Consider the following 72,089-nt stretch of genomic DNA (forward strand, 5'->3'; position numbering starts at 1 on the left):
AAATGCTTTAAATGTAGATGTACAGTTTTTTTTGTGTGTTTAAAACATTAAAACATGCGGGATGCACAAAACGACAAACAAGCGACGATCAGTGAAGCCACTCAGGTCTGTGTTCTGTCTGAATATTTGTATAAATGTTTATCTCAGGAAAATAATACTGCAAGTTGATGTTTCTTGATGCCTGTGACTTTTAAATAAAAACAGTATATGAAGTGATTATGTGATTGTCTTAATAAACACACAAACATGGTGTGCATTATAATGACGCGTACTGGACGCAGTCTGCATGAAATGTCTGGTCCAAACACCATCATGAACCCTTAGTGAATTAACCGAATTGGGTCTAGTAGCAGCTTTAAGTACCGCCATCGCAGGATATTATTTATTGACACTCTGATTGTGGAGTTTTCTTTGAAGAAAGTTTGTTACTTGCTTGGCTCTTAATCATGTGGCAAAGGTACAATGCAAAAACACAGTTTCAGTCAATATAAATGTAAGGTTGGTGTAATGTGCTCTCCCTGCCTTTAGAGGGAGCTGTGTGTTCTTTATAATTATTATTGTTTTCCACCAGTTATATTTCATTTGATATATTGAAAAGATAGAAGGATTATCAGTGTGCTTCATAATATCTGTTCAATTTAATAATATTATATCCAATTATATTTCACATACATGTTATTAAATTCTTTTTAAAACAATATATTTCTTTTAACTAACATGGATAACTAATATAATTGGGTAATTTCAACAGATATATGGAGAACACTAATAATCCTCCTATCTTTTCACAAAGGAAATAGAACTGGTGGGAAACAGCGCCACCCTTGCGAATAAAGGCCAATCCAATAATGACAAAGAACACACAGCTCCCTCTAAAGGCAGGGAGAGGACATTACACTAACCCTACATCTACATCAGACCAGAGATGGTAAGTAATGAAGTAGAAATACTGAATTGTTCTGGTATCAATACTTTACTTCACTACTTGTTTTTACTTTTACTCATTACATTTTTACACAAAAATCTGTGCTTTCTACTTCTTACGTTTTCAAAACAGGCTCATAACTAGGCAAGTTTTATTTAATGTATCTATTTGGTGAAATGTCAATGTTTTCTTTTCACTGCGTACCAGTTTCAGCCCATCAACCTCTTTCTTTTTTTTACTCATATATATTTATATAAAATATATTTATATTTAATCAGTAAACATTTGTTTTACTGATGCCCCAAGTCACAAATCAGCACCAAAATCCGCCATGATGAACACAATTAACCCTCTGGGGTTCATTTTGTAGCATTTTTTTCCTCATAACCCCGAAACAAACTGAAATTACATGGACTTTTTTAATCGTTCAGATAAGAGCAATACATCATTTGAGTCTGTAAAGGTTCTACTTTTATTTGTATACACTCACAGACACATAAAACCGTAATCAAAATAACCAAATCCGTATGAAAGTTGGAAGACGTACAGTTTCTCCGGTATCACCTCATTAACCGTCCGTGTGGAAACATAGCAAATGGTTCCGTTTGGTGTCCTGATGATTTTAGTAATTTAAAACGCCACACTTTAAAACGTTTACAAGAATATTTAGGCTTCGTGCTCTATATTGGGCATGGTTTCACTAATAATAAACGTAGATTTTCATTAAACATTCATATTTGTCCATGCCCATATTGATTAGTGTGTTTATACTTGAAAGGTATTAATCTAAAGTACATTTAAAACAGATAAAAAATATATTTAACTTAGTTTAATGTGGAGTTAACTCATGACAAGCATGACATTAATCGCGATTATACATTTTTAATCGATAGACAGCCCTAATATAAATATGAAGTAATGTCCAGTTACCAGCGTGACACTAAAACAGGTAGTAGCAATGGCTACTTTTTACTTAAGTACATGTCAGAGCCCAAACTTCTTTACATTAACTTGAGTAAAAAAGTATGGATGTAGGCAGAACCCTACAGCTTAGTGTTTTACAATTAAAAGTGCTATCTATTAAATAATCTATTAAAACGGAACACTTGACTTAGATTTTTGACGAAGATTTTCAGCAAAAAGTGTTGATGCTTGTCGTGCCATCTAGTGGTCAGAAATAGGATATTTAAAAGTGTGTTAGGTTTCCTGCTACGTGGTTCTTTTCCAAACTGTTACCACAAAGCTGGAGGCACTTTAGATCTAGTCTAGTCTTTAGATGCACTAAAATAAAATTTTGCATTCACTTGAACTAAGAAGCCCAAACCTGTTCCAGCATGGTAATGCCCCTGTGCACAATGTGAGCTCCTTGAAGATATGGTATACATGCTTTGGAGAGGAAGATCTTAAGGTGGCCTGCTATACAGCTCTGATCTCATCCCTCCTGAACACCTTTGGGATGAATTGGAACACTGACTGCACCCCAGGTCTCCTCACCTACATCAGTTCCTGCCTTTCATAATAACCTTGTGGCTACACAAATATCCATAAACACACTCCAAAATCTAGAGGAACATTTTCCCAGAAGAGTGGAAAGAATTATAAAAGCAAATTGTGACTAAATGTGGAATGCGATACTCAAAAACACATATACTTATGACCAGGTGACCCAATAATTTTGCAATATAGTGTATCGTCGATAATTGTGAGCGGGACTCCCAAGTCCTCCATCTTATCTGTGAATTGTTTATTAGCAGAGTTTAGCATTTGCATGGCTACAATGCAGTCACTGTAAGCATTCAGGTGCAGATCTAGCTCATTATTATGCCCTCCGAGTGATTTAATGCTCGACTTAATACCTTCAAATGACTGAACAACTGGGGCCAAAGCAGAGTCAATAGCTGCTCTTACCTGAATTGCTATTGTGGAGATCAGAGCGAGACAGTTTTTTTTCCCCGATCCAACAGTAGCTTGTCATGATAAATAGTCTCATGCTTAACCGGAAGTCTCCCACTTTAGTTTCTTTAGAGAAGATGAAGATAAAATTAGAATAAGATTAAGATAAGAGAATCCTTTATTCGCCCCACAGTGGGGATAATTCCATGTTACAGCAGCCGATAAAATAAATAAAAAACCGTTCTGATGATCTCCATATCACATATATCTTCTAAACATCAATTCATATTGATTGCTCCTAGTTCCGACTTCAGGATATTGACCTTAAAATATGACAACACAACACCTACACTACGACCTTTCGTTACACAGAAAGAGACACAAAAAGAAGATCGACAGCATGTGTTCATTTCCAAGCTATCCTACTCTTTATTTAATGCAAATTACAGTACCAGGTAACTATTCTCTGAATTTCGAGTCACACCGACGACCAAAACGGACATTATTTACAAAGATAAGGAGACATTAAGCATACCTTCACAGAAAAAAAATGGTGTGTGTGTATATATATATATATATATATATATATATATATATATATATAATTATTTTTTTTTTATCAGTCACAAACAAGCATTCAAGTAGTAATGTTATACAGGTTGTACTTTTTTCTTTATTTTCACTTTAAACCATGACACCTTTTTTTGATGATGTATATAATATAATGTCTGAATATAGTTAACAATAGTTTATTCATGTTAGGGTTTTTTTTCTGCCATTTTTAAACCTGTCTTTACTCTTATTTTGACTTTCTTTTTAGTCACAAGAAGTGGTCACATGATTTTGTGGAAAGTAACGGGTCTATGAATGCATCATTTACAAAGCGAGCTTCACACAGGACGAGAGAAAGAGGAAGGCGGAGGAATGGAGGATAGTGGGTGCTACGTGACGCCCCGTAAAAGTGCTGCTGTCGGCCGGCAGACACAACAAGTGTGTGCATGCCGAAGAGTTATTGACCCTTAGGGAGGACACAATGACCCAGGGTTGAGGTCAGACTCAGTCATCTTCAACACGCACACAACCCTACACTTACATTAAGACACAATGTCTTCATCCACTATCTAACAAATATCCATAACCCTCCCCAAAAAAAAAAAAACAAGAAAATCCACGCTGCAATTAAACAAAATAAGCAAGAGTGTCTATAGTAAGCGTAGTAACTTTTCAATGTTGCTAAATTTGTCGATAACAATCTGAACACCGAGACTAACTGTTGTATAAAACTTGTCTGGTTGTGTGTTTTTTTTGTTTTGTTTTTTTAAAGAAAACTGATCACTTTGGTCTGAATTAAAAACCGGTATAATAAAAACAAATCTAAAAACACCTTTTATTTCATGTATGAGCTTAAAGCTCAGATAATTGTATAATTTAAATAGTTAATAGAGTTAGTACCGTTTAAAACCTTGCCTTTCTTATGCTACACAACAAAAAATAAAACAAAAACAATCAAAGATTTTACTTGAACGACCACTAATCAACACCGAAAGATTTTTTTTTCTTTCTAAGGATAAAGACAAACAAAAACACATGGACTTTACAGCACAGTGAAATTCTTCCTCTGCATATCCCAGCGATTTTAGGAAGCTGGGATCAGCGTGCAAGGTTTAACCCCTCTGGAGAACAGAGGATTAAGGGCCTTGCTCAAGGGCCCCCAAGAGTGGCAGCTTTGCAATAACGGGGCTTGAATCCTCAGGTCCTCTTGACAACCAAATCACAAGTCGTTTGAATAATCAGAGTTACCACTGACCAGGTTTATAAGGTAAATAAAGAGGTAGGCCAGAAGAGCTTCAACACTGACAGACCAACAGCAAACACTCGGGGCATCACAGAGAGTTACAGTACTGTCCAAGTAAAAGGAGGAAGTTTGAGGGGAAAAAGAGGGGTGTGTGTGTGTGTGTGTGTGTGTGTGTGTGTGTGTGTGTGTGTGTGTGTGTGGAACAGATGAGTGAATGGAAGCAAAGGCACTCCAAACTCTAGATACACTATAGAGTTACTACATATCATTACAATAATATAGCTGGCACCTACTGTACAGAGAAAATTGAACTATATGGCTGAAGAAAGCTCCTCATCTACAGTTTCCAACAAAGTTCAGATTCGCCCTGATTTTTTTGAAAATTTTGAAATCTGGTTTTTTTTCTACCATTTTATAAGATTTTATCCTTTTTTTTTTTGTTTTTTTTTTTTGGCTTGGTAACAGTTCTCAGGTCAACATATGTACATACACGGCAAAAACGAAACGCACAAGCCAGAATTTGGCGAGGGGCAACTGTGCTGTACTGTATTTACACCCTATTTTTTACTTTTACATGTGTGTATTAAGACATCGATTAAAATGTACAGTCTTTTCCATTTAAAACGATGTTAAAAGTGAGAGAGAGAGTGAGAAAAAAAAATTACGAATGTTCAAGTAGTGGTTACGACATCTACACGGTATCGACGATTGAACAAGGAAAACATTAAATGCTCGGCTCCTCGGGTCACGACGCTGGACGATCGGCATTGAGGCTGACGTGGGGTCACGGGACCGCTCGAGTTCAGCTCGAACTGAACACAATCACGTCGAAGTCTAGCCTTCCATGGATTGCTTTATTCAAATAAACCCAAAAAAAACCCTGTTGTTTTTTCACAGAACTCGCTACACAAAGAAACCTGAGGACTGCTGATCCTAACAAAGAGAAAAGAGTAAGCGTTTATATCAGGATTAGGAAATAATCTACAGTTTTACAGCGAAGTGAAATTTAGAGCATGTGAAGCTAGAAATTACAGCGCTCCTGCCTCCGGTATGGATTCTATTCATTCTCATACATACATCATTTATCAGTGTGGCTGATTGGCTGTGGGGCAAAAGCTCCACCCCCAAAGCGTTTGAAGTCTTCGTGAATCAAATGTATATAAAACCTTCTTGGTTCGGAATACGTTTAACCTGGAGGCGAAGCTTATGCACGCACACACACTATACCTATACACACGTATATATAGAGCTTTTTATACATAACGCAAAGAAATATATAAACTGTGTATGCATTTATATATGTATATATAAAATACAAAAACACAGAAAGAGAAGTCTGTCAATCAAAAACGTCTGCCCCGCCCCCTTGCCCACCCCTTAAAATCCCCCCCTTCTCAATATAAAATAACAGAACATAAAAAAAATCATATGTAAATATTCCAAACTCGACTAAAACTTTTTCCGAGCGCATCGCGATTTCTTTTTGTTTTCGTTTGGCTTTGTTGCTGAGACATGCACGCTTGCTGTGTTACTTCGTTTGTTTTGCAGTGCATTTTATATATAATCGCTCCTAGCGATTTCCTGTACCTGTTACTGAGTGCTCCTAACCAAATTCAAGCCATGCACTAACAGGTGAAACAATGTGAAAGGGAGGATGTGGATGTAGAAAGACAGACGGTGTGTATAAGACTGTGATTGAGAGGGGGAGAGAGGGAGCGAGAGCGAGGGCAGGCCATTTGAACAGCAGGCTCGCTAAACTGAGATGGAAGCAGATGGATTTGGCTACTGGATTGCTTTGATTTAGAGATTGTCCACAGGATTGATGGTGCGAGTTCTCCCCTATGTGCCTCTGCTCAACTCTCACTCTCTCCACTTTCACGTTTCTCTATGTGTCCAGGAACTGGGTTGGACAGCGCTAAAAGCACTGGAATTATCATTTAGCTCTTGCAGTTTCATGAAGTGTTGTGGTTGGATGGTTCAAACCCCACCCACTGATCTGGGCAAGGGGCAGGGTGTCGGCCGGATGGGTAGGGATGGATGGGCGATTAGCCGGGACACTCAGGTGGAGGTGTTCGAGGCGGCGGCAGAGGCTGTGTTGTTGGTTTGACTACGTTCTCCACTGTTGGCATCTGGAACATAAAAGAACCAAGATCAGGGTTCTGCTGTTCAAGAAATGAATGTGCATATAATAATAATAATAATAATATTATTAATAATAATAATGTTATACAACCTGATATGCACATACACAAGTTAAATATCAAGGAAAAAAAAAAAAACTACATTTTTGCTAAACTTTTGGAATTTCCACCTCTGTACAGCCCTGATTTTTACCCATGGCCAGCATTATTATTTACTTTTGTCAAAGCTAAGGCAACTGACTGTGATAAGTGGTGTATATATCCTTAAATTATTATTGATTGAGATATATATATAATTATATTCATATAATATTATTTTTCATGTCCCGGGAGAAATTCTCGTCCACGCATTCATGGAAGAAAAGCTGAATCAGAAAGATGATTGAGCCTGACCTGTAGTGCTGGAGGCATTGGTGGGAGTGGAGGCACCTGCTTGGTTACGTGCATGAGCAGGAATCAAAATGGTAGCCAGAGATGGGTTACTGGACAATTCTGTAAGCGAAAAACAGAGAGAAAGAGGAAAATCAATTAGCTGTTGATATAGACCAGGAGGTCGGAGATGAAGATGATTTTTTATGATACTGTTATTATAGGATTCAAACCTTGAGTGGTGAAGTTGAACAGCGATGGCTTCTCCCGCCCATTGGGAAGTTTGATATTCGGGTCTCTCAGCTCGTCAAAGAAAGAATGTGCGCAGGCCTCGAGCGGCGTGAGCCGAGCCGTGGGTGTGTACTCCAACAGACGAGAGCACAGGGCGATGGCTTCAGGAGGTGTGCGTGGCCGGAACACCTGAAAGTGCATCAGCATACACGAAATACGTCAAAGAATTTGCAATTAATTGAATAATAAAAGACAAATAGTATGCCTCAAATATTCAGAACAACAAATACACACAAAAAAAAAAAACCCCAAACCTACATGACAATAAAAATACTACAATAATTACACACAGCAAAAATATTTAGATACAATAAACAATCAGTATTAGCAGTGCAACGGATCACAAAACTCACAGTCCGGATCACTTTACTTTTTTTGAGTAACAAATTGGATCATTGGATCATCAAGGAAATTGCTCCCATACATGCAATTTAAATGATGCGGGAGGCTTTTCAAGTTCTTCTCCTCCTCCGCTAGTCATTGTTGTTGACTTATCAACACGTCCCGTTCACGTGAACACGAGACTGCTCTGTGAAGTTACGAAATTCCTTAAAAAGCATTAGTGTCAGGAAAAAAAACTCTTTCATGCTGTGATCGTTAAAAAATTAAGATTAATACAAAAGTAAAAATAATAAAAAAAAAAAAAAAAAAAAGGAATGATCCGTATGGGTCACGGATCAACTGTGATCCGCTGCACCTCTAATCAGTACAGGTTGCAACACTAGACCGAGCAGCCTGATGGTGTGATGCTGCAGACATCCATGTCGGTCACATCACATGACAATCATAATGGTTTGAGGTAGAGATCGACAGATTAATCAGTTTTGCCGATTAATACACATCAATAGTATCCACACAGATTGTTTTTTCGAGCTTGCGTCCATTGCTGGAACGCTTGAGAAGGTCCGCCGTCATTACAAGAGCGGCCTCTAGAGGCGAATCACTGATGACATGCCTTTTTTTCCCCCCAACAAGTGAGACGGCGCGCTGCACACAGTGTAATTATTAATAATTATATAATCATTATATAATCTTTTTCATTATTCAGTACTAGTTTACATGGAGGGTTTTTTTTATCCTGTGTGTATTTAATTTTTTTTTTCACGGTTGATCGGTTATCGGCAAGTACGATCCAACCGAGTCAGTTAATTATTAGTACTGGTAAAATCGGTCGACCTCTAGGTTTGAGGACTATGACATGTACATGCAGTGCAGAACTGTATGAAGTGATCCTGCAAAACTTCACCTTATTTCATTTATCGCTCATTTTCATTTACGGTATTTGGCTGATTCCCTTATCAGGAGCGAGTTACATTTATTTCATTCATACAACTGAGCAGCGATGGGCTAAAGGGCCTTGCTCAGGGGCCCAGGAGTGGCAGCTTGGCATGGCTGGGATTTGAACTCATGGCCATCCGTTTTAAAAACTACTGAGCTACCACAACTCAAAGTCTCAAAGCCCTAAATAAAAAAGGATTTGGACTGAATCCAGCAATGAGTTGAGTGACTCACGAGTGATAATAGGGCAATTTTTATTTTTTACTGAAAATTGAAAGAGCGCAAGAGACAACAATAGAAATCCTCTTTTGCTCCTTATACACTGTGTTAACCACCAGGAGGCACCAACTCTACCTGAGCTCTACAACCGTATGCTAAAAAATACATTTACATAAACAAAGCGCTTAGATTTTAAGTTCCATACATATTATTTTGACTCTGCACAGCAAATACTTCATATTTACAGATATAAAAGTACTCTCGGTAAAGATTTAAGTGCACAACTGCCACAATCACTGAGCCAAACAAGAGCAAGGATACAAACAGGACAGTCTATGGGTAAATCTATATTTAAACACCATGTGGCTTCTGCACATGAACAGCATGGAAACTGAACTCTGCAGTGTTTAGAGAGTGAAGTTAATAACCCACACCTGTGCTGTGACTCAATCTGCATGAAAATGAAGGAGGTTAGCAGGACTAAGAGCTGACAGCTCATGGAATGATGAGGTGATGGTGGTGATGGGGATGATTGTGTGAATGGAGTTGATGGGTGCTGAAGAAAGAGAAACTAAAGTTTTTCTGTACCTGCTGACTCACCTTAGTCCAAGGGTGGGCCTTAATCTGAGGAAACTTGAACTCTGTGTAATTGGGGTTCATCTCTCGAATCTGCTCACGGGTGGGCGTGCCCAAAACCTGAAAGGGGGAGAGAGAGAAAGCGAATGAATAAAAGCACGGAGCAAGACAGAGGAAAAGAGAAACCGGGAGCAAGCGAGAGATCTTGCCAGAAAAACAGGTGCCATGGATTAGATTTTGTGAATTAACACACACACACACACACATACACACACACACACAGGCAACAAGTCAGTACCTTGATGATCTCCACCAGCTGATCCACTCCGCTGTCACCAGGAAAAATCGGTTGCCCTAGCAACAGCTCTGCCAATACACAGCCTGCTGACCACACGTCTAAAAGAAAAATAGGAGGGAGGGGGTCAAAGGTCAGTGACAGGACCATAAAACACTGGTAACGAAATCGACCACGTGCCACATTACACACATTCTGTTCAGGCGAAAATCAAAGCTTTAGCGTACGCACACACACACGGTCATTATTGTGCTGAATACCACGAGTATGTGCTGGAGCTTACCTATGCTGGAGGTGTAGTCGGTGGCACCGAAGATCAGTTCGGGAGCTCTGTAGTACCGCGAGCAGATGTAGGACACGTTTGGTTCTCCACGGACCAGCTGCTTCGCGCTATATATATATATATATATATGGGAGAACATGGCGTTCAGTGACTCCAGCCGACACCACAAACATCTCACAGCTAAAACACTCACAGCAACAACAACTCTATTTTATTTCCTCGATAAAAGAGAGATACAGAGAGAGCGAGACAAAAGGAGAGACGAGAAGAGAAAGACACCGACATCGACAGAGAAACCAATAGCTACACAAAGACAGACAGAGACACCAAGAGAGAAACACAAGCACACACCCAAAGATGGACAGACAGAGAGAGAGACAAATGAGACACCCAGGGGTGGGGTTGGCATATAGAAAGACATCACACACAAACACGAAGGTGAGGAGAGAGGGGCCAAGAGAAAGACACGGACATGGACAGAGATACCAAAAGACGCACAACTAAAGACAGGGACACCAAGATATTGTCCAATTTTGGGTATGTGCTTGTGTCTAGACAGATTGAGAGAAAATGAGACAAACTAAATAAAAAGAGAATTAGAGAAGACACACAGAGACAACAGAACAAGACAAACACACACAGAGAGAGAGAGAGAGAGAGAGAGAGAGAGAGAGAGAGAGAGAGAGAGAGAGAGAGAGAGAGAGAGAGAGAGAGACGCTGCATACAGTAGAGCTCAGCACTAAAGCGGCTCATAAATCTTTCATGTTTTCTCATCAGGATTCTGAGCAGCACTCGTCTCAATCTGATGACTGCATCATGTGGGAAAAAGTGCAGACAGAAAGGTTATATTTATTAATAATTAACTAACGTTCCACACGCTTTCACGGCTGAACGCAGGCTTTTGGATGTCGCGTATGCTCACGATCAGCTAATTCACCACTTCATCATTAATCTCCAGCTTGAAGGTTTTTTTTTTTTTTTTTTTTACACTCTAAGTGCGCACATTAGGGTGAGATATTAACCGAAACTGACGAAACTGCTCCGGCACTAACGGGAAAAAAATGTCACAGTCATAACGTGTAGATGCTCAGCTGCACTTACACACAGCTTTCCACTGTACTGGGGTTTACACGACAAGTACTCCAGGGTTCTTTAAACTCCTGGGTGACACCGCTGAAATGCCACATCACCACACATTAATTATCATACAGGACATGCAGGAGGGGTGAAGCGAGACATTTGTGTGTGTGTGTGTGTGTGTGTGTGTGTGTGTGCGTGTGAGTGAGAGAGAGAAGACCCATCCCAGCACGGACCTGCCGAAGTCACAGAGTTTGAGGACGGCCGTCTCGGGATCCAGCAGCAGGTTCTGGGGTTTGATGTCTCGATGGCAGATTCCAAATGAATGAATGTAGGCCAGACTTCTAAAGAGCTGATACATGTATAACTGCAACACACACACACACACTCACTCAAATGATACAGAAATATAGTAGTTTTACATAAAAATACCTAAAATAATTAATTCATGTTTAAATAATTTATTTGCATTTATAAAAAAAAACATTAAAAAGAAGGGAAAAACAACAATACAAATGTTGAAAATTAAGTACAAATATTTGTAATTAAAAATTATTCTTTTACCATTCGTTGTCTTTATTCTCTCTCTTTTCTCTCTTATTTATAAAAAAATAAAAAATAAAAAATTTAACCCCCAAAAAAAAATTAACACCATAAAAGAGAAAAAAAAATTTAATAAAAAAAAGATAACAAATGCGTTTAAACAAAATGCTTAAAAAATCATTTCATAAAAAAAAAAAAAAAAAAAAAAAAAAGGGGGGGGGGGGGGGGGCTAGTGTTACAATTTATTGAAATATTTCTATCACCATGTCACTTAACATTAAACATTCAGACATTAGTTAAAAACACACACTGACAATCAATGAATCCTCACCATACAATATTACACTGACCCCGATTTATTTTGTAAATACACACTCGTACACACCTTGACGTAAACCATGGGGAGGGTCTGTTTGGCTCGGCTGTAATGTCTGGCGACTCTGTACACGGTCTCGGGGACATAGTCCAGCACTAGGTTCAGATACACCTCATCCTTCTGTGAGGATGTAACACAAAGAGACACACAGTTAAATGAAGCAGCAGTTAAATGTGCAGGCAGAATTATATTATTACACCACTCTTACTTTTATTTCTTTTTGTGAAGTCTAGTGAAACAGACACAGGCTGTTTAATCCTCAATTCTGATTGGTCACGTGAAGTTAAAATTTAATTTCCTCCAACAGAGCCTCTGATTAAATTTGATATGTAGAGCACTTTTAACAGTGGACATTGTCCCAAAGAGACTTTACAGAAATAAAAAGGTTATAGGATGTACACATTTAGTGCCATTTTTAGAGCCAGCAAGCAAAAGTCCAATGAGATGGTATGAGAAAGAAACCTTTAAAGAAACCAGACTCAAAACTATATAACTACCATAATTTCCGGACTATTAAGCGCACCCAAATATAAGCCGCACCCACTAATTTAACAAAGATTTTTATTTTGAACATAAATACGCCGCAGGTGTCTACACTGAAACTAATGAACTTTACACAGGCTTTAACGAAAGACAGTGTCTGTTACACGGCTTGTATCTAAACAGTAGCCTACCATGAAAGTCATTGTTCACTGTCTTCCTCATTCCTTTCACAACAATTATTCTCGGGAGTTTTTCTTTTGGCATCATCGTGCGTTCAAAAATCATCAGTGAAGCTTTTCTCCCGATGCCGTGCAGCTCAGAACACAGGTGAAGTGTGTTTTCATGCCCGGTTGTTTTCAGCTTGACGAATGATTCACATTTCCTGTAGACAGTCCGAGTGAGCGGCAGGTCAAACGTCAGAGGAACCTCATCCATATTTATGATGTGGTGCGGCCCGATTCAGTGGGAGCGCATCTGATTTAATATAAAGAATTTCATTGGTTCACCTGAACCCGTTCAGTAATTTTATTGGTCTAATGTTATGGGGCTCAGTTTTTTGGCTTGAGGTTTGTGAAACCGGGAAAAATCCATAAATTAGCCGCGTCGTCATTTAAGCCGCGAGGTTCAAAGCGTGGGGAAAAAGTAGCGGCTTATAGTCCGGAAAAAAGGGTACATATTTTATTATATATTCCTGCTGCAAACTGAATCACAGGTTTATATAAATGCACATATTCTAATAAGTCATGAAGTAACGACACTGGAACTGCTCTAAACCTTATTTATTTATTGGGATCTTTAAATCTTCTACATCAAACAACAAACCGGTATTAAGCTCGCACCATCATAGAAGGCTTGTGCTTAAATTGGGTTCTGTGCGAGTCTCGGACATCGTCCCATATGCAGGTGATTCTATTCATTTCATCAGTGCTGATTAAACCCATCCGGCATCGCGGAGCAGCGAAATCATTCTGCTCTTCCAAATCAACAACATCTGCCTGCCAGTGAAATCTGTGTCCTTCAAGTCTACAAATAATAAGTAGGAAGGAAGGAAAGAGAAGGAATGCTGAAGAAAGGAAGTGACTTCAGAAGCAAAAGTGTGTCAGCTTGTGGGCGGCAACCACCATCCTGCCCCTGAGTCTGGTGTCTATAATCGGCCAGGCAGGATGTGACATCAGTGTCTGAGTACGTGTGTGTCGAGTAAAGTGCGTTAAACAATGAGATTCAGTCAGATGCAGTGATGTCAGGTCAGAAATACTCGGTCACGGGAAGACAATCAGACTCAGATAGATGTACGTCATGCTGCCACACAAAGAAACTCCTCAGTGTTCGGGTTTGACTGTCTAAAAACCAGTCACTGATATGTGAGTGTCTCTACGCTCTAGGACTTGAGACATCCTTGATAACAAGAATGGCCAGTTTTCAACCGGCAGGTTCAAATAGCCACGATTTACATCTGTGAAAAGCATCTCAGATAGGTAGATCACCAGACTTTCATACACTCCTTTCAGTCAAGAATAGAAACCTAAGGTTTGTGAGCATTCAGCCTCTCATCCCTTCTTTCATCCATCCATCAATCCATTCGTTCATCCATCCACCCTTACATCCATCCATCTGTTCAACCTTTTGTTCATCGTTTCACCAATCCATCCATCCATCTGAAGACAGAAGTGCTTTCACACAGTAATAGTGACTGCTCCGTTTGACCTCACACGCTCCTGCTGACCCGGGCAATTTTCAACCTGCTGATTGCTACAGAAACAATATTGCTTACTATACAAAAAGGAAAGTGTGTGAGAAAGACAGAGTGGAGTAGTGGGAGCTCTATATAAATTGACTTGAGAAGGCTGCATCGTCTCCACGCTTTACTATAATATTCTCAGGACACCAGTGAACTCGCATGTCCCTTGCGTTGCAAAACCCCAATGACTCGTCTGGAAATCCTTAACGAGACAGCAGTGGTTAGCAGTGCGTATCTGTACTAGCCTGTGAGACATTAAACAGAGAGTAAACGACAGATCTGAATAGATTCTTATAAGAATGTCTCCATGAAGTTTGTTTGCCCGAAAGATTTCCATCCCTCTGTCTCACCGTGTGCGCTCTGTGCTGCTCAGTCTAACCTCTGCTCACAGCTGCACTGCCTCCCTGCCTGTTTACATGCAAATAGGTTCATTTCTATCCAAACACATTCAAACTGCAGGTATGGTCACCCGAAACACACCCTGTTTCGTACAAGAATGCAAGCATACCATACCAGCATGCCAATGCAAGAATAAATGCGATGGTTAAAATTCAACCCACATAAAACACTTGGAAAAGTCTCACGCTCTCTGGGGTAGTGTGTTTTTTTGGCAGACATAAAAGTGCAGGCTGAACTAACAGAAAGAATGGTGTGTGTGTGTGTGTGTGTGTGTGTGTGTGTGAGAGAGAGAGAGAGAGACCAGTGCTCAGCAGATTTCACAACACCAGCTACATGAATAATGTGTAATGTCAGCAAACTGACAATCTGATCATTACTGATACTCCTACTAACTAAAGCAACTGGCAACTTAAGCTAAAAAGATGATGGGATAAAATTCAGACAACGAGTGATGGAAAAAAAAAGTAAAGAGAGAGGGGAAGAAAGAATTTAAGGACTGTAGAAATCGCCAATACCACTCTCTTTCCCAAATAGAGAGAGAGAGATAGATAGAGAGATAGATAGAGAGATAGATAGAGACAGAGAGAGAGACAGAGAGAGAGATGGATAGATAGATAGATGAGTATATACAGCTCTCAGTATTCAAGGAAGACCTGCATCAAGACTCTTCCCTGTTCTGGCACCTGGTGGAAAAAACATCCCCATGAAGTCCAAACAGGTGGAGTCACATTAGTCTTTTAACATCAAAAAAAGGCAGACCTGTTCCAGAAGTATTTCTAGAAAAGTTCCTAGTTATATTTTCTCCCAAACATTTTGAGAACAAGTATCAGTATTTATTTAAATAGACTTCAAGGCACTTTTGCAAGTCACTCTGGATGAGGGTGTCTGCCAAATGCTGTAAATGTAACTGTAGAAGCAAATAACCGAATAAAATATATTTAAAAAGCACACCAAGACGAACAGCTGATGCAGCTGTTTATTGTGAGAGCTTGATAGTATGGGAGGTAGCTGAAGTCTGGGTCATCACGAGTCATACACAGACACGCCACCTCCTAATCAACCTCATCAATTAGCTCACATGACAAACTTTTACACCACTGACAAAACATTTCACTAACTAATGGCAAACTTTATCTGAGAAAAACTTGGTATGGTTTTTAGACTGTTTTAGTATTTAAAATGTGTGTATTCTGATTGATTCTCGTTCAGGAAAAAATAAAAATAAAATCAGAGCACAACACAAACAGAACATGTTATTCAACTGAAGTAACTGAGTAACAGATGGTTGCAATGCAGGCTGGATCAGCCAATTCACTTCGGTATCCACAAGGCAGAAGGGTCTGTGTGATAAAAATAAGCTTTGTCTATTCGTAAAAAGTATTTTCTCATTCCTTCTGTCCAGCCCATGTATCCTTCTCCTCTTTCAATACCTGCATTCTCATTCTTTTACCCCCAGTCATGCACTTATTAGCAAGCATTCGGAGTATGTGTGTGTGTATGTGTGTAAAAGCTAATTTAAAAAAAAAAAAAATCTCAAACCCATTCATCTGTCTGTGAACGAGTGTGTGTAAGTGAGTGTTATAGCCGTCTTCCATATGTCTGCTGTCTCTCACTCTTTCACACACGTAAACATCCATCTGTTCTCTTAATTACATTATTAATGTGGAATCTGTGCAAGTCTGTCTCATTTAAAAAGGCGTGGCCTCCCTTCTGTGCCTGTCCATGTCCTATTATCTAAACCAGCCAATCTCTCTGAAGATTGTGTGGCCTTTTTTTTAAAACAGCTAATCTAACTGAAGAAGGCATGGCCTTTTTAAAACTGTCAATCTCACCAAAGGAGGTATGGCCTTCTTTCTAAAACTGTTAGTCTCAAAAGGGGGCATGGCCTTCGCTATGAAACTCAGTACCACTGAAGGATACAGGACCTTTATGAAACTGCCAATTCCACTGAAAAAGGTGTGGCCTTCTCTCAAAAATTTCATTGAAAGAGGCATTGCCTTTTCTCTAAAACTGCTAATCTCACTGATAGTAGCATGTCCTTTAAAAGTAGCATGGCAGGGTCTCACAAAAAGAGGCGTGGTCTTCCCTTTAAAACAGTCGCCCTCACCACAGGAGGCGTGGCCTTTCCTCTAAAACGGTCGACCTCACCAGAGGAGGCGTGGCCTTCCCCCTTAAAACGGTCGACCTCACCTGAGGAGGCGTGGCCTTCCCTGTAAAACTGTCCATTTAACTAATGGAGGCATGGCCTTTCTATACAACTCAGTCTGGTGGTGGTTTTGAAATTTTTTTGCAGAATCACACTGAAACTAAGTAATCTTTTATGTTTTAATCAGGCCCAAAAAAAATGAAAAATTGTGTGAGAGTGTTTGTGCCGTGTGGAGAGGCTTTTCGGTGTATGACCGTGTGAAAAGCAACAGAGACGATCACCTTGTCCCCACTGGAGTAGAAGAAGTACCGAAGGCGGACGATGTTACAGTGGTCCAGCTTCCTCATGATCTGCAGCTCACGGTTCTGTAGCATTAAAGGGGGGGGGGGGGGGGGGGTGGGGGGACATTTATACATTGAATCAACTTCACAGAAAATATAAACTTCATCACATTTACAGTGTAGAGATAGAATAAGAAATAGAGACAGCATAAAATATTGCTAGTACAATGATTATACATCAACAAAAGTATTGGGACACCAGCTATATGTGGGGCTTCCTCAAACTGTTACCACAAAGTTGGAGGCACACAATTGTACAGGATTGTTTTTGAAAGCTTTAGGATGAAAGTTTTCTGACACTTGAACTAGGAGACTGAAAACTGTTCTAGCATGACATCACTGTGCTTTACTGGAGTGGAAGATCTTGATTGGCATACTATAGTGCGCTGACCTCAACATCTACTGAACACCTTTGGGATGAATGTGAACACTGACTGAACCCAAGGCCTCCTCACCTCACCTCCATCAGTACCTGATTTACTAAAGCCCTAGTAGCTGAATGAGCACAAATCTCCACATGCACACAGGACATTACAATAGCAAATGTGGAATGAGATGTTCTGAAGGCACATACAAACCTTATGGTCACAAACTTTTGTCCATTTAGTGTACATTTGATATTCAGGAACATTGATTATTTAATTTTATTTTTTTTTTTACATGGATGGCTTAATTATAATGATAGTTCTTTATGTCTCAAGAACATGCAAGGTAAAATATGAGATAAAGAGCAGTGGTGTGAAAAAGCCCTCGATGTAGCTCTATGAACAGACGTTTCACAGGGTAGCTGTCAAGCTTCACGTCCGTCTCTCGGCCCGAATGCAATGAAAATAGAAACAACGCACAAGGTTGAGCATCAGGCGAACGCTCAGTTCTTACACACACACTCTCTTTCTCTCTCTCTCTCTGAGCCATGCTGCCTAAAACAGAGGCGGTAATTGGCACGCCACCCACACAGTGACGGAGAGACAGGCGCAAGCGTGTCTCGCTCGCGGTGCAAAGAGAAGTGAGGGAAATGTAGAGGCGGGTGTATTAAAATAAATCCTGTCGGAATCATCAAAACCAGAAATATCACACGTTCCCTGGCGGTCTTGCAGCAGCTACACAGCGTGGGATGATCAGAACACTTACAGATGCATTTTCTCCTTCCTAAAAAAAGGCTAAAAGGTGGGCTTAAGGATCAATACACTGAGGGAATATAGAAAAAAGCTGGTTCCAGTCACTTACATGCATGGACACACAGCTGTAATGATCTTTCTGGTCACAGAATAATTTGGGGCATCTGCAAGAACACTCTTACAGCCCACCAACACCACTCTGCTGGTTCCCATGGCAACTGCTTGTGTACGGGAGAGGTTAGATCTTTCAGAATGTGTCTCCGGTGCCAATACTTTCAAGCAGGTTTGATATTCTTGGCAGTGAACCATGTCGGCAAAATGGGGTTCCAACATAGTATTAGGCAGGTAGTCATAATGTAATATCCAAACAGTAACAGCAAAAAAAAAGTACAGTATTCCTCCAGTTCTCTTTGCAAAACAGACAACCAGCACAACCTGCATTTCCCCAAGCAATAACTCCTCTACTTTTCCTCTTATTTTCTCTTTTCCTCCCATTTCCTCTTTTTTTTCCCTCTCTTTGCTTGGAGTGAAAGATCACCTGCTATAGAGCTCTGATCTCAACCCTATTGAACACCTTTAAAGTGACCTGGAATGCTGACTGCAGCCCAGGCCTCCTCAACTCATTCACATCAGTACCTGACTTAACCAACAGCCTTGTGGAATAAAGAGCACACATCTCTACAGAATCTAGTGGAACATCTTCCCAGAAGAGTGGAGGTTCTTATAACAGCAAATACGGACGAAATGTGGAATGGGATGTATAAAAAGGGCATACTGTACAAACCTTGTGAGGTGTCTACAAACCATTGTCCATATAGTGTAGCTGACTAGTACCAGTAGTCTTTTACAGTGTACAATAATCAGTTATAGGGTCGTGAAAGAGTACTTAATGTGCTCATCAGAATATTAGACCACGCCCAGTTGACACACAGGCAGCTTTCTTTCTTTCGTTTAAATTTTCCATGAAGTTACTGATGATATAAAAAAAAACAAAAAAAAAAACGTTGCCCTGAACTTTAACAGCTTTATGGTCCAATTATGAAATCCATTCTGTTCTGCTTATCAGCTATCTCTCTCTCTCTCTCTCTCTCTCTCTCTCTCTATCTCTCATGTGACCTCAGAGACTTTATCTACCTTTCTGTGCGTTTGACAATGCAGAGTAGCTTGGCATGTTGCCTTAGAGACAGAAAACCACACTTTCAACCACCCACACCCACCCCCCCACAGCGCCATTATAAGCCGAGAATAGGTGAGTAGCTAATCTATAACAGAGCTGTTTAGGAGTAATAAAGGAAAACGCCTAACCGTGCAGTAACGGCACTGCAGCGAAGTAAAGCGAAAGGTTATTCTATCTTTCGCTGAAGTCTTCGTTCAACGTGGTCACGTACACCACTGGGCCACGTGCCAAGGGCGAATAATGAAACGTCGATCGCGGTCTGGAGGATAACTCAGCACGATCCTCTATCATCCCAGCAGGGGTTTTCCCTCGCTGTTTATTTCCTTTGGGTCAGACGTGCTTCCTTACTGGTACAAACTATTAGATATAATAATGGCCTAATTAATTGCCTCTTTCTCTCATTTGTATCAACAATTTGTGCGATGAGGCCAGAAGAGCACTTTATTAGAGCGAGTAAATCGAGGGTGACATGGCCTGATCGTACTGGTTGCAGTGGCAACGGTGCATGACGTTATTGTTGGCTGGTGAGTTTGTGTCAGTACACGTGAGAAGATCTGATCAAGAAGGGGGAAAAAAAATTCAACACACCAAAATATAATAAGAAACAAATGAAAATTGTATTTTATTGCTGCAAGGGAATTAAACACTCAGCATTCTCCTCAACGTCAAAAGTAAAACAATCGAATCCGGTAACCGAATATGGTAATAGTATGAAAACCCATTTTTCTATACTTGGTGTTGAGCAGGAAATCACATCAAATTGCGAAAAAAAAACTTCCCATCAGCACTCACTCGCGTACAAAGGATCAAATTCAGCACACTGATGTCACTACGGTCACATCATCTATTAAAAGATATTACATCCCTGGCTGAAACCTTACTCATGTTCCTGTACGAACGAGACGGGGTTAGCCTCAGGAGCACAGACGCCGCTTTCAGTTTCAGATGGCCAGAGATTATCGCCGTCTCCGTCCTCTCCTCACCTTAAACCTCTTGTCCTGCAGGACCTTCTTGATGGCAACCAGCTCCCCAGACTCGCACAGTTTGGCCTGATAGACGACGCCGAACGAGCCGTTCCCGATCACCTTGGTGTCTGTGTAGCTGACCTCCTGAGGCCGATCGGGGCCCTGGCCTGGAGTCGCCATCACTGAAGTCACCTTACTGCCATCCTTATCTCCTAGAGAAGGAAAGAGGAGAAAAAGAGAGTCAGCATTGCGACATACACACAGTTATTAGCAATTTTGCTTTAGGGGAAAGTAATTATATCGCAATGCCTTCTGGGTAAGTTTTGCTTCTGAAATCTATAACCACACCGACTCCATTTAACAAATTTCACTCGAGTCAATAAGTGTGTTTGGGCTGTTTTACGGCTCTCTGGATCAGCAACCCTGCAAAAAAAAAAAAAAAGAGACATTCTCTCTCTCTTTCTCTCTACCTATCTATCGATCTCCTGCCTTTTCCACCCATATACAGTTCGAACACAGCTGGAGGCTCGCGCACTTGAATAGGATGCCTTTTGATGCAACATGACGCTACATGTTCCCTTCACTTGAACTAGAAGACCCAAAACTGATCCACCATGACAATGCCTCTGTGCACAAAGCCAACTCAATGAAGAGATGCTTTATATGGGCAGAAGATCTTGATAGAGCCACTCAAGGTCCTCATAGAGCTCTGACCTCAACCCTATTAAACACCTTTGAAATGCTGACTCCACCCCAGACCTCCTCACCTCACCTACATCAGTACCTCACTAACTTTACTAACACCCGTGTTGCTAAATAAGCACAAATCTCCATAAGCACACTCCAAAATCTAGTGAAACATCTTCCCAGAAGAGTGGAGGTTTTTATAACAGCAAAGGGGAACTAAATGTGAATCACAAAGGACATACAATCTTATGGTCAGGTGTCGACAAATTATTGTCCATATAGTGTATATATGTATACGGTATATATAGCGCTGATATGGTATAGAGAGCGAAAGAGAGAAAGAGAAAGAGAGAGAAAACCATGTATTGCCTGACCGTAAGAAACAACAAAAACACAACTGGATTCTTATACTTTACCAAACAAAGATTTTGAAGAAAAGGAATTCTTGACCCTTTATTGACTTTTTTAAAACAGTCCATTTGAGGTACACAAGACAACTAAATGTAATAATTGTAGCAAACTGCATGCTGTAGGCTACATTTCAGCTACTGCTATTTCACTCTGAAGCTAAAAACCTCTGGATCACCACCACAGGCCCATGAGTGACAACAGCAGGACTCACACCATACCCACAGGAGACATGAGTGACTTGTTGCTTGCTGGTGTGAAGCACAGGGCAAAGAGGTGTGAAGTCCTGTGTGCCCACCTTCCTGTTTTGAAACAGATTGAGTTTTAGGAACAGCAATTGGAGAGGAGTGAGGAGATCTTATTACTTGACATGAAGAGAGAAAGGAATCAACAAAAAATAACAGAAAAACTCAGATGGAGGTTTTGGTAAGTGCAAGTCAGAGAAATCGTTACAGAAAGGAACCAAGTGGAAGATCACCACATCAAAAACACAGCCATTAAGAGAGAAGTTCCAAATGATACTATCACTTGGCTGCTTGTACTTTTATGGCGTTTGGAAGATGCCCTTATCCAAAGATGAGCAGCTGAAGGTTAATGACCTTGCTCACAGGTCCAGCAGGAGCAGCTTGGTGGTGCTGGGATGTGAACTTGTGACCTTCTGCTTCAGAGTCCAATGCCTTATCCACCAAGCTACCATCTCTTCAATAGATCGGGTCTACATTTACAGAATTTGGCAGACGCCAGAGCAACTTATGATTATCTCATTCATTCAACTGAGCAGTTTGGAGTTAATGCTTTGCTCAGTGGGATTTGACCTTGCGACCTTCTGATCAGAAGTCCAACATCTTAACCAATGAGCTGCCATTTCGCCAGCATACAGAACTGTGTACATATACATCTTATATAAGGGAATTTGCAAAATCAAATCCAGACCTAGATTGTGTTTTGATGTTGCAAATTGAAACAGAAGGCTTTGATTATTTCAGAGGATTCTGCACATCCCTTATGCTGTCAATTCCAGTTGTTTGCCTTCAAGAAAACACTAAACAACCATAGGCAAGAAAAAAAAAAGTGCATTAGTTTCCATTCCAGACGGAGACTGCTGACTCAGGAATGTGAGTAGGTGTGGACATGTAAGACACACACCGCATGGCCAAAGCAAACAATTTATACACACCGATATTTCATTGGGCCACCTTTTGCTTTGATTACAGTACACAGCTTATGCAATGTCAGATTTATTTCTATCTAGATTTGCATCGAGATCTTCTCACCAAGATCTTGAATTGATGACTGGAAAGTCAGACTGCTGTGTCAAGTCTTCTCCAGCAGATCCCACAGATATTCAACAGGGTTAAGGTCTGAACTTTGTGGTGGCCAATCCACAGAATATACCCGTGCCATCAGTTGTACAGTTGGACATTTCTTAGACCAAATTTGTTAGTTCCAGCAATCTCCTTAGAGTTTTCTTCACTTGATACCCTCTGAAACAGAGTTATCTTTTCCATAATCACACGATAACTTGTAAAATAACTTGTTGCAGCTGAAACATATTGATCACTGCAGTAATTAGCCAATGGAAGCCTCTTACCTATTTGTTACATCCAAGTGGTGGCTTTTCTTTTGTATGTGCACATAAAAGAATGTGTGTGAATTTTAACTGCAAGCTTTTAGATAATTATTTTACTGTATTGATCTATTTTTGTGGGGTTTCTAAAGCAGTTTTTAGGCTTTCAAGGGTTTTTTTTTACTGCTTGGTGATGCCAAAGGCACATTCGCAATCTGTGCATAATAAAACTAACTAACTAACTAACTAACTAAAAAATAGGCTGTTAAGAAAAATGCTTACAGCTGGTATAACACACCTGTTTTAGAAGGGTCAAATTATTGCCATGCATCAAGCAAAGAATCTGACAACGCCAGGATACATCGGGCTCAAATTGTGAAAGTGTGGTTCAGGGAGCAATGGATCATTTTCACACGTGGGTCGGCCGCCACAAAGTCCAGCCCTTTAACCCCATTGAGAATCTTTGGGATGTGCTGGAGAAGACTTTGTGCACCGGTCCAAACCATCATCAATATAAGATATTGGTGAAAAATTACTGCAACTCCGGACAAGTATTAATGTTGTGACACTGCAGAAGCATATTAAAATGGTGCCACGGTGTGTGGTGCGTGTCGTAATCAAAGCTAAAGGCTGTATATTAGAAATATTAGTGTGACCTTTTTTTAAACGAGCAGTGTATTTGATTTAAACCACAAGCACCTTCCTAAAAGACCTCATAAAAGATCTGTAAAGAACAGTGTGCGTGTGTGGTGAAAGGGAGTAGTTGCCTTGGGTTCCAGACCGCAGTTCAAAGTCCTTGGTAACTTATTAACTGAATCATTAGAGGTGACAGATCTGAATCACTGGCAATGATCTGTAAATTCGAGTGAAGTTCAGAAATTTTGAAACCAAGTCAAAAGGTTTTGAGATCCAAATTCTAGAAGATCCAGATCTTGAATTTAAGTTCTAGAAACTGAGTTTTGAAATTCTGGACAAGAAAAAAAGTCAAAATTTCAGTTCTAAAAATGCTAATTTATTAGAGTATTTAGGATTCCTAACTTGATAAAAAAAAAAAAAAAACAACCCTGATTCTCAACTCAGTATTTAGATCACTGCCTGAAACAGAATAATAACGTAGTAAAACTAAAGGTGGCTGAAGAAGATGGCGAAATAGTGGAGAGGAGATTCTCTAGAGTACAGCACTGTACACCGTTCCGATTAAACGAGTAATCGGATAAGTGGTACTTTTTTACTTAATTAAAGAGCAACACTAAATATACAAGAGAAAATAAGACAGGTCTCTTAAAATAAACAAGTCGTTATATAAAAATCTATTTCAAATTACTTTAAAAACGCTAACCGCACTGTACTGTGTTTTCCTTTTGTTTTAGTTTGAAACAATCCCAAACTATGGAAGCTTTGTCGTTTCCTTTAGCCTGAAAATTTCTCCTCGCCCCTCGCAGTTTTCTCCCTGTTCCTCACTCTGTAGCGTCTTCTATGTTTACGTGTCCAGAGCACTCCTCAGTTCAGCTTTCGGTGCGTCAGTAATAATGGTCCGTGGGAAAAACAATGGTCTGTGTGTATTTAAATGGACTGAACGAAGAATTAAGGTAAATATATTAATTTACCTCAAAGCTTTTTTTTGTATTCGAATTACTCAAGGAATGTTTTTAGTCCTTCTGTACACCCTCCACTCACAAACACTTCTAGCTTTGCTCCAAAACCCAAAATCCGGCCAACCAGCCACAGCTGCATGGCTACCTACCAGCCATTACCATATCCGTTCCCATGGAAACGCAGATTTCTCAGAGATGCTTTGGCCCACTTCTGATGGCACGCCAACAACCAATCCCCATACAAGCAGACACGTGTAAATAAACTCAACCATGAGTGATAGCAGACGGCATATTTCCTGTGCCTGACAACCTACGGAGCAGGAGACGTATTCATTTATCCTCTACATGTACAAAAATAAAGAAAGAAGGTTTTGTCAAAAATAAAAATTACAGTAGAGTGAAATCCTTTCTATACATATCTCAGTGATGTTAGGAAACTGGAGCAGAGCACAGGGTTAGTCGTGATACAGCAGCCCTGGAGCACAGGGTTAAGTTTAAGAGCACAAGAGTGGCAGCTTGGCAATAATATGGCTTGAACCCTTGACCTTCTAATCAGCAAGCACAAATAAAAGGGCTCTTCTATCTTCCTTTTGAGTTTTGGAGCAGCACACATCTTACTGAGGAGATTAAAGCTCAGCATAGTGGAGCCAGAAAAAAAAAACATCACGTGTCAATCTAAAATAGATCAGTGGTGATCTTTATGTGATGTAGAGTTGGTGGCAAATGTTCAATATGGCATAAGTACAAAAACCTGCACCACATAAACCACATTGAATATCACATCGCTGAATATCGTATGTGCAACATGCACTAGAATGCAAAAATGAGTGCAAAAGAAAGTAATGCTAGCAATGAAGCCTTTAACACATTATTCATGAACCCAACCACTTTACTCAGCGTTGCGTCTCGGTTTAAACAATACGGAAATTAACTCTGACATTTTTGCAACAAGTCTAAAGGAGGGGTTGTGTCATTGTCAGTGTTGAGCAGAGACATCTCGAAACCCACGCTCTCACACATGAGCAGTGACCTCATCGGTTCACCAGAACAAAAATAAACAGACCCATAGTACAGGTTCGTGCATGGTGTGTGCTTGTGAATGTGCGCGTGCATGTGTGTGTGCATGCACAATTTCCACAAAGTCATTTGCTGTAATGCAAGTCTTTTTCCACTGACGTAGTGTGCTTCGAACCTTGTCATATCTGTCTAAGGGACACAAGAGTGTAGCGCTGAAACTAGTCCTCGAGTAACGCGAGTAATTCGAATACAAAAACGCATCGAGGCAAATTATTTCAGATTTTTTTTTCCTCGCAATTCCAACTTTTTTAGCCAAATCGGGCAGTCACCCACTCTGTAGTGCCAGAAAGCTTTGCACATTGAAGATGGGCTACAATTGATAGACTCGCATGCTATCAAACTAAGTCTCCGATACTGGAGAGAACTCTGTATAACAATCAGCTCTGCAGGAGACGGAACAAGCATAAGAGACCTCGTTCATACACCAACAGCGGTGGATGTACCAGAAATGTTGGATGTTTGAGAAATAAAGTCAAAATTGAGTGAAACAGTCGGATTAACATGTGGCTAAAATGTATACATACATATATACACAGAAGACGCTGCAGAATGAAAAATAGAGACATTGAGAGGGGAGAGAAGATTCAGGCCAAAGAAAACGATAGAACGTTTTCCAAGTGTGGAATCATTTCAATCTAAAATATCTAAAACACAGCATACAGTGTGTTTACATTTTACTTCAAAGTGTTTTAAAATTAATTGTTATTTTAATAATGATTTTTTTTTTATACACATTATTTTTTGCATTTTGATGTAATATGGGAATTAAATGCATCAAATGGGTTTAGTTTTCACAGATATTCTTTCAGCAATAATAAAAAAAAAAGGAAACAAATTACTTGTTCGTTTAAAGAGAGAAACAGACAGACAAAGAAATAGAGACAGAAAAGAGAGCAAAAGGGGTCACACGGTAAACACAGCTGTGTGGTCTACAAATTCATGACAGACATTAAATTACTATGACCTGCAGAATGAACTGTGACCTTTGAGTTTAGTCCCTTCCAGTCCCTTTCCATTGCTTGATCTGTCTGGTTTGCTTGCATGTAGCTTCACGTGCAGTTGCTTGCTCCCACTCGGGTCCATTTGCATCATTTTTTCCTTCCCTGTTCTTCAATCATTTGACTCCTTCATAGACCATTGATCTTTCCCAATCTCTAAAAAAATCCTTCCATACTTGTTACTTCCCAGTCTCCCTTCCCTGACCTTCCCCTTTCAAATCCCCATCCCTCAATTACACCCTCCCAGCTCCCTTGCATTAATTATTTCTTCACCATTCCACCATTTGCTTGTTTACTCCACCACAATTTCGCTTCAATACACTTTGCCTCCCTCGTATTTACCTTCCTAGACCTCTTCACTCACGCCTTGACTTACCTTCATCCTCACAGGTGAAAGGAAGTTAATTCTCTTCCCTCTCTCCCTACCTGGCTTACTCCTTTTTAGTCATGTTCCCACACATGCCCCCTATGCATTACTCGCTCCATCCAAGTCCCTTAAACAGGCTCATAACCCTTTCAATGTCTCTCAGTCCTGATCCATCACTTGCTCATTCCCAGTCTTCCTCCTTTTCTTCTTGCCTTGCTCACTTACTCCTTCACAAGCTAAAAACCCTGCAGTTTTAGGCTTAAAGAAATGACATGGTGTGAATACGTTGTGCCATCTGTAGATGTTCACAAGTACCTCCATCAGGTTTAGATTTTTTATATTCGACCTCACTTTGATGCTTCATTTACAGTGTGTAGGGGGAACAGACACGCTGGAGACTAAAACCAAGAACGATGTTCATGAAGCATTTTCCTTAGAGAGACTTAATTTCCTTCAAGTCACTTCGGCTTGCATATAAAGTGCTGCATCAACGTTTCATCAGCATCAACAGGTGGAGCTGCTTTCAAAGGGAGAAAATCAGTTCTCCCTTTGAAACATTACTCAAGTCCTTGCTGATGGCAATCAGAATTGTAAGACGCCCGGGAGCCGCTTTGTAATGTTAACCGGTCAGTTTTATCTAAAGCCTTCACGTGCTTTTATCTCACCGTCAAAAGACCTGCAGCCAATGCAACAGTAAGCCACGGCTAGCACACGTGATCCTCACACCCACTAACCCAATGTGACTGAGCATGAGAACAACGATAAAAGGAAAAACACAAACAAACAATTTTACAGAAATAATATAAAAAACAGACATTTAACATTCAAATCTTCAAGACGTTATATGTTGGATTTAGTGGTTTCAATCGAACACGCTGCATTTTTTTTTATCAAGTCAATAAGCTTTCGTTCCAACCATATATAGCGGAAACAGTGCACAGTGAAATGAGACAACATTACTCTACGTTATAGGAAAAGTAATCTCTTGTACACAACCTTTTTTTCTCCACACAACACTGAAATATTACACTTTCAGCCCAGATCTCGTTCCTTTAAAAAAATCTCTATAAACAGCACCAAAGAAAACGCAAATTTCCTTTAAATAAAAATTAAATATACCATCCAGTAGCTTTATTAATAACATTACAAAGGCATTATACAATAGATACATTACAGAATTGTATAGGACGTCTATGGATGTGGTAGCATTTAATTTTCCCTTCACTTGAACTAGGAGACCCAAACCTGTTCCAGCCCTATGAAGATATTCTCCACAAAGGTTGGTGTGGAAGATTTCGAGTTGCCTCCTATAGCTCTGACCTAAACCCTACTGAAGGTGAACACTGACTGCACTCCAGGATTCTTCAGTTCACCTTCATGACCCTTGTAGCTGAATGAGCAAGAATCTCCTCAAAATCTAGTGGAACACCATCCAGGAGGACTTGGTTATTTTAAATGAGAACTAAATCTGTGAAATGAGATGTTTAAGAAAATCACAAACCAAATCAGTCCATATAGTGTATAAAAAAAAAAAAAAAAAAAAAACAGTTCGAGCCACATGAGAAATGGGTTTTATTTAAAGCACAACACTTTGAGGGGGTTTGTTTTTCTAAAGAGCAGCTGTAGAGCGCACGAAGGACAATGATTTATGACAGCCAGCGTTTTCGTCGAGCCGAAAACAAGAAATGGCAGTTCAAGTTATCAACTGTTCACATCTGATTTGCGTACAGGACGCCATACAGCAGGATACAGACCACGGATTCACTCCACTAACCAGACACATGGATTACATTCATGTGGGTCAAATACTATCAGGCTCCAATTCACACACAGGAATGAAGAACGGAGTGTAATCAGGGACTTGGAAGCTAAAATCAGAGCTTCCCTGCTGAGAAAGAGTGATGAAAGAATGAATTTTTTAAAAGGTTAGGGATATAATGGGGCACAGAGAAAGGGGGGGGGGGATGACAGAAAATAAGCAGGACAGAGAGAACAGACAAAAAGAGAAACAGAAAAGATAGATAATATATAAAAACAGACAATAGACAGAGGGAGCGAGAGAGCAAAAAAAGTGTAAATATGAAAATTGCCATTATAAACGTAATTACATAGTTAATAAATTATTATTAATAAATTATTATTATTATTGTTAGTATTATTATTATTATTAGTATTATTATTAATAATAATAATAATAATAATAATAATAATAATAAGGCACTCTTCCTGCAGCCTCACGGGTAAAACCAAATACTGCGTGGCAACATCTCTAGAGGCCACTCTCGTAATGACAGTGGACCGGAAGCCGGAAAAACTATCTGTATGGATTTTTGCCAGTGGTTCCCGCAATCAATCAATCTCTGGGAGCTGAAGCTGGGGTCAGAGTGCAGGGTCAGTCATGATACAGCGCCCCTGGAGAACATAGGGTTAAGAGCCTTGCTCAAGGGCCAAAGAGAGGCAGCTAGGCGATGCCAGGGCTTGAACCCCTGACCTTCCGATATGTAACCCAGAGCGTTAACCACTAAGCAACCACATCCCAGAAAACAACAGCAAAAATAGAAACATGCAGAGCACAACAGACACAAAGAGAGAACAGAGATGCAAATATCAAGAAACAGAAAAGGAAGAAAGACAAACAGGGTTACTGTGACAGATCTATGGAATGAGGAATAAAAAGGTGAGCAAAAGCGAGAACAGTGAGAATTAAGCATAATGTAAGAGAGTCAAAACAATAAAAGAGAAAAAGAACAGACAGAGAAAGAGCATGACTGAGAAATATTTAGGATTTTCACCAACCGAATCTCTTATTTACTTTCATGGGCTCGGTGCGTTTCGTAATTCACTGAAATACACACGAACACGGTGTGATTACAGGGCAGCTGTCACACACACGTACAGACTGAACACTTTGACAGTGTTGTGGTCATTTGTACGTTTGTGTGTCTCACTTTACACTATAAAAGCACAACACATTACATCACACAAATACATCTCTTTCTCTCACACACACACAGTCTGTCCTGTCTCACACATTCAGCACACGTCCTCGTCTCTGTGTGTGTGTAATAATGCTTGCTGCTGAAGTTCGACTGTATGGTGACTAACGTGTTGAACGCGGCATGGTTTCTATAGTACGACAGACGCTGGGTCGGGCTGTTTCCAGTGAACCCCCTGCATAACCTACAGCCCTATTCAGACTGGATTAATAAATACAGAAGAGATGCTGAATCGTATTATAATCTGGAGTAATATACAGTTCCAGAGTGACAAGGAGAAAACGGAGACAGATGTCACCGTCAGAGACGGAGCAAGAGAGAGATCATGGGAGACAGAGACAACATGCAAGAGAGAGAAGAGAGACATATAGACATGTGGATAGGAGTGCTCTCTCGCAGCCAATCAGAGATCGTGGGTTAGTCTAAGAGCAGAGAAGTCTGACAGCATCACTCCCCAGAAAATTGTGTTTAATCCTGGAAAGCCTATAAATAAACTATGAGCAGTCACACACAGCCTGTGCGTGCGTGTGTGTGTGTGTGTGTGTGTGTCTCTATATGCTGCTCTAACTGGGCTGGTGAGCACATGATCATGAGTGTTCTATGTGTTTAAGTCTTTGAAGCTCCACCTGCTCACCAGATGAGCCACAACTCCTCCAGACCCCTCACACACACACACATATATATATACACACACATATACACACTATATATACACACACACATATATACACACTATATATATATATAATATATATATATACACACATACACACATATATACACACACACACACATATATACACACAGAGCGACACAAGCTACAGACCTGTTTAATCAGCAAAAAAATCAAGTAGTAGAGAAATAAGAGATACACAGCAGCTTCAGGTTAAATTTAAACAACTACTTAATCCACATTTCATTAAACCAATAATACTAGTTTTGGTCAAATGTGTTGTGAAGGATTGTTCAGAAATAAAAGATCTGAGATGAGAACACTGCTGTAATGAGCTTCATATCTGAACAGCTAGAATGGGTTCATAATACAGATCTGTACTGAGGGACACATACAAGCTCTAAACAACTGGGGTTATCTCAGGTTATCCATCCTGCAGACTCTCTCTCTCTCTCTCTCTCTCTCTCTCTCTCACACACACACACACACACACACACACACACACACACACACACACACACACACACACACACACACACACACACACACACACACACACACACACACACACAAAAACAAAAAAGACACACAGAAGTAGAGAAACTCTAAACAACTGGGGTTATCTCAGGTTATTCTCCAGCAGCCATATGCCCAGACACACACACGCAAACACAGACGCACACAGAGAAACACGCACTGCAATAAACTTAAAAATAAAATCACAAACACCACCCCAAGAGGTGTACACAGAGAGACACACAGAGGCAGAGAGACAAACAAAAACAAAAAGATGCACAGAGGCAGAGAGACACAAAAACAGACACAGAGGCAGAGACAGACAAAAACAAAAAGATACACAGAGGCAGACAAAAACAAAAAGATACACAGAGGCAGACAAAAACAAAAGGACACCCAGAGGCAGTGAGAAAGACAAAAACAAAAATACAGAGGGGGCAGAGACACACAGAGGCAGAGATGCACAAAAACAAAAAGACAGAAAAAAAGAGACACACAGAGGTTAAGAGACAGATAGAGACAGAGAGAGATACACAGACACACCTCAAAAAACAGTCACCCTCAGAAACACACACTCAGTCCCAAAAAACACAGAGAGAGAGAGAGAGAGAGAGAGAGAGAGAGAGAGAGAGAGAGAGAGAGAGAGACAAACTAAGAGAGACACAAAAGAGAGACACACAATGTGATCGAATTTATTCAGAAAGCTGCATATGGAGCTGTTTATTCTCCTCAAGCTTGGAAACTCTGATGCTTTTAATGAAACACAGAACACAACACACACACACCACACAGCAGTCAGTCATAAACACAACTACACTATGCTTTTCAGAACAGTGCATTAAGTGTTGCTAAGAGACACCGCTGACAACACTTTTTTCCTTGGATACATCACTTATGTTTAAACAATTTTTTTCTTTCTTTATTTTTTATTTTTTTAATCTTTCACCTCAAACGTTTCAACTGCCACAAGTCCTACAGCTCTGGTTCACACTGTTGAGTTGAACTGAACACACTTCCAATAAATTACAAATAAATAAATAAGATTATGTGCTTTTTAAGCATCCCATTACACTTTTAGTCTCCATTTAGTGTTATAAGAACATCCACTCTTTAGGGGAGATGTTCCACTAGATTTTGGATTGTGCTTGTAGGCATTTGTGAGATTTCATTCAACCAGAATGGTGTTAGTAAAGTCAGGTACTGAAGTTGGTCAGGTGAGAAAGTCTGGGGTGCAGTCAGCATTCACAATAATCCCAAAGGTATTCAGTATGGTTGAGGTCAGAGCTCTATAGCAGGAGATCTTCCACTCCAACCCATATGTTCATGAAGGTGGCTTTGCACACATGGGCATCGTCATGCTGGAACAGGTTCGGGTCTCCTAGTTCAATTGTGTCTCCGACTTCGTGGTAACAGTTTACACCACACATAGCAGGAAAAGTCTCAGATGTCCCAATACTTTTGTATTTTACTATAGTGCACTTAGTGTTTGTATAAATGCAGTGTAGAACATCGGGCTCGTTGTTATTCCTCAGCAGAAAAATTATCTGAGAAGGCATCAGACAGCGAGGAGTGTGTTTACCGGTTACCGACTGAGCTCATGGTAAATAAGGATCACGCAGAAAACTGCACAACAGCACCAAAAATAATTAGGAGGAAATTCGGCGCGATGAATTATGGGTGTGTTTTCTGAGCCTGGGGCTCGCAAACAGCTTCCCTGCTGATGGAGCTGATGGAAGACGATCAAAAGATTTGCAGGTCCAAAGCAGCACATAATGAACGTGGCGAGCTCACGCATACTGATCAAAGTTAGTCCTGCTGGTTCATTACATCTGAACTGGAAAAAAAAAGAGCTTTGTAGTGACACAGATAAGAAGGTGTTTCTGGGACAGGCGGTGTGTTCTCAGTGTGTGTGTGTGTGTGTGTATATAAAAAGGTGCTTCAGCAGCAAGGTGACTGTACGCCAAAGAAAGCAAAGAGAAACTCAGAAAGCACATCTGATTTTCCTACAAAAGACACTGAAAGTAAAAGACATCTCATCTGCATCTGACTCGACACACGCCGACGCGTCTGAGAGAAGAACCTCGACAAAGATCAAAGAAAAAAAAGAAGAAAAAAACTGCAAATACCTCCGATTTACTTTAAAATAAATAAATGAATAAATAAATAGGGCTGGGGTTTTTTTTTTTCTTTGTTTTTTAATTTATGAATTATTCTGAAAAAATATAACACATTACACTACCGATCAATTTGTATCATCATTAGACTTGGGTTCTTACACATTTTGCAGACTTTCCTAAAGATTTTAAGGCCTTATTTAACATCTGAAATAATGATTTTAAATGTCAACTATATCATGCAGTATGTCAGAGTCAGAATCTGATGTTTTTCACGCCTTTATATATGGCAGGCGGAAAAGACGCAGGCGAAGTGTCGAACATGTCACTCATGAGCAGTAATTTTTCAATACTAAGTGTTTTTGTTTTTTATACTAACCCCGACCTGGTAAACACCAACATTAAAACCCCTACTTTTTATGCATTTTTAAGAAAAAATACATCTACAGCAAACAATGCACAATTATTAAATGAAATATTTCATTAACAAAACCAGTATTGGACTATTCTATATAAATAGTACTGGTATCATATTTGCAGAACTTTATGAATCCATGTACATTTACAGCATTTGGCAGATGACCAAGCAGCTAGGGGGTTAAGGGCCTTGCTCAAGGGCCCAGGAGTGGCAGCTTGGTGTGGTTAAGACTAGAACTCATGACCTTCAGATCCAAATTTCAATGCCTTAACCACTCAGCTACCACGCCCCACAAAAACCCTTATGTATATAAGTGCCCGGTGTGTGCCAACCTGTCAAAAATGTCATTCCCTTTTTTTTTTATATATATATAAATGCACACGCTCACACTTTTTTTAAACATTAAGAGTTCAATTTGCTTAGAAATAATCATTATACAACACAAATAGATATTTAACACTGGAAAATATTTATCACTGGTAAAGAAAAATAAAGGAACATGAAATTCCTCTCTTCAAAAGGCCACTTATAAGGCATTAGTAGAATAAATATGCAATGCAATGATGCAACATATCATGTCTGCCTGGCCACGCCCCCTTCGACACAGCATCCTACGCCACTCCAAAGCTACGTGAGACGCGGCGATGGTCATTACACACGATCTCACAAACCTAATAAGACAAGCATTATACAAACATGGACGAATAAAGGAAAACGCAATATAATGGTTTTTATCTCAATCAGCATCCATTCTCTAAAACACACTTCTGACCCTTAAACAACAAAAAATCCACAGGAAATTGCAATGCTTAAAAAAAAAAAAGGCCACGGGTCTTTTTTTTTTTCCAAAGTCAGTCAGGGGGCCGAAAAAGAGAGAGAGGCATGTGTGGAACGTGAGGTAGGTCTTTGAGTTACTGAGGCTTGTCCACATCTGGATCCAGGCGTGCAAATTCGACAAGACGTCTCTATTGTCTGTAGATCAAGATAAAAGTAATCTGAGAGAATGTTCTAACGCTTCCGGATGCTTGTAAAGTAGAAAGTAAATAAAAAACTTGAGGTAGTGACATCTAGAAAGCCCTGACTTCAGGCTGCGAGTTCTTACGATGGACACAGGACTTTCGGTTTGGTACACGTGTACTGAATGCAATCCTTTTTACGTGTGGAACACAGTTAAAATCCGAGTTCCCTTTAGAACCTTATTAATTTATTATTGGTATAAAAATTGAAAACATGCAAAATAATGACAGTGGTATAAAAAAGAAACTAGAGTTAGTGCAGTGTCACTGTGGCACCGGGGCCATCTAGAAGGCATCCAATAACGTCTGCATTTTCACGTTGTTTGATTGGATGGTCAGAGAGCGCACTAGTCAGAGCTCACAAACCGCATCTGTAGCAAACTGCATACGCTCAAATATATTCGAGACAGCAGAGACGAAATGCATTTGGTCGCAGGTGTACTTACAAGGACATTTACAAGACAGACTTTTCAAGAAAAGCTGGACGTCATAAAGAAAAATCAGCCAAAACGTTAAGTTTTTTCGTGAACCAGTTATACTTTTGCATTTTTCTATAGGATTTGCACAAAAACACAATTTACCTTCATTATAAATCTGTCATGTATGAAAACGATGCAGAACAATCAAAAAGCATACTCATTAGTATCCCTCGTCAATCATAGCCACAACAAGCCAATCAGCAACATTCTGTGTAGGTGAAAAAATGTGAATAATGCTTTCTACTGTGAAGCAGCATGAGCAGCAATTCGACAAAGATGCATGATTTTAGCTAGCTTTACGTGTTTCAAAGGGGGGTATGTGCTGACTGTCAATGTTCTCAATTGACTGAGTGGATGGTAATTTAAGAGAAATATGGATTACAATACTCATCAAAATAGGGGAAGGAAAAAAAAAAGCCTATTAAGCATTAAGACATTAAAAACACATTTTTCTTTCTTAAAATCAGAAATGCTGACTTCACTGAAAACCTTTTAAAGACCATATTTAACCTCTAATATAATGATTTTAAATTCCAACTAAATCATGTGTTACATTACAATCTCTGATGTAGGTCAGAGTCAGAATCTCTGATGTTTTCCATGTGTTTAGTCACATGGTGAGGGGTGCTGTACTGTCAAAGCAACTGCTGCCTCATAAATGTAATAACCAAACACAGCTGTGCAGATCCAGTCTAGTGCCAATCTTTAGGCAGCACTAAGAGTCTGCTCCTAACTCCACAAAAACACTTTCAGCCATGTCCACACTAATGTTTCAGTTTGAAAACGCATATTATTCTCTCCGTTTTTGGCTCTCCGTCCACACCGAGTTGGGGTTTTAAATTAGCGAAAATGTTCCTTTTTGAAAACGTTCTCCAAAATGGATAATTTTTTTTTTTTTTTAAAGAGGCTTTCAAAATGGTGATGCATTTTTAGTCGTTGCCGCAACGTTTCAAAGAGCCGGAAAGTAAATAAACGGCAAGCAGAAAATGATGCAGGTTGAAGCGTCTTATGGTTTTGCTCGTGCGCAGTACAGGGACGCAAGTTTTTTTTTTTTTTTTTTTTTTTTTTTTTTTTACTTTTCAGAGTAGGTGAGCAACTTTTGGAAAACGAGTGAAAACGAAAATGCGGACGCGGAGCGTTTTTAGACAATAATGCCGTTTTCAAGTGCATCTGGATTAGTATAGACGTAGCCTTAGATTTATCAAAAAATATTTTCACAAATTTTTTATTTTATATATTAGAAAAAAACGAATAAGGCAATGATATAAAAACACATGTTTCAATACATAGTGTTTTTTTTGTTGTTTTTTGCCATACTCATCCAACCTTGGTAATCACTCAAATCAAATTACACACTTTTCTAAAATGTTTAGGAACCATCACAATAATCACGACATCAACCACCCAGTAAATCCTGTTTTATCAAAAGGTTTTTTACCTAAAAAAAAAATTATAGTAGTTACAGAATCTCTTTATCCATACACCAAATTTTCCACTTACACGAGGTGTAATAATACAGTAAAGAAAGGGTAAGCATGTCTTTCAGACTTCTTCAGCTTTTCTAAAACAAAGTCAAAACTAGTGGAAAGGAAACGGTATTAACGTTAAAGTGAATTTAGATAATTTATTTTATTTTCTAAATAAATAAATAAATAAATAAATAAATAAATAAATAAATAAATAAATAAATAAATAAAAACAATTACTTGTGACTCCTTTATCATTAAGGCTTTGCTGTGAAACCCCACGGTGTTTCGGCGTGATGCTATCAGCTTTACTGACATGAAATCTGCTCTACAATGTCTATGCAAGGAAGGAAAGAAAAAAAGGAAAATAAAAGAGCAAGCCACGAGAACGCCGTAGGAGATTTACAAAGAATGCGTCACGTGCTAGACCGAACTGCTGGCTTCAAATAAAGCCGTGGTGACCTTTTAACCTCTCGAGCCGTGCATGGAAGGACGATTTTTCTTCTGTGGGGCTTTTGAACAAAACCACGTTGATGAAGCCATCTGTTCAGGCAGCGTTTTAAGAGCGACAGATGTGCCAGTGAGAGTCTTCTCTCTCTCCTTTGTTCTCCCCAAAAAAGGAAAAAAAAAAAAAAACTCATTCAGTCGGTACAGATTCGGTCATTTCCTGTTACGTAAAGCTCAACCAGGCAACTCTTATGTCCAGAGAAACAGAACCCCCCCCCCCAAAAAAAAAACAAAAAACAAAACGGCTAATCACGTGCACCAAAGGATTTCTGAAGCAGGAAATAAAAGGTGTTTGACAGAATCACTTCTTTGATGTGGAAGAAGGCAGCAAATGTGCAATCTATGATATTTATGGTGGTTCTAGATCCAGGAAGTCATGCTAGAAAACAGAGGTTTACATCATTGGAAATTTTCACTTTGACCCAAAAATTCTGGGAATTATGCTATGAATAGTATCCTCCCAAGGTCTCACTGCTAAAGTCCCCTGTGGTGTAAAAGCTAAATGTGGGACATTCATGAAGTTCCATGCTTCACAATTACACTTTTTTGCCTTATAGTACACAGTTACAGAAGAGATTAATTTATAATTGGGAATCACCCAGAGGAGGAAGGGTTCCCTTTTGAATTCGGTTTCTTACAAGGCTTCAAGGAGTTTTTCCTTACCATCCTCACCACTGCTTCGCTTAACGGGAACTTTTTATTTTTGGAAATTTATCATCTAAAATTTTAATCCAGACTTCTGTAAAGCTATAGCTATGGCTTTTGTTAAAAGAGGTATACAATTAAAATTGATCAAATATTACTAAAATCTCAGTCCAACACAATTCCTGGTGCAACCCCTAAACCTGATGTGTGTAGTGCAGATAAAAACCCGCAGGACCTTTCAATTGAGGCCCAAATACCACTCAGTGAAGAAAAAAAAATCAGTTTCTCGCAACAAATGCAACAAACATCTTGCAAGACGCTGTACTTCAGGATTGCACACAACGGTCAGCAAACAAACACGAGTTAACAAAGGCAGTTCAATCAAGGCACATCAGCCTCCTGATCACCACTAATGAAACTTTGGGGGATGAATTACAGGTGTTCAAACTTCTTCAAAACAGAGCTTTCCACTGCTCTGGGGAAATGTTCTACTAGATTTTGGATTGTGGTTGTGAAGATGTGTACATCTCATTCAGCCACAAGTGTGTTAGTAAAGTCAGGTACCGCTGTAGGGTGAGAGTGTGGGATGCAGGGGCATGTCATGCTGGAACAAGTTTTAGTCTCGGAGTTTAAAGTCTCCCCATCTTGGTGGTAATAGTTTAAGGAAAAATCACACACGCCTGGAAAACGTAATTCAATTGATTTTTATTTGTATAGAATTTTAACAATGATCATTGTCTCAAAGCAGCTTCACACGGATAATGCGGTAAGAGAGAATCAATAAAATGTTTATAAGTGTAACTTTATCCATAATGAGCGAGCTGGTGGTGACTATGGCAAGGAAAAACTCCCCGAGATGCCATGAAGAAACCTTGATGGAGGAAACCCGTCGTCATCTGGGTGGCACTGGATGTCTATTCATTATAGTTAAACGCCGTCACAGTGGAAAGTCCGATGTCCCAATACTTTTGCTCATACAAGTAAAACGGTCAATCTGTATATATTCTCTAGAACACTCTACAATCAGCTTACACAGATATATAGTCGGAAATGGGTGCGCATGCTGCTCTACGCTACATAAAAGCCACAGGAGGAATGGAAGTTCCTCTTCTCGCTCTACAGTCACTTCCTCGGGGGTGCGAGAATATAAGAGGCGACGAACAGCGTGAGAGATGAGAAAAAAAAAAAACCCTTAGTTGATACAGAAAATGCAACCATGACTTCACTGTCTCACATTCGACACTGTTCAATGATAAAATCCAACACCACCAATGCATCGTGTGTTATTTCACATCTGAGTATTGAATATTTATATATTACCATAAATACATTTCAATACAGGTTATGACTTATTACAATTGCAAGTGCATAAACAGGAACAATGATCAATTGAGTTCCTGTATAAGATGTGTTCAGTCTTAGCTACAATATGCGGCAAAATATTTAAGAATTTATATCTTTATTGCTAAGATCGGGACCCTGACTTTACAGGAATATAACAAAACAATATATTGAGGCATTTCAAGATGCACTTGATGCATTAAGGGCAAAAGTATTGGGACACCCTAGTTATCCAGCTATATGTGGTTCCTCCACATATGTTTGAGGAACACTGTTGTAAAAAGATGTCTTTGGATGAAATAGCATGGCATTTTCCCCTTCACTTGAACTACAAGACCCAATCCGGTTCCAGCCCGACAAAGCCCCTGTGTACAAAGCCAGCTTCATGAGGATATGCTTTACATGGCCTGGAGTGGAAGATCTTGGGAGGCCTGCTCTTGGGACAGACTGCACTCCAGGCCTCCTCACCTCACCTCCATTAGGGGAGTGGTAGCTCATTGGTTAAGGCGCTGGGTTACTTTTCGGAAGGTATCGCCAAGTTGCCACTCTCGGGCCCTTGAGAAAGGCCCTTAACCCTCTGTGCTCCAGGGGCACAGTATCATGGCCGACCCTGCGCTATGAATCCAGCTTCGGAGCAAGCTGGGATATGCAAAGAACAAATTTCACTGTGCTGTAATGTATGTGTTACAAAAAGCTATTTTTCTGTTCTATACTGCATAAACCTACATGACTTTACTAATGCTAAATGAGCAACCACACTTAAATCTAATGGAAGATCTTCCCAGAAAAGTGAAGGTTGTTTGTATGCCATACATAACATTATCTTGTAAATGGAACTGATCAGGTCTCATATAATGTGTGTGTAATTAGTTTGTAAATAAATTACAAACTAAAATGTACTGAGTGAAGACAGGATTTATTTGAAGTGTTAATTATTTATATTCTGTTTCTATGTTTTTTTTTAGGGGTATTACAGTTTAGTTTTCATATACATTAAACAGGTTCACCTTTTGTTTTTCAAAAGCACTACTGACAGTCCGTTATCGACATTATAAAATTGTGCATGTTTGGTATTGTAAAAGTGCTTCTTCAGATGATGGGTTCAGGTCAATGTGTTTCAAAAAGTATTTTCCAGTATTTTTGCAGACAGGAGATCTAAAAAAACACAAAAAAAAAACGAAAAGACTTCACGGGTTCTCATTTGGAACTTTGGCAGGAATCCGCAGCGGGACCGAATGTTCAGGAACGTTAGGAATAACATTTAAAACTATATTTTCACTAACAAATTTCATAAATTTTCAAACATTTTTGTATTAAAGTGACAATGTCTAGATTAATTCACTAAGGTACCAAAGGGGCTGCAGGGGTGTGTCCAAAATTCAAGGATTTTCGAAACTCGCAGCGGTCTTAGAACGTAACCGCCTGCAATTTCAGGGGGAACACTGTACATAAAAAGAAACACAAGTGTCATTTAGTCTGAGTGAAGAGTGGTGGTCATTTTAGTCAGAGTTGTGTAAGCGGTTTAAACTACTTTAACCACACATGCACAAACTTGCCCTGTGGTAAAGAAAGTACAGGAAATTGCAAAAGGCTGCCTAAAGAGTGTACTCTCTGTGTTGCATTCGGTGTGTGTGTCATGTCGCACCACTCGCTGTCAGCTCACAAACTGTTTGTTCCAGGTTCATTACATCTCCACATTTCACTCTGTACACATTGTGCTTCCAGGACAACAAAGTGGACCTAAAAAAACAGGAGTAATCCGTATAAGGATTAAAAACATGCCCATAACACTCTTTAGCCAGAAACATGGACCAATAAAAAGTATAAGATCCTGTGTTACATAAATGAGTTGATCATGAAATAGAGAATTAGTTTCTAGGAAGCACACCACATTTCTACAGCAGGTTCAGAAAAAGAAACCCCTCGTCAGATTTGGCTCACTTCTTGCAAGAGTCTCGAATAGACTGAACACTCAGTCTTTATTTATCATGCCATGCACTAAATCCTGACCTGAACTCCACATCTGTATCAAAAACGGTAAAGACGTACACCATGACCTTAAATACCCGAAGGCTGCTTAGAACACTTACCAAACAATTCGCATTAATCGGCGAGTGAATCACGATTTGCACTAAACCGAGTCATGAAGTCACTGACAGATTTGCTTTGCATCACACTTCTGCTTCTCGGTGACATTCATCACTGATCGTCATCCAAAGCGGCTCGCTAACATCCTATTTATATATCGCGCTCTCTGGAAACATGATCGACCTCTTCCTCTTTCCTTGTTTCAGTAAATCACTCTGCTGAGAAGACTTGGATCATATAGCACACACTTGAACTCCTGTGTCATCACGGTACTACTGCAAATGAATGCGAGTTGGCACAAAGAGTCGACTCGATTGCAAATGACACGTCACTACACTGTCACAACCAAAAAAATAATAATTCTTTTGGTGGACTTTGTCATATCCACTGATCAGGCATAACATTATGAACACATGCCTAATATTGTGTTGGTTCCCCTTTGGGCCCTAGAGCATTAACTTTAGCAACAGGAGCGCGTCTATTGTATTCGGCCGTACATGACCCTGTCGCCGGTTCACCACTGTTCCTTCCTTCAGACCACGTTTGATGGATACTGACCACTGCAGACCAGAAACATCCTACAAGAGCTGCAGTTTTGGAAATGCTCTGACCCAGTCGTCTAGCGATCACAATTTGGTCCTTGTCAAACTCACTTAAATCCTTACGCTGGCCCATTTTTCCTGCTTCTAACAAAGGACAAACTGTCCACTTGCAGCCAAATAAATCCCAACCACTAACAGGTGCCATGGTAAAGAGATAATCAGTGTTCTTCACTTCACTGCTAATAAGGTTATAATGTCAATGTCATGCCTGATCGATATCGTGTGAGAATGTAAATAAAAATTGCCCCCCCCCCCCCCCGAGGTGGCGACGAATCTCGATCTCCATCCCTTCGCCGACTGCACTACACACCTCATCTAGCACAACCTGCTGTTATAATAACCTCCACTCTACTGGGAAGATGGTCCACAAGATGGTGTTAGTAAAGTCAGGTACTGTTGTAGGTGACGTGAGGAGGCCTGGGGTGCAGTCAGTGTTCACATTCATTCCAAAAGGTTTTCAGTTGAAGTCAGAGCTCTACAGCAGGCCACTCAAGATCTTCCACTCCAACCCTTGTACATCACAGGGTGGGGTTTCCTAATAAACATTTACAGCATTTGGCATATGCCCGTATCCAGAGCGACCTACAACTGAGCAGGTGCGGGTTAAGGGCCTTGCTAAAGGCCCAGCAGTGGCAGTTTAGTGGTGCTGGGATTTGAACTCATGACCTTCTGATACAAAGTCCAATGCCTCCTAGTTCAAGTGAAGGGGAAATTTAATGCTACCGCAGCCAAAGACCTCATATACAATTGTGTGCCTCGATACTTTTGTCCATATAGTTAACATTATACACAATTTGCTCATGCAGTGTAGTACAAATGAAGCTGTAGGAGTTAAGGTTTATCTACTGCAGACAGTGCTATATTTCTCTTTTCTCTCACACACACACACACGCACGCAAGCGCAGCGGTGTGGGCAGCGGATCAGAGGAGGTGGCAGAAATCTAAAGTGGGCTGTACGACCCGTCCGACGAAAAAGGCAGCTGTCCAGGAACAATGAGGCTCTTGTTTAGCATTTAAAAAGCCACGGCTGCATCCGTCTCAATAGATACTAAGTAGACTTAACAGGACAGACCTGGATGAAAAGATGGGAACACAAAGTGAGCGGCCCAGTGGACAGCAAATTAAATAATTTTAAGGAGGAAAAAAAAAAGAAAGAAAGAAATCAGCTGCTTTGTTTAGTTCATACAAGTCAGGTCCAGGAGATGCAGATGCTTTCTCCATTGCCTCGTCTGACGTGCAAATCTTACATTAGACTCGAGTTCATCACATTAGGTGTTGTGAGCAGCGAGAGTGTCGCTGCTGAGGAAATAACGCTCGGCTGACTCGAGTTCAGGGTAAACGTGCATGCTACGGTCATGTGACCTAATAATGATCTCTAATAAATGCATGTTGATGGTACATGTTTCTCAGGCAGATGTTATTACCGCTTGATGATGTTACATGATATTCACGGTTTTCAGATCAATTTAGGTATATGTAAGGTATCACACAGTCCAAACACCATACAAAATATATTTTAAAAAAAATGGATGTTTGTGTATATCTGTTTCTCCCTTTCTGGGGGTGAGTGTGTCCTCCTTTCTCACTGTGTGCATGTCTCACTCTCTGTGGGTGTGCGTTTCTGTCTCCATCACTCTCTGGGGGTGGTGTCTCACTCACTGGATAGGTCTCATTTTCTCTGTGTGCGCGCATGCATGCATGTGTCTCTCTCCGTCTTCAGCCTGAAAATGTTCACCAAGAAACACAAAGCATGAACTACTTGGCTCTTTCCAGTGCAAACTGTTGTAAACATCAAAGCACGGACCCCAGACATGCAGTCCATATATGCTAAATAAAGCCCTCCTAACACCAACAGTTAAAGTATTCTGATTCCACTCGGTTCTTTGATAAATCTGTTCATTAATAGTCTTATAACCCGTTTAAACGTACAGGACTGACCAGAGACCAATCACTATACAGCAGCCGATGGCGACTAGGTGTAGGTGTGCTCAGAGATACAAAAAAGTTGAGAACAGTGAGGACAACAGAGCACACGGGGGAATCCCAATTTGTTGAGTGTGACAACAGTCGCGATGGCAACCGGTTGTAGGATCTTCACCTGGAAACTTCTTAGGACGACAATCTGAGATGTGTAGAGATAGATTTCCTGGTACCTGCTTTTACACAACCTATGAACAATCACGAACCTGCCTGGTTAGCTTAGGGTGAAGAAACTAGCCTAAACAGATGGGCTCTGAGAGGGAGGGAGAGAGGGAGTGTGATTGAGTGAGTGAGGAATAAACAGACTGGGTAGAAGAGAGACTCCACTAATGTGCTTCGTTCTGTATTTCTGGCTTTAAGAGCTCAGTTAGAAATCCTCCCATGAGGAAAAAGGACTATTTTAGAGAGTGCTTTTCCACTGCACACGAGGGAATTCCTTTATGTCCAGATCTTCAGCTGAGTCTAGATTCCAGCTCAAGGAATTGGACAGTAAATGAGAGGGTAAATAGAAATCTTTCAGAACAGGACCCGAGACGCTTGAGAGGAGACTGATTTTGACTCCTGAAGGCTGAGGTTTCTCCTGCTGTTCATGTCGCAGAGTTTTAGACATTAACCAGGCGTTGCATAACTGCACTTATTTGTTTGACAGATTTGCATTACGGGAGGTGGAGAGGAGGCAGTGTGTCGCCAGAAGCAGCGCTTCCTGCTCACGTGCTTTATGATACGGCCACTTGTGATGTACAGAACAAAGCGGGGTTTTTTTAACGAGGTAAAGCAGGCTTTCAGGATGGACTAAATGAATAACTGAGGCACGATCAAAGAGAAGTGCACATCCATCCATCCAGATTCAGGGTCACATTCTTTCAAACAAGATTTACAAGGTTCAGGCTTTAGTAGGAAAAACCTGAACTTATTAATCCGACTGATTTATGTTTAGGATCTAATGACTTTATTTTTAGCTTGAAGTCACAGGTTCTCTCACATATACACACGCGCAGGAAAACCTGAGTGACCCTTATAGAGAACAGGTGGGCACGGGGCAATAACTATTACATTTAAATAACTTTTATTGATCAAAAAAAGAAAAGTAAAAACATCTGAACATACAAGATGGTAGACTAAAGTTAAAGAAAATGTTGATAGAAACGGAAAAGTGAGTGAAGTTAAAGAAAGCAAAAATGAGATGGGAGAATAGTTTTAAAGGAAATGGAAACAAAAGCGAAAAAGAAGGCAGAAAAGGAAGCAAAAAAGGAGATTAGAGAATAGAGGAAAAGGAAATGGATAAGGAAACTAAAAAGGCAAAATACTATTAGTTTTAGCAATGCAGTGTATGTAAAGAGCTGGATGACTGTGTGTGTGTGTGTGTGTGTGTGTGTGTGTGTGTGTGTGTGTGTGTGTGTGTGTGTGTGTCCATGCTGCGTCATTTACAGTTGTACTATACTACAAGTCTCGCTATCATTACTCAGTCTTGTCATGCAGTGACAAGCATCAGTTTGGGGGAGAAAATTTGAACGAAACCGAAAAAGGAAATCGATGAAGAAAGGTAATGGAGGTAATGAAGTTTGGTTTTGGTTTAGGACCCTCATTTTAAGAATCATGGTTCAAAACATTGCATTGTAGAGGCTAAATATTTTCCATTAAACACAAAAAAAAAAAAAAAACGTGCAGCCGCCTTCCTTCCGAGTGTAATAAATCTGCTGTAGAGCGGATAACGAGCTTCCCTCGGCTTGTTATGAGCTCTCCTGTACACAGAGTTCGCCATGAATCATCTCTAAATAGTAATCCAGTCACGAGTCGGGAGCTTGTTTGTGTAAATGACACAAATGGGAGCGATGGAGTTCTGATCACAACTGTTACAGCGCAAGACGGGTTTCCAGCAGAGTCTCCATAAATAACCACCACCACCCTGACCACTGCAGGCTTTTAACCAGCAGAGGAAAAATTCACTTTCTACATCAACACGCTGAAGAGAAAAACAAAATGCAAATAAAATTATATATATATATATCTCACACACAACATGAAACGAAAGTTTGTGGACACCGGATAAGGTTCATCCCGTTCCACATATACTTGCTGTTATAATATCCTCCATTACTCTGGGAAGATCTTCCACTAGATTTTGGAGTGTGCTTATTGAGATTTGTGCTCATTCAGCTACAAGGGATTCACTAAAGTCAGGTGCTGATGTAGGTGAGGTGAAAAGGCCTCGGGTGCAGTTAGCACAAATAGGGTTGAGGTCGTAGCTCTATAGCAGGAGATCGCAAACTCCAACCCTTTGTGCACATTGTCATGCTGGAACAGGCTTGGGTTTCCTAGTTCAAGTGAAAAAGAAAATTTCTTGCTACCATATCCAAAGACATCCTATTCAATTATAAACCTCGAACAGTTTGGGGAGCTGAAGTTGGAGGTAGCGGAGCTGAAGATGTTGAGATTTTCACTGGGAGTGATGATGGACAGGACTAGAAACCAATCTTATCAGAGGGACCACATGTTTCAGAGACAAGGTGAGGGAGGCGAGATTGAGATGGTTTGGACATGTGTAGAGGAAGGACATGGGGTATATCGGTAGGAGAATGCTGAGGATGGAGCCACCAGGCAGGAGGAAAAGAGGAAGACCAAGGAGGAGGTTTATGGATGTGGTAAAGGAAGACATGCAGGTAGTTGGATTGAAAGAGGCAGATGTAAAGGACAGGGGGGTATGGAGACGGATGATGCACTGTGGTGACCCCTAATGGAAGAAGCCGAATGAAGTAGTAGAAGTTTGGGGAAGAACCTCATATGACTGGAAAAGTCATGTGCCCCATTACTTTTAGCCATAGAGTGTACATCAAAAGCTGGAAGACAAAGTTTTGCATAGCGAATGCAGTCCATTATTATTACTCATCATTCTCGCATGGAGTGAGGAGCATTAGTTGCTCCTTCCTAATGGTTGGATTAGGACTTAAATTAGACAATAAACTTGACAAACGTTGCTTTCCAGGTGACAACCGAGAAGAACCTAAAAAGGTATGAGAGCACTGTTCGATAAACACAGCGAAAATCTTGAAGTAAAAACATTACACACCTTAAGCTTCCAGAGTGAATAGATATGTAAAACTGCAAAACTGGGTGCATTTGAAAACACATTTTACACCTCATTATTTCCTTCTTTACAGTTATACTCCTGGGAGAGCCATGACAAACATCTCGAAGCTGAACCCCAATCCGGCCGATGATTTCATTGACCAAATTTTCCGAAGAGAGCGTCAGGAACGTAGGATTTGAGGGCTTTAAAGTGTCACATTTGGGCAAAAAAAAAACTGACGACACCATCACACCAGTTCTCTACCAGTTCTCTTACCAAGGTGAAAATTCATAAAAAGTGAAATAAAAATGCCATAACGTCTTTAATATCTTGGTAAAGCCTCCTGTGAGATTTTTCGCACTATTAATATTACATTTAATCGGTCAGCTCTATACCTCTTAGCTGAAGTGGCCCAGCTCCTATAAGTTTACAATTGAGAGAAAAAAAAAAAAAGCAAAAGATATTCATGATATCTCAGTAATGCCCACTGCGACATCATATCATGATATACAAATACACTATATTAAAAAAAAAAAACTACAGAGAGACACCTGACTTTCCCAGGGAATTGTGGTTCTTTCCAAAATGGTTATCGCTAAACTGAAAGGAAATAATTGTACAGGATATCTGTGGATGCGGTATAATCAAATTTTGCATTTACTATAACTTGGAAACCCAAACCTGTTCCAGCATGGCAATGCCTCAGTGCACAAAGCAAACTCCAAAAATATCTGGTTTGCATGGGTTGGAGTGAAAGATCTCCTGCTATAGAGCTCTGATCTCAACCCATTTGAACACATCTGGGAAGAATGTGAACGTTGACCGCACCCCAGGTCTCCTCACCTCACCTCACCTACATCAGTACCTGACTTTACTAACACCCTTTGGTCTGAACGAACAAGTTTGTTCAGTCTCCGACTCGCACTTTGAGCACGTTATTTTAAATTATGATTAAAAACTTTCAAACATGCACAACAATGCCAGCGGAACAAAAAACTAGAGTTAGCACAGTGTCACTGTGGCGTCTCACTCCGTACCAGAAATAAGATTTGTTTTGTTCATGCATGAAAACACTAAAGAATCTTTAACGCTAATCGCTAACCAAGAAGTGGCTATTGCTATTTTAGCATTTTATATTCAACTTCAAGAATTTCTATTAAAAGGAGAAAATCCTGACAATTCCACATATCAAGGGAGTGAATAGATGAAGGATAAAAGGAACGAAGATGTTTGCTTCAGTATGCTGCTATACGTAGAACAGTTAAGAAAATTAAATATTAAATATAAAACATCTATAACAAAAAATTGAGGCCTAACAAATGCAAAAGCTTTGACATTTACATCATTATTATAACACCATATTGCCCAGACAACTATTTGCTGTGGGAAATTCCAATTAAACTACCAAAATTTTATATTTAGTTACTGGAAATAATTTGCCGTTGTGCAGATAATTTTGTACACCTTTTGTAATCATACTGAGAAACAGGCAACGAGGTGTGTAGTGATGTGTGCGGCGTGAGCTGTGTTTGCGTGTGGCGTGTGGCGCGGTGTGTTTGCGTGTGGCGCGTGGCGTGTTGAGCTGTGTTTGCGTGTGGCGCGTGGCGTGGTGAGCTGTGTTTGCGCGTGGCGTGAGCTGTGTTTGCGCGTGGCGTGAGCTGTGTTTGCGCGTGGCGTGAGCTGTGTTTGCGCGTGGCGTGAGCTGTGTTTGCGCGTGGCGTGAGCTGTGTTTGCGCGTGGCGTGAGCTGTGTTTGCGCGTGGCGTGAGCTGTGTTTGCGCGTGGCGTGAGCTGTGTTTGCGCGTGGCGTGAGCTGTGTTTGCGCGTGGCGTGAGCTGTGTTTGCGCGTGGCGTGAGCTGTGTTTGCGCGTGGCGTGAGCTGTGTTTGCGCGTGGCGTGAGCTGTGTTTGCGCGTGGCGTGAGCTGTGTTTGCGCGTGGCGTGAGCTGTGTTTGCGCGTGGCGTGAGCTGTGTTTGCGCGTGGCGCGTGGCGTGAGCTGTGTTTGCGCGTGTGGCGTGGCGTGAGCTGTGTTTGCGCGTGTGGCGTGGCGTGAGCTGTGTTTGCGCGTGTGGCGTGGCGTGAGCTGTGTTTGCGTGTGGCGTGGCGTGAGCTGTGTTTGCGTGTGGCGTGGCGTGAGCTGTGTTTGCGTGTGGCGTGGCGTGAGCTGTGTTTGCGTGTGGCGTGGCGTGAGCTGTGTTTGCGTGTGGCGTGGCGTGAGCTGTGTTTGCGTGTGGCGTGGCGTGAGCTGTGTTTGCGTGTGGCGTGGCGTGAGCTGTGTTTGTGTGTGGCGTGTGGCGTGGCGTGAGCTGTGTTTGTGTGTGGCGTGTGGCGTGGTGTGAGCTGTGTTTGTGTGTGGCGTGTGGCGTGGTGTGAGCTGTGTTTGTGTGTGGCGTGTGGCGTGGTGTGAGCTGTGTTTGTGTGTGGCGTGTGGCGTGGTGTGAGCTGTGTTTGTGTGTGGCGTGTGGCGTGGTGTGAGCTGTGTTTGTGTGTGGCGTGTGTAGGGTGAGCTGTGTTTGTGTGTGGCGTGTGTAGGGTGAGCTGTGTTTGTGTGTGGCGTGTGTAGGGTGAGCTGTGTGGCGTGTGTAGGGTGAGCTGTGTGGTGTGTAGTGTGAGCTGTGTGGTGTGTAGTGTGAGCTGTGTGGTGTGTAGTGTGAGCTGTGTTCCTGTAAAGTGTGTAGTGTAAACTGTGTTTCTGTGTGGTGTGTAGTGTGAGCTGTGTGGTGTGTAGTGTGAGCTGTGTGGTGTGTAGTGTGAGCTGTGTGGTGTGAGCTGTGTGGTGTGTAGTGTGAGCTGTGTGGTGTGTAGTGTGAGCTGTGACGTAGCTTCCTGTGTTTGACTTGTTTGCCGCGAGTTACGTGTTTGTATCTCTCTCGGCGTCTTTCAAACAAACTTTGCTATCTATCCATCCGTTTTTCCTCTTTTAATAATCCTTAATTGTTTTTGTCTTCCTGACTTGTGCCTGTAGTTAGTTAACTCGACTATAACTAGTGTTTATATTTATTTTCTCTCACTCACATCTCTGTATAATAAATCTGTTCGTGACGATAAGCACTATGCCGGTTGTTTGTCTGCATTCGAGCACAGGTGAGGACTCGTTCGAGTTGCAAACGGTGGCGTTGGAGATGGAGGCATTGGAGAAACAGATTCGCGAGCTGCATGTAAAGCATGCCCGGCTGCGAGAGCGGAAAGCGGCGCTGGAAACATCCCGGGCGGACGCGCACTCATCCCAGGTAAACTCCCGGGTTGAACCTAACGCTCCCAGCACATCAACTCCGCATGCTTCTATGCCCAGGCCCAGCGCACCTACAACTCCGGCACCGGTGCAACATGGACCCTGGATGCGGCCGCGGCGGAAGAAACAAGCCAAGCCCCGATCGAGGACGTCTCCACCTCCACCACCGGCCTTCGAGATCTCGACCGAGGAACCGCTTCGTCCCCCTCCGCAAGACGGAACGCGACACTGTTATTCTCGGAGATTCCATCGTCCGGCATGTCCGCGCTACCCGAGCTAAAGGTAAGGTGCACACTCGCTGTTTTCCTGGTGCTCGTGTTCTGGATGTCGCTGCACAGGTACCCGCGATACTGAACGAGAACTTCGGAGCGGTTGTTCTCCATGCCGGATCAAACGACACCAGGCTGCGGCAAACGGAGATCTTAAAGAGGGACTTCAGGATCCTGGTGGAGACGGTACGCAGCACATCACCCACAACGAGGATCATTGTGTCAGGACCTCTTCCCACTTACCAGCGAGGGGCTGAGAAGTTTAGTAGACTTTTAGCTCTAAATGAATGGTTACAGTCATGGTGTCGAGAACATAAACTTCTCTTTGTTAATAACTGGAACTGTTTCTGGGAGCGTCCAAGGTTCTTCCGCCCTGATGGCCTGCACCCCAGCAGAGTTGGAGCAGCAGTGCTATCAGATAACATCTCTAGGATACTTCACACCATCTGACTGGTAAGACATCAAGAAATCTTCAACTATAAGAACACGCATACTACAGACCAAATAGTTACAAGTTCACACACAGCCCAGTTTATAGAAACCGTATCTATTCCTCGGGTAGTAAAACCAAGAATTACATACACAAGATCCAGAAATAATCTTATTGCAGTTAAAACTGAAAAATGCCAGATAAACAAACACAACAAAGTTCTAAAGTTCGGTCTTTTAAACATTAGATCACTTGCACCCAAAGCACTGATTGTAAATGAGATGATCACAGATAATAATCTCGATGCACTCTGCCTCACTGAGACCTGGATTAAACCAGGTGATTATATGGGTCTAAACGAGTCTACACCGTCAGGATATGTTTATAAGCATGAGCCCCGTCAGACTGGTCGTGGGGGGAGTGTAGGAACCATTTATAGTGCTTCTCTTAATGTTAGTCAGAGATTAGGATTCAGCTTTAAATCATTTGAAGTGCTCGTTCTTAAAATTGCACTTTCAGACATGCATAGAAAACTCGCTCTGGTCACCGTGTACAGACCCCCAGGGCCCTACGCTGATTTTCTTCATGAGTTTGCTTGTTTTCTCTCAGACCTCTTGATCAGTTTTGATAAAGTGCTGCTTGTAGGAGATTTTAATATTCATGTAGATGATGCAAACGATGCCCTAGCATTATCATTTGTCGATTTACTAAACTCTTTTGGAGTTAAACAAAACGTCACCAGACCAACCCACCGTTTTAACCACACACTAGACTTAATAATATCCCACGGAGCAGACGTCACTAATATAGATATTTTACCCCAGAGTGATGACATCACAGACCATTATCTCCTACTGTACACACTACCGGTAGAGCAGATTAACCGTGTTTCACCACGGTATCGACTTGGTAGGACTATTATTCCAACCACTAAGGACAGATTCATAAATAACCTGCCTGATTTATCTCAGTTTCACATTAAACCCATAACTGCTGATCATCTTGATGAGATGGCGAACAACATAGACCTTATCCTCACTAGCACTTTAGACACTGTTGCCCCCATCCGGTTAAAAAAGGTTCGAGAACAAGCACCTGCACCTTGGTATAATAGTCATACGCATGCCCTAAAGAGAACAACACGTAATCTGGAAAGAAAATGGAGGAAAACTAAATTGGAGGTATTTAGAATTGCGTATAAAGACAGTATGCTTAGCTACAGACAGGCGCTAAAAGCTGCTAGAGCTAAACACCTGAGCAAACTCATAGAAAATAACAAAAACAATCCCAGGTTCCTTTTCAGTACAGTCGCTAAATTAACAACAAATCAGGGATCTGAAAAATGTGTTCCATCACAGTTCAGTAGTGAAGACTTTATGAATTTCTTCACTGAAAAAATAGATAACATTAGAAAAACAATTGTGGCAGTTCAACCTCTGACAGCATCTCCCGACACAATCGTACTTACAACCCCACAACTACACTGTTTTACATGTATAGGACAGGAAGAGCTGTATGATGCTATTATGAAAGCTAAATCAACAACATGTCAGTTAGATCCAATTCCCACTAAACTACTGAAGGAAGTGTTATATACAGCTGGTGAGCCTCTTCTCAATATTATTAACTCCTCACTATCGTTAGGTCATGTCCCTAAATCCCTCAAGTTAGCAGTTATTAAGCCCCTCATTAAAAAACCTAATCTGGATCCAAACACGCTATCGAATTACAGACCAATTTCAAATCTCCTATTTATGTCTAAGATTTTAGAAAAGATTGTCGCTGCCCAGCTATGTAACCACTTGCAGGAGAACAATATCTTTGAAGAGTTTCAGTCAGGTTTTAGGCCCCATCATAGCACAGAAACTGCTCTAGTTAAAATCACTAATGACCTGTTTTTAGCTTCAGACCAAGGCTACATCTCCCTATTAGTTTTACTAGATCTTAGTGCTGCGTTCGACACTATAGATCATGATCTTCTCCTCGATCGCTTACAGAATTACATCGGTATTCAGGGACAGGCATTAAGCTGGTTTAAATCCTACCTGTCCAATCGTTACCATTTCGTAGATTTAAATGGAGAGCTATCCAGGATAATGCTAGTAAATTATGGCGTGCCACAAGGGTCAGTTCTAGGACCCCTGCTTTTTACAATATACATGCTTCCATTAGGAAATATTATTAGAAGGCATGGAATTAGCTTCCATTGTTATGCTGATGATACCCAGCTATATATTTCATTCAAACCAGGCGATACAGCTCGATTAGCTCGCATAACTGAGTGTGTTGAAGAAATAAGAGATTGGATGACCCATAACTTTCTGCTATTAAATTCTGATAAAACGGAGATTTTGCTCATCGGCCCAAAAAATAGTACACAGAAGCTCCAGCATCTCAGCCTGCATTTAGACGGTTGTTCTGTAACTACTAGTTCAACGGTAAAAGACCTGGGAGTTATTTTAGACAGCAACTTATCTTTTAAAAATCACATCAATCAAGTTACAAAAACAGCCTTCTTTCACCTTAGAAATATTTCTAAGCTAAGAAATATGTTATCTATATCTGATGCAGAGAAGCTCGTCCATGCGTTTATGACCTCTAGAATAGACTACTGTAATGCATTACTAGGTGGATGTCCTGCATCATTAATAAACAAGCTTCAGTTAGTTCAGAATGCCGTAGGTCCCCTGGTGGTCTAGTGGTTAAGATGCAGCGCTCCCACCGCTGCGACCCGGGTTCGATTCCCGGTCAGGAAACCATCCCCAGCCACTCTTAGTGCCGGTCCCAAGCCCGGATAAATTGGGGAGGGTTGCGTTAGGAAGGGCATCCAGCGTAAAACATGTGCCAAATCAAACGTGCGGAGGATCCGCTGTGGCGACCCCTAACGGGAGAAGCCGAAAAGAAAGTTTAGTTAGTTCAGAATGCCGCAGCAAGAGTTCTTACTAGGTCAAGAAAATACGATCATATAACCCCAATCTTATCGTCCCTACATTGGCTTCCTATTAAGTTTCGAATAGACTACAAACTACTGCTACTCACTTATAAAGCACTAAATGGTTTCGCTCCCATGTATCTATCCAGTCTTTTAACACGCTACAATCCGTCACGCTCCCTGAGATCTCAAAACTCTGGGCTTCTAGTAGTTCCTAGAATAGCAAAGTCCACTAAAGGCGGTAGAGCATTTTCACAATTTAGCTCCTAAACTCTGGAATAGTCTTCCTGACAGTATTCGGGGTTCAGATACACTCTCCCAGTTTAAGTGTAGATTAAAAACATATCTTTTTAGCAAAGCCTACACATAACACACAACACACATCACATCACAACCTTGTGCTCCAGAATATATGATTACATGCACATTATCAACTTGTGCTGTTAATATCATGAACAGCAGCTACGCTAATTCCTCTCCACTGCTTCTCTTTCTCTCCCCATCCCGAGGCATCCTGAGGTTTGGCCAGCTCCAGTCACGTCCCACCTCGTGAAGATTATGGACCTATGGATGATCATGGAGATGTAGATGCCGAGTGTTTAAAGGCCCTGGCATGGAGAAGCTGATGCTGGATCTATGATGATCACAAATTGTTCTGTATTGTTGAAAGATTTATGACCAAACTCTTGATGTCACCCATATGAGGATGGGTTCCCCTTTGAGTCTGGTTCCTCTCAAGGTTTCTTCCTCATATCATCTAAGGGAGTTTTTCCTTGCCACTGTCGCCACGGCTTGCTCATCAGGGACAAACGCACACCATTCACCTTCACTGTTGTTTTCTGTAAAGCTGCTTTGAGACAATGTCTGTTGTGAAAAGCGCTATACAAATAAACTTGACTTGACTTGACTTGACTTGACTGTGTGGTGTGTAGTGTGAGCTGTGTGGTGTGTAGTGTGAGCTGTGTGGTGTGTAGTGTGAGCTGTGTGGTGTGTAGTGTGAGCTGTGTTCCTGTAAAGTGTGTAGTGTAAACTGTGTTTCTGTAAAGTGTGTAGTGTGAGCTGTGTTTCTGTGTGGTGTGAGCTGTGTGGTGTGTAGTGTGAGCTGTGTGGTGTGTAGTGTGAGCTGTGTGGTGTGTAGTGTGAGCTGTGTGGTGTGTAGTGTGAGCTGTGTGGTGTGTAGTGTGAGCTGTGTTCCTGTAAAGTGTGTAGTGTAAACTGTGTTTCTGTAAAGTGTGTGGTGTGAGCTGTGTGGTGTGTAGTGTGAGCTGTGTGGTGTGTAGTGTGAGCTGTGTGGTGTGTAGTGTGAGCTGTGTGGTGTGTAGTGTGAGCTGTGTGGTGTGTAGTGTGAGCTGTGTGGTGTGTAGTGTGAGCTGTGTTCCTGTAAAGTGTGTAGTGTAAACTGTGTTTCTGTAAAGTGTGTAGTGTGAGCTGTGTTTCTGTGTGGTGTGAGCTGTGTGGTGTGTAGTGTGAGCTGTGTGGTGTGTAGTGTGAGCTGTGTGGTGTGTAGTGTGAGCTGTGTGGTGTGTAGTGTGAGCTGTGTGGTGTGTAGTGTGAGCTGTGTGGTGTGTAGTGTGAGCTGTGTGGTGTGTAGTGTGAGCTGTGTGGTGTGTAGTGTGAGCTGTGTGGTGTGTAGTGTGAGCTGTGTGGTGTGTAGTGTGAGCTGTGTGGTGTGTAGTGTGAGCTGTGTTCCTGTAAAGTGTGTAGTGTAAACTGTGTTTCTGTAAAGTGTGTAGTGTGAGCTGTGTTTCTGTGTGGTGTGAGCTGTGTGGTGTGTAGTGTGAGCTGTGTGGTGTGTAGTGTGAGCTGTGTTTCTGTACAGTGTGTAGTGTGAGCTGTGTTTCTGTACAGTGTGAGCTGTGAGGTTTGTGTAGTGTAAGGCGTGTGTAAGAAGTTTGTTGTGTTGCTTTAAGCGTGATTAAGTGTGTATTAGTGTGTATGAGGTGTGTGTTGGGTGTGTATGTGTTACTCACTGCTGACTTTCATGCTCCCGAAGGCTGAAGGCTGAGCCACGGGTTTGCAGCTCTCCGCGAAGGACGTGGTCCTGGGCCGCCCCGACATACTCGCAGTCCTCTACACCGCCTCGGCCCTGCTCGTGGGTGTAAATATCCGCCTGAAACCTCGACTTTTACCCCCTTAGTGGGATGCTGGGGTAAAAAAAAAAAAAAATGGAGGACCGGATGAACGCCAATTCTATTCACCAGAAAACAGGGGTCTTTCTTCACTAACTCCTTTCCAGCTCGTGTTTCCTGTCGTCTTGCTTCTGTTTGTCGTTTGGTTTCTTTGTTTATTTATTTGCTTATTTTTTTCTTTCTGAAAGACTAAACTCTAAACGCTTCTATTTTATTTAGCTGGATTGTACTGAATCAGAAAACCCGGGCCTCGAACACACCGGTTCTTCTATTTCCTATTATCAAATGATTATGTCTCTACATGTAATACCCTGCGGAGAGCCTGGAAAACAGATAAGGAGGTTCTGATTTAAATTATAAATATAAATCCAGGATAAGTCTCATATTTCTGTCGGACACTAAGGAGGAGATCCAGCAGCAGCCATGGCGGCTCGCTTCGCCTTCAACCAACGAGTGGAATGAGGTTTTCCCAATCACCGGATTGAAACGCTGATTTCCACCGCTGCCCTACCGCTCCCCGGAACTCCATACACTCCGATTATTCCTTTCTTTTAAAAAAATAATATAAAATCCTAAGATTATATATATATATATATATATATATATATATATATATATATATATATATATATATATATATATATATATATATAAAAAATAAACCCCACAAAACTGAAAATATGCTTCTAATATCCCGTCTCCGTCCGTTGCTTTTCTTCGCTCGTCCTCGTTCGCGTGTGTGCGCGCGCGCGCGCGCGCGCCTTACGCAATGTACGCGCCTCCCCCTGGACGTCGCCGCGGCGACGCGCACGCAACAAAACGCACGCGCCCCGTCGCGCTCTCTTCACGCGAAAGAGGGCGTGGTCCGTTCTTGTCCTCCAATCGCGTCGCGCGCGTGCCCAGCGCACGTGGCGTAGCCTGCCAATCTCTCAACGCGTCCCTCCCGGAGTTCCGAGTGACGTAAAAAAAAGGGGGTGGGGGGGGATCAAGTTGAATGCTCGCTCAAACAACCAAACGGTTTTCACCAACGTAAGCAATTCTGACCAATCACAGAGCGGTTCTACGATGTCCTTATAGCTAACCTGCCCTGTTGCCAGTGGTCAGTGTGTTTTATCTTTACAATAAAGGATTTAATTAGTTTTATTTCATTTTTTCAGCCCAATAACTTCCAGACAGGCTGAATTCATAATAACTTCTTCTTCTTCTCCCATTAGGGGTCGCCACAGCGGATCATTTGTCTCCACACTCCACTGCCCTCCCTCTCATTCACACACATGTACTCTGTCTTACTCCTACTGACTTTCATTCCCCTTCTCTCCAGTACGTACTTCCAGCTCTCCAGGCTCTTCTCAACCTGCTCCCTACTCTTACCACAAATCACAAAATCATCCACAAACATCATATTCCACGGAGACTCCTGTCTGACCTTGTCCGTCAACCTGTCCATCACCACTGCAAACAGAAAAGGGCTCAGAACTGATCCTTGCAACACAACCTTCACCTTGAACCAGTCTGTCATTCCTACTGCACACTTCACTGCTGGCACACTGTCTTCATACATGTCCTGCACCACCCTCACATACTTCTCTGACACACGTGACTTCCTCCTACAATACCACAACTCTTCTCTCCACCCTGTCATACGCTTTCTCTAAATCCACAAACACACAATGCAACTCCTTCTGACCTTCTCTAACCTTCTCCATCAACATCACCAAAGAAAATATTTATGCGTCTGTAGTGCTCTTTCTTGGCATAAAACCATACTGCTGCTCACAGATGGTCACCTCTTCTCTTAGCCTGGCTTCCACTACTCTTTTCCATAACTTCATGGTGTGACTGATCAACTTTATTCCTCTGTAGTTACTGCAGGTCTGCACATCTCCCTTATTCTAAAAAACAGTACCAGCACACTCCTTCTCCATTCCTCAGGCATCCTCTCACCTTACGGATTCTTGTTAAACAATCTTCGTAAAATCTCCTTTAAAAAAGTAAAAAATAATTCATCCTCTTAATCGCTGCTCTCACTTCCTCCTTACTAATCCTATCCACTTTCTGCTTCACCATCTCCACACCATCCAACCTTCTCTCTTTCATTTTCCTCATTTATCAGCTGTTTAAAAAACGTCCTCCATCTTCTCAACACAGTCTCCTCACTAGTCAACACATTTCCATCTCCATCCTATTGCTCTAACTTGCAGCACATCCTTCCCAGCTCGGTCCCTCTGCCTGGCCAATCGGTACAAATCCTTTTCTCCTTCCTCAGTGTTTAACCTCTCATACAGCTCCTCTAATGCCTTTTCCTTGGCCTTCACCACATCCCTCTTTACCTGCTGCAGCATCTCCTTGTACTCCTGCCTACTTTTCTCATCACTCTGTCTATCCCAATTCTGTTTCTTCCTATGCTCTCCTGCACTTCCTCATTCCACCACCACGTCTATTTTTCTTCCTTTCTATTTCCAGATGTACCACCAAGTACTTTTCTAACTGTCTCCCTTATCACTTCTGCAGTAGTTGCCCAATCATACAGCACCTCTTCATCACCACCGAGCCCCTGTCTGACCTCTTCCCTGAATCTCACACTACAGTCTTCCTCCTTCAGTTTCCATTAATTATTAACAACAACAACAACAACAACAACAACAACAACAACAACAACAACAACAATAATAATATGTATATGTACATATAAAAATGTTCAGCTTTGTACCTTTTTATAATCAAATAATATTTATATTATCAAAATTTATGTTGTTTATTTCGGGAAAATGGTTATTTATTAAGGAATATATGTTTTAAATAAATCAAATATTTCTTTGATAAAAATAAAAATATTTAAATTTATTCATCCCAGAGTTCAATTTGTGTGGAAAAACCCAAATAAACAAATTATGAAATCATTTTTAAGAATCATTGTGCACTGTGCACATTTTCTAAATGTGTTTGTTTAATTATTACTACCATCAGCATCAGCATAATCAGCATCATTAGCATCATTTTGATTATTATTCTTATAATCACCATTATTATTTTGTAAATAATATTAATGATAATAATAATAATAATAATAATAATAATAATAATAAACATTATTTATTAATATATAATAATAATAATTATTATTATCATTATTATCATTATTACCATGTAAAATATAAATACAAATTTACGCTACTAATAATAGTCTTAATAAACTGCTGATCATTTGTTGAAATGCTTTCCAAAAATTTCCAAAACAAAAATGTAATGGATTTTTATTTCTTATATATTATTTATCAAACTGGGCTGAGGTTATAAAGCTTTGTAGGGTGCTCTTCTATTTTACAGATTGAGGATACCATTAGAATTTACTTGACTTGACTTGACAAGCAATGAACATGACGAATAATATAAATATACCATACTATAAATAGTGTGCAGTATGCATATGTTAACTGCTTCCTCACAATCCAATTAGCTAGCATATTTATAGCCAAAATGTCACACATGCAATATTAGTTCAACCTTTATGTGCATGTGCATTAGAAATAAAGAAAAGTCTACACACCCCCTTTAACCCCCTTATTTTTATTCTAAATTGTAAAGTTGGAGATAGTTCAGGGATGCTTGAATTTTTTATTACATCATAAAAATGCTTCACTCTGCGTGACTAATCTTTATATATATAAATATATATATATATATATATATATATATATATATATATATATATATATATATATATATATATATATATATATATATATATATAAAAAAAATAAAAAAAATAAAATATATATATATATAGTTCTTGATGCTAAAGGTGGTTATATATGCTATTGAATCACAAGGGGTGCTTAAGTTTTTTACAGATGGTCTCTCCTTTTCAGCAAATAAAGAATGGTGCAGTTAAATGTCGTGTGGTGCTTTTCTGAGGTTGAATGTACCTAATTCTAAGACCTGATAAGAACCAAATGATTTTTATACTCATGAAATAAATAAATAAATATATATGACTTCAGCACATCTGCGGCCACAGGACAGCACTAGTCTCTCACACTGCTCTGATGTGATTTTGGTCCACTCTTCTTCCAGTCTCCTCCACATTTCGGTAACTGTAGTGGGTTTCTTGGCCATAACTTTGTTGCCAAGGATTTTCCAGAGGTTCTCTATTGGGTTGAGATCAGGACTCTGGGCAGGCCATGTCATTATTTCAATGTTTTTAGTTTCAAGGAACTGCTTTACCCGTTTTTCTATGTGACATGGAGCGTTGTCCTGCATGAACACTGCAGACTGATTGGGTGATGAACGCAGGGAAGGAACCATATGTTGTTGAAGAAGGTTCTGATAAACATTTGCATTCACTCTGCCATGTAGCTGTAGAAGAGGCCCAACTCCTGCTGCAGAAAACATGCCCCAAACCATGACACCATCTCCTCCACTTTTCACTGACTTCTTTACACACTTTGGGTTCAGTCTTTCTCCAGTTTGTCGCCAAACATAATGTTTCCCATTGGACCCAAATAAATTAAACTTGCTTTCATCACTGAAGTGTACTTTGGACCAGTTCTCCTCTGTCCACACAACATGCTCCTCAGCAAAGCTTAGTCTAGCCTTTTGATTCTTTCTGCTAATGAGAGTTTTGGTCACTGCAGGGTGGGCTTTCAGTCCAAATGCTCTTAAACGTCGAGACACTGTATGACGAGACAGATCCTTACCCTGTTCAGGGCTGAACTGGTGAGCAATTCCAGCTGCAGTGTGGAAACAATTGCCCATTGAGATTCTCCGCAGTATCCTGTCCTCTCTTGTATTTGTCTTCCGTGGACGACCATCCTTTTTTGGCGGACTTGAATGAGTTTGTGATGTTGTAAAGATTAAATATTCTTGAAATCACAGATTTGGAACGACCAACTTGTCTTGCTATGGCTGATAGGATCATCCCTTTGGCCTTCATCTGGACAACCTGCTGCCGGAGGCTTTCAGTCACTTTAAAACGGCCCACCATCTTGCAGAGTCAGTGAAACTGGAAGTTAGGCTGCCAGTTAAGTATGATCAGTGTGTTTTCTGCAAAATAATGTTTTTTTTGGAAATGCCTTAGTTATTTTGTGGAAAAGGTGTTCTGGTAGCATGGTATAGACAGAACAAAAACACCTTCAACTGTTGAGCAGTGAAGATGACTATTTCAGAATTGTTCAATTGTTTATAAATTGTTCTCTAATTTTGATCGCCGGTGTGTATATGCTTCATTTTTGAGGTCTTCACTTTTGAGGAACTGTTTCTTAGTGTTCCTGGTTGTTTCTGTGTTTTTGTGGTGGTTCTGACATCACATTTGTTTTCCTCTTTAGAAGAAACTCTTATTTTTGAGAAGGCCCAGGCCCTTTTAATAACAGCAGTATGCTGCAGAGGAAGCAGCAGAGCTGGAGATGCTGGAGATAATCTATTAACAGTGGTGTAGACATTTTGTATCCACTGTACAGTCTATTTACCAGTACAATTATTAGGAAAAAAATGTTTGGGGAGAACTGGTATGAAAAGCACTGTTCACCACTGTTCTAATCTACAGGAGTTAGACAGGAGGTTCTTTTACATTGTTGCTGCATCATTGCTCTTTGTAATCAGATAAGGAACTAGACAATACAGTATAACCTTGGGATGGAGTCAGTACACCTCCAAACTGAAGGTTGGGATACAGCTGGCAACAGGAGATGAAGGGATATTTGTTCTTCAGGACTGAACCAGAGCATCTGCAGGTTTTAAATCATCACACGTAAGGCTTTTAAAGGCAAAATAAAACACCATTAAGGCTACTTGGATGCCCAGACATGTTTATTTTTATTAAAATCTATACATTTATTTATTAATTATTTGTATACATTTTATAAATTTTTCTTTTGTGCATTTACATTTTGATATATTACATATATTGCCTCTCCCCTTTACGTGACTCAACAGCTTGAATGAGTTTAAAGCTTTTTTTTTCACATTTTGTAGCTTCCAAATCATATCCCAATACTTTGGAAATTATTTAACCCATCTGCGAACTGATTATCTTCAAGTCGTTCGCTGTTACACTACCCCATGACTTTACACTGACACAGCACATCCTTTATCGCTCTAACAGCTCTGTTAACATGCAAATCAGTTTTCCAAACAAAATCTACATGCAATAAAAACTTTAGCATTTTCAGCAGTTTCCTCTTTCCTCTCTTAAAACCTCTGTGAACAATTTTCTTCACTTATGCTAATATTTACCACTTCTTACAACCTTAAATTAGTTAAAAGTGAATTTAATGAGCTTCCCCTAGGCTTTCCAAGGACCCATGTGAACCCATGGAGATATACAGTTGAATGAAATTACAATTTGATTATTCAGAATGAGGAAAAGATATCACCATTTGTGGTCTTACTAGTAAGACTGAAAATTCAAGACACGTAAATTTACATTTTAATGTCAAAATACCTTCAACCTCAATTATGTTATTATAACATATTTACAATTGCTTTAACTGGAAATATGACACGGAAGTAAAGTGGACATTTGCTTTAAGACTAGTAAATGTGTGTTTCAGGTAGTTACTATATATAGACAAAAGCTTGTGGGACATCTGACCATACATTTTGCATACTTACTCTATTCTTGATATAGTCCCCACTTGCTGTTATCAAAGATGGCATTAGTACACACATCCTTCACTCAAGCAGAAGTACAGATACTCGTGTTTTAAAAGACTCTGGTAAAAGTTGAATTACTGGCTACACTTTTTCACTCGAGTTAAAGTAAAGAAGTTTAGGCTCTGACATGTACTTAAGTAAAAAGTGGTCATTACTACTACCTGTTTTAGTGTCATGTTGGTAACTGGATCTCACATCATATTGATATATCAATAATAAGTAATAATACAAAATAACTTAAAATTAATGTTATCTAATGAATGTTTCCAGGCCGAACATCCACCATGTGAAACACAAGCAAAGAAAAGATGATGACGATTATGTGATCAGAAATTTCTCTGTTCTCAGTCATGTTTACATCACTGACTCCCTCTGTCTCATCCACGTTACCCACAGACTTCATGTTGCCTTCTGCCTGCTAACTGTTATCTTCATAAACTAGCCTGCATCTGTGGTGTGTGAGAGACAGGAAATTATCCACCAGTGGTAGATTGAAAAAGCCACGCAATGACAGGAAACATGTTGATGGGCAGGTAAAGAGAAAAACAATTATTGGTCATGTCACCAAATAACTTAAAAATAAAATAACGAGCCTGTTTTGAAAACGTAAGAAGTAGAAAGTACAGATATTTGTGTAAAAAATTTAAATAAAAGGTAAAAGTTGTCAAAAAAATACTGATACCAAAAAAAAAAATCTAAATAAGTAGTGACGAAGTATTTGTACTTCATTACTTTCCACCTTTGGCTGTTATAATAACCTCCTCTCTTCTGGAAAGATGTTCCACTAGATTATGGAGACTCCATTAGAGTGTGCTTTTGGAGATTTCTGCTCATTCAGCCACAACGGCGTTAGTAATGTCCGGTACTGATGTAGGGTGAGAATCTCTGGCGTCATTGTTCCAGTTCATTCCAAAAGTGATCAGGAGGGTTGAAGTAAGAGCTCTGTAGCAGGCCAGGAGTATTGTAATGCTGGAACAGGTTTAGGTTGCCAAGTTCAAGTGGAGGGAAATATTTATTCCACCGCAGCAAAATACATCTTATACAATCATGTGCGTAAGTGGTAACAAATTGGAGAAGAACCACATATACGGCTGGTAAAGTCAGGAGTCCTAAAACGTTTGTCCAAATAGTGAACCTTGGATTGAAGCTTCCATGCAACTTCCAAACATAACAGTATTATCAATACTTAAATTACAGTGAGATGGTATCTTATGAAATAAAGATATCAATTAAAAATTTTGTATGTTATTTCTTTATGCAGCAGGATTTCTTAACAGGTCTTTTAAGTGTTCGTTAATACTGATTTGTGTTTGAGAATACCGATTTGTGTTAACAGAACATAACCTTGAATTTTGGGGAATATATTAGATTTAGACTCATCCTGAATTCAAAATGAATCTGCATTACAAATCTGCCAACTAGAATGTGACATCCACAGCCTGTTTTGCCCCTTTGGAATCTATTTGCACATGGAACAACATCTGCCTTATTCTGACTACATTTTTGCCAATCCTCTTCTTCTTCTGTTGCCTTTTCCCATTAGGGGTCGCCACAGCGGATCATCCGTCTCCATAACCCCCTGTCCTCTACATCTGCCTCTTTCACTCCAACTACCTGCATGTCTTCCCTCACCACATCCATAAACTGCCTCCTCGGGCTTCCTTTTTTCCTCCTTCCTGGTGGTTCCATCCTCAGCATTCTCCTACTGATATACCCCATGTTCCTACATGTGCTGTCCCTCTAATAAACTCATTTCTAATCCTGTCCATCCTCATCACTCCCAATGAAAATCTCAACATCTTCAGCTCTGCTACCTCCAGCTCCACCTCCTGTCTTTTACTCAAAGCCACTGTCTCTAAAGCTATTATTTTAGATTTGTTTTCTTGGATTGTTAAAAAAAAAGAAAACTACCTGTTTTTCCTGCAATTGCATCCCCTGACAAACACCAAATAATTTCATAAAGTTGGTAAAGAACTTTTAGGATTGATAATAAGCTGAATAAGAGAACAGTAAGAAAGCACACACACAAAAAGAACAAACATGGAACAACTATGATGTGTGAAAGCAACAATTTATTTTAATGTAAACCAGCACAGCAAAAGATCAGATGAGGCAGTCACTGGTAACGATCTCACAAAAAAACAAACAAACAAAAAAAAAGTGTTAAATTACATAAATAACCAAAAACTGTATCTAGTTAATAATGCACACATTATCTACTGTACAAAAAACATATTTGAGGTATAAATACAAATGCAAAACAAATGTTACAGTTTAAAGTCTGACCTTTCAGACCACTGAGACTGTACAAACTGAATTACATCAACAAACATACCAGTGAAGTGGTTTTATATATTTATCATTTGGTCTTTTTTTTTTCAAAAAGAGAGCTACTAACAACACATTCAACAAAATGAGCTTTAAAAAAGCTTCTGTATATATATATATAGATCTAACCCAAAGCAGTTCAGAATAGGTGCCTGGATTCAGTCATAGTGCATTTCATTCCAAATAATGTAGCTGAATGTATAGTACAGTAACATGTACAACTTGTGTAACATTGGTAACTAATATCATATAGATGACGGTGTCAGGTGAAAAATATTTAAGAGGAATAAAATGTAAACACGAGCCCTTTTTTCACTTTTTTAGGGCTTTCTCCCTTTAATGCAATGTCAGGGAATTATTTCAGGGAATAAATAACAAAGCAGGAGCTAAATCATAATATGGAATTGTACAGTATATGGAGAAAAGATTGTAGCCTAACACCTAACCATCAGATTCATTTGAGCTTTCTGAACTTTTCTTTAGTCCATACAGTGAATTGGAGCTGACATGCAACTTCCAAACATGACAGGATTATTAATAGTCAAAGTAAAGTAAGATGGTATCTTATAAAATAAAGGAATCAGAGTTTTTTTTTTTAAGTGTTTGGGAATACTGAATGTGTTCAACATTCATTTTTGCAGCTTTGAAAGCATCTAGCTTTCGAATTCATTCTACTGTTATCATTACTAACCTAGATACAAAGACTTGAATAATCGAATGCTACATAATACAAGTCTAACAATAAACATTGTTGTTATTAAACGAATACAAATATTTTTATTGAAAGGGTTTTTGTTCCACATTTATGGAACAAGGACTTTGTGCTTTGCATATTCCCATTGAATTTCTTTTGGTTATCTTACTAACTTAATGAGAGAGTACAGAAAGAGTTTGATAGCTGCTATAATGCGAGTGAGAATGTTACATGTAATTAAAAACAATTAAAATAAATGGTTATTTATTAATGAAAACGTGATTTATGTTACATTAAATAAACACTTGGTGGTGTACCATTACTGGAACGTAATGCACTTCAATTTGGTAACAACCCTCCATTTTGCGTCAGGCGATTATTTTCTTATAAGAGCATGCACCCAAGTGTTTCTGTCTCTTACATAACTTTACTTGTGGTTTCCGCCTATTTCACCATCTGAAAAGTTTTCCCAGGCCATCTGATGAAAAACTTACATGGGCATGCACTGTAGAATTCCAGCCATAAAATCTATGCATTTATTTCAGAAATTCACTGTAGCTCCTTTTTTAATAGATGAATATGTGTCTATTTGTGTCTGTTTATACAGATAATTGTGTTTAGTGCCATGAATTATTGCAATCAGATCCATTCAGATCCTCACGTCTATTCAAACAAACGTAGGTTTGAGGTCCTCTTTGAAGTTAACCACAGGATGTGAGGAGCGATCCAGTTCTGTGTACTCACTGTCAGACGTCTCTGAGCTGCTGCTGTCGCTGGAGGCGTAAGGACTATGCATGCAGGCTTCACAGTAGGGTCGGTGGTAGTAGCAGTAATCCTCTGAGCTGCTGGAGTCTGAGTCTGAATATTTATCTGAATCTGCTGCTCTGGTCCTATCAGGTCCTGCTAGAGGTCCTGAGGGCTGTCCCTTAGAAGAACAGTCATGATGTGTGCGTCTCAGTCTCCTCCTGCCTGATCGTGACTGGGTATTTGAGTCACACCATGCCCTAAAGTTTCCGTCCTTTTTCTCTGCCTCATTTTCCTCGCCTTCCATATTAGTGGATTGCTTATGTGTCAACAGAAAAGTGCTGGAAGACGGTTTTAGTTCACGTACTTTCCTACAGCCAGGGGGCGCTGAGCCTGGGTAGTAGTACGGAGGTGAACCCTTTCTGCACGCGTGGAACGGAGGTCTGCGTTTTCGCATCATGTATGGTGAGATGCTGGGAAAATACAACTGCAGAGCCGATCTGGACGAGAGTTTGTTAGGTGCCGGATACGCCAATCTTCTCACACCGTTTGGTGATCTGAGCGAGCTGTTTATGGCGTCTACGCTTAAATCTTGCAGAATCTCCTCCAGCTGTTCGCTGCTCACGAAACCCTGGCGGCCCACCGCTGAGGGTAAAACAGATTCTACTTCTGAAACGTCTGTATGTGGCCCGGACCAAACCGGAGATGTAGAATCATGCAATGTAATCAGGTTAACAGATGACTCTAAAGGGATGTTCATTACTACAGAAGGTTCAACGCTGACAGATGTGCTCCTGAAGATACGTTTGGAATGAGACCCTTTAGTCAAAACTGCATTTTCAAGTTTCAAGTGATTGACTTGGGAGTTCTCTGGCGCCCTGTCTGAACTGTGTGGAGAAAAACAGGGCGAGGATTCTCTGTGTTGAGAAGAAGGAGGTGTTTCATAGGACGAGAGTGAAGGAGGAGAAGATGGAGCCGACGGAGGAGGCACATACGTTGGTGGGGAGATAGCGGCAGAAAGAATGGCCTCTCTCATGGGGAGCGGAGAAGCAGGAGGCTCAGGAGGTATCACTGTAGTCTGTGTGGATGAGGAGTTGAGGTTGGTGGTGGAAGAGTCCATTTCTCCTTCGTCCTGCAGGTGGCCCACAGACATCAGCTTCAGCAGTTTGTCCTTGGCATTCTTCACTTGCTCCTGGAGACTGTTTATTACTGCGTCTTTCTGGCATTAGAAGAACATATACAACAATCAAAAATTACAGTTTAGTTGGAAGAGAACTAAATACACAAAGAAGTGCAATGGGTCTATTGTGGGGTCTTTGGATTACCAGTTGATAACATTATTTTTAACCTCTTCACCCTTTTCTGTAAGGAGTTCTTAAAATGGGTTCTGCAATAAACCAACATTTTCCCACTGTGACAAACTGAAGAATGCTGAAGGATGCTAACTGCATTCTAAGAAGAAAAGGGTTCCTTAAGAGTAATTGATTAATGAATACAGTTTTCTCCTTGCAAGCTTTTCTCCAAAGTTTTTCTCAGGGGCTCAACTTAAACCTCAGGGTTCTAAAGTTAACATTTGTGGGACTTTTGTAGTGTACAGCATTTCAACTTCTTCTGATCTAAACTAAGACTGCACCCTAAAATTAGGTTCTACAAGCATGTAACATTTTTGGCCTTCTAAAGTAGACCTTGGAAACCTTTCTGAAAGTTTATGAATCCACATAAAACTGTTGAGAGTTTTAAAAGTGACAGAGATCTCTGACAAGATGTACAGTATATGCATTCTTTAAACAGAAAAAGAACGTCCAGATTTTTAAAGTGGTTCCACAATGCTTTAACGCAGAAGGAAAGCATCTGTTATAGGGTTTTGCAGAGAATCTATGAGAGTTCTTCAAGCAGGATGAACTGAAAAATAATAGAGTGCTAGACTCTAGACAGTTTTATAGCACTTTTAACAATAGACACAACGCAGCTTTACACAGATAAAAAGGTTACAAAATGTGAATTTATATGCCTATATGTCTATCCCAAATGAGCAAGACCGCAGTGACAGTGGCAAAGAAAATCTCCCTGTGGTGGTATGAGGAAGAGAGGAACTTCTCAAGAGGAACCAAACTCAAAAAGTAACCCATCCTCATCTGGGTGCTACTGAATGTCCATTCATTATCATTAGAAACGGAAAATTAACAATCGGTTCGTTTGATTTGAGTTTGACTTTTTGTGTAATTGATGAACATGGACATGAACAAGGAACAAGAAAAGAGGCTAAGGTGTTATTGTGTTGTATGTTCCTTTCTTTAATAATAAAGTAAAATCTGTAGCACTCAATGATTCAGTGATTCCCTTCCTACGATCTTGTGCCTGTAAATTGTTGCATTTTATTTTAGTTGCCATTGCTGCTTTTATGCAGTAGATACATAACAGTTCATTTGTTTTTAGTAATTTTAAAGAACAATTTATTCTCCCGCACACATGAGCATTCGCCAATTAAATCTAGTCCCGTGTCGCCCTCGTTGCGTCTCCAAAACTTTTATAGATCCAAAATTCTGCTTGGATGTTTTTCCAAAACTACATTGCTACATTGTAAATTGAAGGTTTTAAGGGTAAATAATGGGGTTTTCCAGAATGCTAAAGCATAAATCCATGTGAGAGCATGGAACATTTTATTACTTTTTAAAGGAAGAAAAAATCTGTAAAGTGTAGAGTAAAGTGAGTTATGTTCGAGATTTACAAATGAGGGCTACTTGTAGTATTTTCTAAAAGGGAAACAATCTAATGGATGGACAGGTACCCATAAACTTTAACAGTTCCTCAAAATGGTTTGGTTGTTCTAGACTTCTACACTGAACAAAATTATAAATGCAACACTTTTTTTTGCCCCCATTTTTCATGAGCTGAACTCAAAGATCAAAGACTTTTCTATGTACACAAAAGGCCTATTCCTCTCAAACATTGCTCACAAATCTGTCTAAATCTGCGTTAGTGAGCACTTCTCCTTTGCCGAGAGAATCCATCCACCTCACAGGTGTGGCATATCAAGATGCCGATTTGACAGCATGATTATTGCACAGGTGTGTCTTAGGCTGGCCACAATAAAAGGCCACTCTAAAATGTGCAGTTTTATCACACAGCACAATGTCACAGATTTTGCAAGTTTTGAGTGAGCGTGCAATTGGCATGCTGACTGCAGGAATGTCCACCAGAACCGTTGCCCGTGAATTGAATGTTAATTTCTCTACCATAAGCCGTCTCCAAAGGCGTTTCAGAGAATTTGGTAGGACATCCAACCGGCCTCACAACTGCAGCCCAGGACCTCTACATCCAGCATCTTCACCTCGAAGATTGTCTGGGACCAGCCACCCAGACAGATGCTGCAACAATCGGTTTGCATAAACAAAGAATTTCTGCTCAAAGCGTCTCAGGGAAGCTCATCTGCATGCTCGTCGTCCTCATTGGCGTATACGACATCGTGTTTCAGTTCCTGCCTATATCCAGCAACTTCGCGCATCCATTGAAGAGAAGTGGACCAACATTCCAAAGTCCTTAATCAACAACATGATCAACAACATGAGATGTGTTGCACTGTGTGAGGCAAATAGTGGTCACACCAGATACTGACTGGTTTTAGGACCACCCCCGGACCCCCAAATTCAGTAAAACTGCACATTTTAGAGTTGCCTTTTATTGTGGCAAGCCTAAGGCACACCTGTGCAATAATCATGCAGAATAATCTTGATATGCCACACCTGTGAGGTGGTTGGATTATCACTAAAACAGATATAGACAGATTTGTGAACAATATTTGCGTTTATACTTTTGGTCAGTGTACTTTTTTGAAAGGGAAGCCCTATGTTGTTGGATAGAATACAGACCCAAAGTGGGCAAATATAAGCACCATTAGGGGTTATAAAGATAAAAATAAAAACAATTCTAAAGATTTGGACTTTGAGACCAATAATAGTTTATTCTTTAAGGGTTCTTTCAAAAGCTTCCTAAAGTGGGAATTATTTCTGATAGTAAACCCCTCTGTTTTACTTTAGAAGTCTTTCAAGTGCTAGGTGGAGTCTCTTATTTTTTATTATAATAAACTGTGATCTGTTTCTACTTCGGCTCAAATTTCCACCGAACGTTAATGCATGCAATGGCTGGTCTCTATAATCATGTGCCCCATTACAAATAGCAATAGCAACCACTCTGTTCTGATAAGGATCTCTGCCAATGAATGAATGAAGCAGGAAAAGCTTGAACAGGATGTGAGGTCTTAAAATAGTGCCTTGGGGAAACGTAAAAACAAAAGCTAGGGCTAGGCTTTAGACATGTCTTAGTCACGCATGGCTTATAGTTCCTCACGCCCAGCTCTGGAATCCTCACCAGGAGCCTTCACAAAACCACCAATCTCAGCACTTCCAGGTCAATCGTTCACACTTTACAGTATGCTTGGCAAAATGGCAATACCTAAGCAATGACAAGTACATCGGGTCTGTTCTAATTGTGTTCATCTATACAGTGCGCAGCGTAAATAACTGGGTGAATAGATTTTTTTGCTGTTTATACTCCGCCCTCCAAAACACTAAAGTTACGGTTATGACATGAAAGTGTTTAAGCTGCTGGATTAACTACACATTACAGTACTTTGTCTTAACACTCTTCCTCTTTCAAAAGTAATAAACCCACAAGGAACTGCACCCAAAATTGATTGACAAACTCAACAAACAAACTCCAGATAAAAAAAACACATCTGGAAATAACCCTTTTGTTTGCCCTTGTGAATGAACTGGATATAAGCAACACACTTCTACATCAATACTGCATGTCTCTGAGCCTCATTCAGAGATAAGGGCTTCATTCATCTCTAAATATTTTGAACAATTTGACGCAGTCCACAATTTGAAGAAACCCATGAAGGTTACTAAAACAGGGGTGGAGTTCGGTTAAAGCAGAGTGTCTCATTTATACATGGGTTTAAATGTGGACTTTGAAAATGACTTCAGCTTGTTTGAAGAACAGCACTACTATGTGTCTAAAGGCAGAAAATTATATTTTGGGAGGTATAAAAAAATCCCACTGTAATGTTGAATATTAAATACATATCTACACTATGACTAATTAATAAACATTATCACCCCATTCTCTATTTTTTGTATATATAAAAATTACATTATAAAATCTAATGAGCTTAATAAACTTAATAAAAACCATTTATTAAAAAAAAATTAAAAAACATTGCATCCAACATTCACATTACTATTTTCTGACTAACTTGCACTAAATATTATACATGATGTCTATGTGTTTTGGTAGTCAGTACGCTTTCTGCATAGCCTCACCCATTCCCTTCTTGATTTTTTTTTCAATGGCAAGAGTAAGTTTTTGCTGAGCTGTGATTATTCTAATTTCGTCTTTGCTTTAAAAGAAATTTGATGTGTTGCTTTTCTATTCCGTCTTTATAAAGCGCATCCGGAAAGTATTCACATTGCTTCAGTTTTTCCACATTTTATGTTACATACAAAATTCTACAAACAATAACCCATAATAACAACATGAACATAATTTGTTTGAAATCTATGCAAATGTATTAAATATAAAAAAAAGAAAAAAAAAAGAAAAGAAACACATCATATGTACATAAGTATTCACAGCCTTTGCAAA

General features: G+C 40.3%; 2 protein-coding genes across 4 annotated transcripts in view; both read right to left on the reverse strand.

Moving 5' to 3' along the window:
• Positions 1-3,223: 3,223 nt before the first annotated feature.
• Positions 3,224-56,625, reverse strand: gsk3ba (glycogen synthase kinase 3 beta-a). 2 transcript variants are annotated; one of them, XM_083537100.1, is made up of 11 exons: positions 55,868-56,625; positions 20,447-20,640; positions 17,109-17,192; positions 12,071-12,181; positions 11,379-11,509; positions 10,066-10,172; positions 9,786-9,883; positions 9,512-9,607; positions 7,357-7,543; positions 7,148-7,246; positions 3,224-6,742 (listed from the first exon to the last, which is right to left on the reverse strand). In XM_083537100.1, exons 1-11 carry the CDS (start codon positions 55,953-55,955, stop codon positions 6,672-6,674), a joined length of 1,266 nt encoding a protein of 421 aa, XP_083393226.1. In that variant the 5' UTR covers positions 55,956-56,625; the 3' UTR covers positions 3,224-6,671. The 2 variants fall into 2 exon arrangements, with proteins under 2 accessions (XP_083393226.1, XP_083393225.1); XM_083537099.1 differs by having other exon boundaries at positions 9,500-9,607.
• An 8,712-nt stretch (positions 56,626-65,337) lies between these two features.
• The window catches only part of gpr156 (G protein-coupled receptor 156), a 47,757-nt gene continuing 41,005 nt past the window's right edge, over positions 65,338-72,089 (reverse strand). For both annotated transcript variants that reach the window (XM_083536973.1, XM_083536974.1), the window contains one exon: positions 65,338-67,662. In XM_083536973.1, the coding sequence (XP_083393099.1) occupies positions 66,367-67,662 (1,296 nt within the window). In that variant the 3' untranslated portion in view covers positions 65,338-66,366. The remainder of the gene's footprint in view (positions 67,663-72,089) is intronic.

The sequence above is a fragment of the Silurus aristotelis genome, assembly GCF_946808225.1.
Source record: "Silurus aristotelis genome assembly, chromosome: 3".
Taxonomy (NCBI): Eukaryota; Metazoa; Chordata; class Actinopteri; order Siluriformes; family Siluridae; genus Silurus; species Silurus aristotelis.

Excerpts from the sequence above, each read along its gene's own strand:
- gsk3ba (XM_083537099.1), bottom strand. The coding sequence starts at position 55,955 with ATGTCGGGGCGGCCCAGGACCACGTCCTTCGCGGAGAGCTGCAAACCC. Across the intron at positions 12,182-17,108 it reads TCTACTCCAGTGGGGACAAG|AAGGATGAGGTGTATCTGAA; the intron begins GTGATCGTCTCT and ends ACATCCTCACAG. Across the intron at positions 6,743-7,147 it reads CAATGCCTCCAGCACTACAG|ATGCCAACAGTGGAGAACGT; the intron begins GTCAGGCTCAAT and ends TTTATGTTCCAG.